General features: G+C 32.3%; 6 protein-coding genes and 1 pseudogene across 6 annotated transcripts in view; 1 reads left to right on the top strand and 6 right to left on the bottom strand.

The window, feature by feature from the left end:
* LOC123657326 (alpha-(1,3)-fucosyltransferase C-like) overlaps positions 1-1,574 on the bottom strand; it is a 2,433-nt gene extending 859 nt beyond the window's left edge. Inside the window, exon 1 of the mRNA XM_045592894.1 lies at positions 832-1,574. Within this exon, the coding sequence (XP_045448850.1) occupies positions 832-1,559 (728 nt within the window). The 5' untranslated portion in view covers positions 1,560-1,574. The remainder of the gene's footprint in view (positions 1-831) is intronic.
* Positions 1,575-3,830: 2,256 nt separating this feature from the next.
* Positions 3,831-6,205, bottom strand: LOC123657354 (alpha-(1,3)-fucosyltransferase C-like). The gene is made up of 2 exons (XM_045592917.1): positions 5,417-6,205; positions 3,831-4,299 (listed from the first exon to the last, which is right to left on the bottom strand). Exons 1-2 carry the CDS (start codon positions 6,181-6,183, stop codon positions 4,032-4,034), a joined length of 1,035 nt encoding a protein of 344 aa, XP_045448873.1. The 5' UTR covers positions 6,184-6,205; the 3' UTR covers positions 3,831-4,031.
* An 8,625-nt stretch (positions 6,206-14,830) lies between these two features.
* LOC123657292 (alpha-(1,3)-fucosyltransferase C-like) lies at positions 14,831-19,837 on the bottom strand. Its single transcript, XM_045592869.1, has 2 exons — positions 19,074-19,837; positions 14,831-15,294 (listed from the first exon to the last, which is right to left on the bottom strand). Exons 1-2 carry the CDS (start codon positions 19,835-19,837, stop codon positions 15,027-15,029), a joined length of 1,032 nt encoding a protein of 343 aa, XP_045448825.1. The 3' UTR covers positions 14,831-15,026.
* A 1,801-nt stretch (positions 19,838-21,638) lies between these two features.
* Positions 21,639-22,400, bottom strand: LOC123657293 (annotated as a pseudogene).
* An 8,438-nt stretch (positions 22,401-30,838) lies between these two features.
* LOC123657166 (piggyBac transposable element-derived protein 4-like) lies at positions 30,839-32,701 on the bottom strand. Its single transcript, XM_045592742.1, has one exon. The coding sequence runs from the start codon at positions 32,699-32,701 to the stop codon at positions 30,839-30,841; it is 1,863 nt and encodes a 620-aa protein (XP_045448698.1).
* Positions 32,702-36,514: 3,813 nt separating this feature from the next.
* Positions 36,515-37,280, bottom strand: LOC123656875 (alpha-(1,3)-fucosyltransferase C-like). The gene has a single exon (XM_045592488.1). It carries the CDS (start codon positions 37,232-37,234, stop codon positions 36,515-36,517), a length of 720 nt encoding a protein of 239 aa, XP_045448444.1. The 5' UTR covers positions 37,235-37,280.
* Positions 37,281-61,134: 23,854 nt separating this feature from the next.
* LOC123656822 (myophilin) overlaps positions 61,135-72,089 on the top strand; it is a 21,733-nt gene continuing 10,778 nt past the window's right edge. Inside the window, exon 1 of the mRNA XM_045592443.1 lies at positions 61,135-61,343. Coding sequence (XP_045448399.1) covers positions 61,290-61,343 — 54 coding nt within the window. The 5' untranslated portion in view covers positions 61,135-61,289. The remainder of the gene's footprint in view (positions 61,344-72,089) is intronic.

Genomic DNA, 72,089 nt, shown 5'->3' on the forward strand with positions numbered 1-72,089 from the left:
GAAGTGCAGCCCTTCCGCCCTTGCGTGCGAAAGCACGCTCACTCATGCTCCGTTCCGCAGCCCTCCCTCCGCGCCTCCGCAGCACAAAAAAAAAACACTCTAGGGGTAGGACAGACCAAGACCACGTGGACAGTGGGGTGCTCCGATTCGGTTTTGGGTATTTTTCGAATTTCTAAACCTATATTCTAGCACGCAATGTTACTTATTTTATTAGAATATTATGTCTGACGCGTTATTTTGTTTAAAAGTGGCGTTATTTTCTTTAAAAGTGTCTATTCGTCAGTCGTTAAAAGTCAGTCCGTATCGTATTTTCATCTTACAGTAAAAATCGTTTTTACGTAAATTTGTTGGAAAATAACGCGTGATAGTCGCAGAACGGAGCATGAGTAAACTTACCGCAGCACCAGAATTAAGGTGGAGTCAAAAATAACAAAAATTTAACCTTAACCTTATCTCTGTAACAACGGGGTTTACACGAAAATAGTTTGCCAGAGGGGTGAAAACCCACCCTCCTCCCCTCCCCCCAACCCCCTCTTTCCCCCCAACCCCATAAATTACACTCCGCGGTTGTACATAATATCCTTAAATATATATATATTGAACTACATTTTCATTATAACGTGAGCAAGAAAAAACCGTAACAAATTTTGCAATTGAATTTCAAAAATAGTAATGTATAAATAATAAAATCTTTATTATTCGTTTGTGACGCCCATTGTAAGTGATAGAAAAAAAAATTAACTCATTTACAAATAAAATAAGGTTCACATTGAGCTAACAAAAGTCGTCAGTAAATAGATTTAACTTTTTAAATATTTAAAATAAAATTACCTCGTATAATTTGCACCGCCATATACAATAGGTACAGCGTAATTTTTTAATGGGTGTAATAATTTTTCTGTCACATAATCTTCAGCAAACGAATTTTCGAAAGATAGATAAAAATAATAATCTTTCTCAATAATTTTATTACATTTATCCTCTTTGTTACGAGGGCACTTCATTAAGCCGCATTCGCCATAAACATCAACTTTAAGATCGTATTTCATGAGATGAATTTTCAAACGCGAAACAAATAGTTCTCTTTCACTTCTGGAATAACAATTAGATACAAACCATGCAGCGGCTTTAGTTTTAATTCTCAATTTTTCTTTCAAACCATCACTGACCGGTTTCATATCTTCTAATTTAATCCAATTCATTTCTTTTTTAGGCCCTATTAAATTATTTTTAGAATCTCGTATCGCAATGTATCCCCACTTTGCTTCAGAATCTAATCTATAAGTCCATGTCCAATTAAAAAAGCCATCAAACGAATCAGAGCAAACTGGGTAATTATCAGCAGACTCAATGCTAGCAAAGGTATATTTTTGATGTGGAGATCTTTTTTTAGGGAGGCTATCATAGAAACCTTGTTTATTCATAAACCTCACTTCTGGTCCAGCAAATGCAACCACATCAAACTTTGTATAATCACCTAGGTATAATCTATTAGAAGTGACAAAACAGTTAGTAAAAGTACAATTCCTATCTATAAAACCTTGTCGACCTTGACCCATATATACGAATGGTACATTTGTTGGTGACGTCCATTGTAATATATACTTTATCTTTAATTCACTCTTTGTGGTAACAACACTTTTTAAAGTTACTCTTTCTCTCTTCACATATGTTGTAACGTTTGTATCGTTAACGATTTTTTGAATAATACCTATCATTTTAACATCATTTGTATATTCGAGATCCTTAAAAGATTTGTACAAAAATAACACAATTGAAGTTACACAACAGCACATGAAGGTTTTAGTAAAATTATTTTTCATTTCTTTTTAATTTCTTCCGTCAAAAACACAATATTGTTGACACACCAACCGCGTGCCGTACGCGTTACATTTGTAATCGTTATGCATGTATTCTCGTGAGCATGTCAAAACTATTCTAAACAGGTAAACAAACAAACCTTAAAAGTTAACTCACGCCTACACTGTACATATAACAAGATTTCAAATGTCAAATTTTAGTTTTCAATGTATTTTGTTATTTTTATGTTTAAATATTTAAAAACTATCAATAAAATGTTAGAAATTTTATTGAAATTTAAGCATAAAATTGGCAATAAGTTTTACAAATAATAAAATTTTACTGCAGCCTTCTTTTTTTTAACCGATTCAAAAAAGAAGAAGGTTCTCAATTCAACTGTACCTTTTATTTGTGTTACCTCATAACTTTTTACTGGATGACGCGATTTTGATGATTCTCTTTGAATTTTGAACGCTTGAGAACAAGACCCGGTGACCAGTTTTGAATTTTCCCTAATGATGTATATTTGTCGACTTTAACATATCTTCTTATAGATTATAGTTTAAATTTAAATAACACTTGAGATAAAATAAATAACGATATACAATATGTATATATGTAGATATATAAATATTGTATAATTGTTCTGTACCATCTAATTTGGAATTCACTTTGACTATCAGGAATATGTAATAAACCAATTACATATATTGTGCCAACTAAAAATATACTGAATAAATTAATTAGAAGATGGACTTTTAAGTTCGGACCTTCAGATCATAAGCTAAACATTTATTGCTTGATAAAGTTATGGAATATAAAGATTATTTCTTTCTTTATAAAAATATGAATAGTATTGTCTGTCGGTTTAGTAAATTTTATTAAAAATATCTCTATGAAATGTCCACGACATTTATTCTTTTTTCTTGATAGAATAAACTATCTCAAGAAACGTTCCTATCGTTTGCTTAACTCAGCGTAATTGTGGTAGCCAAATAGAACAAAGCCTTGTACATAGCGCTGTAGAATACGATCGAATTTTATCTTAACTAGCTCGTTAGTTTCCACTGGTTCCATTTTGTTCATTTTTGTACAACATCGTCGACAAATCTCTGTAAAAGTATAAACAATACGTCAATCAACAATACAAAATAATAAACACAGTGTACATAAAATGTTACGTAACAACTACTGCAACAAATAACGTATATGGTGAAAAGAAAACGAAATATTTGACTCCTCGCTTGTTGAATGGATTGGATGTTGCATTTAAGAATAGAATCACAATAAAAAATATAAGAAATGAATTGAAGTCGTGTTATCTGAACTTCCTGTAACCGTTTGCAACAAAGCGGTTTTGCGTCACGATCGCCTTCCCTGCGTACGCATTTACACAGATTTAAAAGATTTTATACTTACTTTACTTTGTAGAACTACCCACTTTATTATTAATTGCCTAAATGAACTGTATTCAAACTTAACTGTTTTCAACTTATTTGGAATGTATTATTGTAAATTTTTATGTAACATGAGTTTAAATAATAAATTAAAAAAAAAAAAAAACCTGTCTGATGTGGCCGGGTATAACTTACCCGCGTGCTCTTCAGACACTCGTGGAGTCCGTTTTAGCCGCATTATCATTACAGCCTATACAATCCACTGCTGGACATAGGCCTCCACAAGTTTACGCCAAAAATAACGTGAACTCATGTGTTTTGCCCATAGTCACCACGCTGGGCAGGCGGGTTGGTGACCGCAGTGCTGGCTTTGTCGCACCGAAGATGCTGCTGCCCGCCGCCGCATTAACACGTAGTTTAATACCTAAAATTTTCCGATAACTCAATAGCCGCAGCTATTGTGAACTACAAACAAGGTGTATCATTTATTTCAAAGCTATTAGAGTTTTTAATCAGCCAGAACGGCTCCAGATTAAGCTGAAATTTAACTTGTCTTATTTTAAAACTTACAATTATATCAGATGTATTCAACAAATATATCATTCCCTAATAGGCAAAATAAAAATAAAAGAGTATTCCAAAAATATTGTATTTTGTATGAAATTTAAAAGATTTAACATATAATTTGAGAAAAGAGAAAGAGAGCATACAAATTTCAGACTAATAGATATATGCATTTGCTTTAATTTGCATTATTTTTAATTAACTTTATCTTTACATTAACATAATCTGCAAGACATTTATTAAGCCAATTAGCCTAAAATCAACAATACATCAACACCGATTAGGAAGATTCCACCATTCCCTGAAATTTGGATATGTTGTAACTTTTTTGACCAATTCTTCATCATTAAGCATTGAACAAAATCTGCAATAATCATCAGTTTCTATACTTTCTTGTCTATCATGATACGAATAGTGGGTTTTCCATCTGAAGTAATCTGCATATTGATCCGGATTTAATATTAAATCGTTCATTTTCTCCGCTAACTTTTCAGGACCTAGTTGTCTGGCATTTAAGTATATACCATCTGGCATGAATCTGAAAAAAATAAAATTGGTTTCACTATTAAAGCTGAATTCAAGATTTCTTAACGAAACTTAAGCAATGACAAAGGTCAAATTAAACTGCTTACTTTTAAACGTTAAAATATAAACTTATCGTTTGAAATTCGAATAATTTATTTAACACAAGATGAATGTTGTTAAAAAATATTATTTATTTACTATTTATTAATAAAAAAAATATTTATTAATAATTAGTCGTCGTTATATAATGAGATCTGATATGATGATCTATATATCAGTCTGCCTACGACCACGGCTGGTGTAACCTGGCCGAAACGTCAGGCCTCAAGGTAATATATTTTACCTTAAAAAATTTTGTTCGCGTTAATCCCCGTGTGAACATTAAAATATATAATGAGATTTCTTACAAAATGACAAACACTTTTTATATTAATAAGTGAATACAAAAATTGATAAAATTTTACATGAAAGTTATCAATCTCAGATTTATCTTGTGAAAATATGCATATCGTTTTATTCATCAATCTTATAAAAGCTGAAAATAATTAGACGTCAGTAGATTATGATATTTTAACTAACGCTAATTTTAGGATAAAATGTAATTGTTCTTCTTTTAAGTAATAAGGTTTAACCATTGTTTGATGTATTCATCTTTGAAAATTAGTCAACTTTTAATAATTCTAAACTATGGACTTCAATCAAAATCGACAAATCATTCTACTTGTGCACAGTGTTTGCACTATAATCAACAGACTAAAATGTTACATGCACTTTCTCATATATTTCTGTCGTTTACTAATTAATAAACATTTTTAACTAAGAACATACACGAATTGATTCTTGTCATAATACTTGCCAAGAAATGTTTAATACACTTATTATATTTGTAAGGTTATAAAAGATTTCATGATATACCTTTTACTACATGGAATCGAATACCGTATTAAAGTTTTGAAAATCATTAGAATGAAAATAACTTTAAGAATTTTCATTACATTATAGAATCGTCTATTATTATTTTAAAATGTTTTTTGTTTATATAGAGATTAGGGTAAAAACATATTGATATATAATAAAGCAAGCAATGATTTTAAAGCAAACATTTTGTGAGCTATTCTGCACATATTTACCTTGTATAATTAGCACCACCATAAACAATTGGAATAGCATTGTTTTGTAGTGGATATAACAATTTTTCTGTAACATAATCTTCAGCAAAAGAATTCTCGAAGGACAAATAAAAATAGTAATCTCTATAAATCAATTTAATACATTCATCTTGCTTTTCTGTAGGACACTTTAAGGTACCACAACCACCATACACATCGACACTCAATTTGTATTTCTTTAATTTTTCATTTAGGTCTTTCACGTATCGTTCTCGACCGCTTCTAGCATGGCAATTAGACACAAACCAAGCCGCTGCCTTAGTTTTAGTTTTCAACTTCTCTTTGAATTCTTTGCTAACGGGGGCCATTTCTTCTTTTTTCATCCAGTGCATTTCAATATTAGGACCAATTACCTTATTATTTGAATCTCGAACTACCATATAGCCCCATCTTGCATCTGATGCTGCTTTGTAAGTCCACGTCCAGTTGAAAAAGTTATCAAGTTCGCTAGAACAAATTGGGTAGTAATCTGGTGATTCCATACTTCCGAATACAAATTTTTGATGTAGCGACCTCTGTTTTGGTAATTCGTGTTTTTTTATTCGCACTAATTCTGGCCCATGGAATGCAATCACATCAAATTTTCTGTAGTCATCAAAATAAGCCCTGTTACTCGTGACAAAACAATTAGTAAAAGCACAGTTTCTTTTGATGAAACCACTCTGTCCCAATCCCATGTATATGAATGGAATGTTATTTGGGGATGACCACTGCAATATATATTTCATTTTGTTTTTTTCATCGACACTTTGTGCATCTCCTGTGTTTATCAATATTTTCTTTACTGATTCTTCTGCGGGCCAAACATTAAATATTTTTTTATTATTGTTTTTATATTCTCTTAATGACATATAAAAAAAGATCAATAATGCTACCGCTGATATGCACAAAAAACTCTTTACTGACAAATTCCACCTCATTTTTACTTGAAAATTTTTTAACACACGTCCACTTCGCTACCCGATCAATATTATCTTATCTTCCTATTTCATAGATAGTAAGACTTGACATACAAAATTTAATGAACTCAATAGTTTACTTGATAGTATTATCTATATATAAAAGGTTTTTATAAGACTCGCGTATTTATTTTACTTAAATCGTTAAAAATAAATTATTATATTAGAAACAGAATGTTCTTTAAAAACTTTTACTACTTATTTCTGTACTTAAGTAAGCACGTAGATTTTTTTTAATACTTATTCGACACTCATCTCCACTTAATCACGTCTTACCCTCCTTATTTTATTTTATTTTTTACCCACAAAATAATACTCATATTGTATAACATGTTGCAATTATATATACACTAGCTGTGCCCGCGACTTAGTCTTTCGTTATTTTTTTGTTAAATTCCACAGAATTTAACAAAAAAAATATTTTTCAGTTTGGAGAGTTATAAACTAAAGAAATTTCTAAAGTAAAAGGAGCCTTTGTTACTTTTTGTTACATCATCTATCTGCCAGTGAAATTCCCGACAAAATCAGTCCAACCGTTTCAGAGATTAGCCGGGACAACAGACAGACAAAAATTGTAAAAAATGTTATTTTGGTATATGTACCGTGTATTCATATGCGTTTAGTAAGAAGCGGTTATTTTAATATTACAAACAGACACTCTAATTTTATTTATTTGTATGTAGATATCTATTCGTAGATACCTATGCTGTATCAGTTAGGCATAGAGACATTAACGTAAGGATGTAAAATGAACAGAATAGTCATTATGCTGCTTCATTATCGTCACTACTCCTAGCTTGATCGCCCCCTTGTGGAGACAAGTGGAATTTTACCCGTAATTGTAGCTAGTTGGCAGAATATATCTTTCATGCCTTTATTAATATGAGCTTCTATACCTGATCCTTCTTACCTATCTTTATCCTAAAGAGGATGGACTAAATGGCTCCCGAAATCTTCGTGTAAACTTCTTATTTTTTCCTTCACATATCTTATCTATAATATAAATTCTTTTTATAATAAAATGAAGTCATAGTATGAGTCAGTAGTGCGGTATGATTTTATAATAATAATAGTTAATAACAATAAGTGCTTTATTTGCGATAACACACTACAATACTATACGATGAACATAACATTAGATAAAATATAGTACATGATAATATAATTGTTTGCAGGCAAACGAAGAAAAACTGACTTCAATTATATCGACAAGTAATATAACGTAACCGTGGTTCAATAAGTCCCGAGACTAAGTACTAAAAAAAGGTCTTTTTTATAAAATTAATTTTTATTCATCAACATAGTCTCCTCCAAGAGCGATACAGTCCCTCCAACGCTTTTCTAACTTTTCTATCCCATGTGTGTAGAACGATTTGTCTTTGGCTTCAAAATAAGCCTCCGTTGCTGCGATAACTTCACTATTTGAGTCAAATTTTTTACCCTGAAGCATTTTTTGAGGTCTGCAAACAGCCAGTAATCGCTGGGGGCCAAGTCTGGCGAATAAGGGGGATGAGGAAGCAATTCGAAGCCCAATTCGTTAATTTTGGCCATCGTTCTCACGGACTTGTGACAAGGCGCGTTGTCCTGGTGAAACACCACTTTCTTTTTGTTCATGTGAGGCCATTTATCCGCAATTTCGTACTTCAATCGCTCCAATAAGCACATGTAATAGTCACTATTTATATTTTGCCCCTTTTCAAGGTAGTCGATGAAAAGTATTCCATGCGCATCCCAAAATATAGACGCCATAACCTTATTGGCCGATTTCTGAGTCTTTGGACGCTTCGGGCGGCTTTCACCAGCCGCTCTCCACTCCGCTGCCTGCCGATTGGATTCCGGAGTGAAATGGTATATCCAGGTTTCATCCATTGTTACATACCGACGTAAAAAATCCTTTTTATTATGATTCATCAGCGCCAAACATCGCTCTGAATCATTGATACGTTGTTCCTTTTGATTAGTTGTAAGCAAACGCGGCACCCACTTAGAAAAAAGCTTTTTCATGGCCAAATTTTATGTAAAATAGTGAAAACACTACCAGCTGAAATCTTCACTATCTCGGCTATCTCTCGCACTTTTACCTTCCGATCTTCCAATACGATTTTGAGGACTTGGTTAATATTTTGTTGAGTCACTGCTTCATTTGAACGACCTGAGCGTTCCCCGTCATTGGTGTCCATGCGACCGCATTTGAAGTCGGCATACCACCGACAAATGGTTGCTTTAGAGGGAACTGATCCTGCATAACATTTTATAAGCCATTGCTGTGCTTCAACGGTATTTTTTCCCATTAAAAAATAATGTTTTATCAACACGCGAAACTCGTTTTTTTCCATTGTATCGAAATTACAACCGTAGCGTCACTTAAATGTTTCAAAATCAATAATTTTATTGTTCCATTTATAAAAAATTGACACATATTCTTGTATTGAAAGGCCAGTACTTTTTAAAAATCAAAAGAGTTTTTAATATATGCGCCATTTCCAGGTTAGTCTCGGGACTTATTGAACGATCTAATAGGTAGATGAAAAAATAGTCAAGTTGTAATCAGATCTCGATGAAATTTATATAAAAATCAACAAAATCGGTACACCCAGTAAAAAGTTATGCGGATTTTCGAGAGTTTCCCTCGATTTCTCTGGGATCCCATCATTTCCTTATCATGGTTCTAAACTATGGATATCTTCTTTCTAACAAAAAAAGAATTACCAAAATCGGTTCATAAACGACGGAGTTATCCCCGAACACACATTAAAAAAAAGAAAAAAACATATATACAGTCGAATTGAGTAACCTCCTCCTTTTTTGAAGTCGGTTAAAAACAATTTAAGCTTTAACCAAACCAGAAAACAAACTAACTTAGACTACTTTTATTTTAGAAATTTATTTTATAACTGCGAACTGAACAATAACTTTTTTTGTTAAATTTCGCGGTAGTATAAAATAAAACCTATACAATAAATACTTTACTATATAATTGTGTTTGCTCGCAAACGAAAAAAATAAATCGACTTCAATTACATCGACAAGTAATACAACGTAGATCGACGAAAAATAAATAGTCAAGTAACTACGCGTTATCAAAGATTACTCAAAAAGTAGTTATCAGATCTCAATAAAATTTATATGTGACCACATGATAAACATCAGCTTTCGATTAAATTAAAAATTATCAAAATCGGTACACCCAGTAAAAAGTTATTTCGGATAATACAACGTAGGTCGACGAAAAAAGCGTCAAGTAAAAACGCATTATTAGATATAACTCGAAAAGTAGTTGTTAGATCTCAAATAAATTTAAATAGGACCAATTGACACACACCACCTATCGATTAAAATAAAATTTGTCGAAATCGGTCTACCCGGTCAAAAGTTCTGATGTAACATACATAAAAAAATACAGTCGAATTGAGAACCTCCTCCTTTTTTGGAAGTCGGTTAAAAAAAAGGAAAGTCGAATGAGGACCTTCTCCTTTTTAAGTTGATTAAAAAGAGGTCATAATGTTAATTTAGTAATGTAACGCTATCAAAGCCACAAGGTCTATCGTCTCGATAACCTCGTGGGCTCGCGCCTTGCATTTTAATCCACCTGTGATGATGATGATTTATGACATCATCTACCAGCTAATGGACCTTCAAAATAGAACATTATTAATTACGTCACCGTTGCTTTGCTGCGAAATCGTCATCATTTAAATATTCACAGATTTTTCAAGGTGTGTAAATTATCACCAGTTACCAGCAAAAAGTTAACAAAAAAGTGTCCTTGTACATCCTTTTTGTAGGCTCAATAGTTAAATTATATATTGTAAATGTGTTTTAATTATTTTGTTACTCAAACAATGACTTCTACTAATCACAGTAAAATAATTTATCAGTTAGACTAATATAACAATTTTCTTACTACTTATTTTTATGACAACATTTTTTGTATATACTCGTAGAAGAGATTAAGTTGAAGGGTAAAAAATACATAACATAATTGTGTTTGCTCGCAAACGAAAAAAAACCGACTTCAATTACATCGAAGAGTAATACAACGTAGATCGACGAAAAAATAGTCAAGTAACTACGCGTTATCAGAGATTACTCAAAAAGTAGTTATCAGATCTCGATAAAATTTATATGTGACCACATGATAAACATCAGCTTTCGATTAAAGTAAAAATTATCAAAATCGATACACCCAGTAAAAAGTTATTGCGGATTTTCGAGAGTTTCCCTCGATTTCTCTAAGATCCCATCATCAGATCCTGGTTTCCTTATCATGGTACTAAACTAGGAATATCCCCTTTCCAACAAAAAAAGAATTATCAAAATCAGTACACCTAGTAGAAAGTTATGTGGTATAATACAACGTAGGTCGACAAAAAAAGCGTCAAGTAAAAACACATTATTAGATATAACTCGAAAAGTAGTTGTTAGATCTCAAATAAATTTAAATGGGACCAATTGACATACACCACCTTTCGATTAAAAGAAATTTTGTCGAAATCGGTCCACCCGGTCAAAAGTTCTGATGTTACATACATAAAGAAAAATACAGTCGAATTGAGAACCTCCTCCTTTTTTGGAAGTCGGTTAAAAAATATGAACAGCCACACTGCAATTTTTTCCTAATTTATTTTAATTTTGTTAGGAATAGAGGCTTTTAGGTAACTGAGGTAGGGCACAGCAGGAATTTCCTGCTCAAAATATGGAGCAGCCCGACTGGGGTAGTACCTCGACCTTACAGAAGATCACAGCAAAATAATACTGTTTTCAAGCAGTATTGTGTTCCTGTTGGTGAGTAAGGTGACCAGAGCTCCTGGGGGGATTGGGGATTGGGTCGGCAACGCGCTTGCGATGCTTCTGGTGTTGCAGGTGTCTATAAGCTACGGTAATCGCTTACCATCAGGTGAGCCGTACGCTTGTTTGCCGACCTAGTGACATAAAAAAAAATAAAAAAAAAAATCCAGAACAAACAAGTAAATTATTGGACACGTAAAGTGCATTTATACTAATAATGCAGGCATACAAATACACGTACAGCAACCAACTGATACCTATCAAACAAATCAGTTACTGGATAGATATAGTGATCTAATAAAGCCGGCACTCTGATAAATTCGTTTGAGTCAAACATAGGAAATCATTGATAACACTATTAATTCGTTACGAAATTGTATGCTTAATGAAAATACTTGTTTATTTATTAATAAATGAAAAATTATAACGTCATTGTTAGATAGGTGTTAAATCGATACGCCTGAACAATTTTTAATTTATCTATAAAATCGAACGTGTTGAATTTCGATGCACTATTTACTTTCATCAAACACACATCTCCGTTACATATTTCACAAGTAAACTTATTCATCACTCATATACCTATTATTATTTTCACTAATAACAAAAATGCACAAACGAAAAATTCAAAGCGAATTACTAGATTACTACTATTACGAAATTAATCTGTGGAAAGTTGCGATTATGCGACCGTGTCAAAAGTCATAATTATTGGTAAAAACGGTATCGAATTCAAAACAATTTGATTTGACAGGTTATTCTTAGGCTGTGCCTACTCCAATGTTAAAAACACAATACTTTGTTCGTATTTCATATAACGCGCGACATTATAAAATTGTAGGATTATATAATGTTCTACTGTTATTTCTAACATTTTGTTAGCGATTGTAGGCAGAAATTTCATAAAAGGCCCGCCGTCGATTCGCGCGAAGCGCTGGCATCGCTTTTTACGGCGGCTTTTTTTTTTTTTTTGTTGAAGCGGATTTATATTGAATTACGGTTTATGTCTTTTTTATTAAAAATATGTAATGTTCATGTTTTCACACAGCTCCGATGCACGACTGGAGTTTACCCCTTCAGATCAACTGTCTAAATAGGCACAAAAAGGCTTACTAGTCTAAGAAATATATTATTACTATATCAAATTGTAAATAAATGAATCCAATAACGCCATCTATCGGAACCTAATTGCGTTATTAGAAAACGTCTGAACGCCATCTCTAACAAGGTCATTCGTTCAGTAGATTTTACTGTTCAATTTTTTCATTCCGGGGCCTTAAATGAAAATCGATTCTTAAGGAGAAAACTCCAAAAACAGTCAAGTAAATACGCCATATCAGATATAGCTCAAAAAGTTCGAGTCAAATCTCAATTATATTTAAATGGGACCACATGACAAGCACCACCTATCGATTAAAAAAAGAATCATCGATATCGGTCCACCCAGTAAAATAGTAATGAGGTTAATATAACGTTGGTCGACGTAAAATAGCCAAGTAAATACCCAGCGATAACTCAAAAATTAAAAGCTCAAATATATTTATAACGAATAAACTGCTACTCTCTACTCTAGTGGAATATTGTAATTTGATCGATAGTGAACGAAGTAATTTCATTAAATTTTGATAGATGGCGTTGTGGCAAAGTATTGAACATGACCACAGTCGTCTTAACATCGTCATGTAAATACGTGTCATCAAAGATTACTCAAAAATTGCTCATTATATCTCAATCATATTTAAAACAGACGACATGACAAGTATTAGCTTTTGATTTATACAAAAAAGATCAAAATCAGTGCACCCAGTAAAAAGATATAATGTATAATACAACGTAGGGTGACGAAAAAACCGTCAAGTAAATACGCAATATTAGATATAACTCACAAATTACTAGTCAAATCTCAATTAAATTTGAATGGGACCACGTGACGAATAGTAGCTTTTAATTTATATAAGAAACGTCAAAATCGGTGTACCCAGTAAAAAGTTATGAGGTATAATACAACGTAAAGTGACGAAAATAATGTCAAGTAAATACGCGTTATCAAAGATTAATCAAAAAGTAGTTATCAGATCTCGATAAAATTTATATGTGACCACATGATAAACATCAGCTTTCGATTCAAGTAAAAATTATCAAAATCGATACACCCAGTAAAAAGTTATTGCGGATTTTCAAGAGTTTCCCTCGATTTCTCTGGGATCCCATCATTAGATCCTGGTTTCCTTATCATGGTACCATACTAGGGATATCCCATTTCCAACAAAAAAAGAATTATCAAAATCGGTACACCCAGTAGAAAGTTACGTGGTATATAATACAACGTAGGTCGACGAAAAAAGCGTCAAGTAAAAACGCATTATTAGATATAACTCGAAAAGTAGTTGTTAGATCTCAAATAAATTTAAATGGGACCAATTGACACACACCACCTTTCGATTAAAACAAAATTTGTCGAAATCGGTCTACCTGGTCAAAAGTTCTGATGTAACATACATAAAAAAAAAAAAAAAAAAAAATACAGTCGAATTGAGAACCTCCTCCTTTTTTGGAAGTCGGTTAAAAGATTGACTTTGGTAATATTTTGTAAGTATTTTTTTGCCCAACATAAAAAAAAAACAATACACAACAACTTAATAACGAATCACTTTAACATTGTTTATAACTTATTAACAAATTGTAGTTCGTGAAAATTTAAAATATAGGTAAAGAACACGGCCTATTTTATCGTTCATTTTGTTCATTCGATTTACACAATTACTTACAAAATACTTATACACAATCACCTCTAAAAATATAAGCACCACATCCCTATTTGCCTTATAAAAAAAAGACGTTGAAATGAAAAATTAAAAAATATTAATTACTAAACAAGTGAACACGTTTATTTTCGTATAGTTTTTTAACTGACTTCCAAAAAAGGAGGAGGTTCTCAATTCGACTGTATTTTTTTTTATGTATGTTACATCATCCAGGATCTGATGATGGGATCCCAGAGAAATCGAGGGAAACTCTTGAAAATCCGCAATAACTTTTTACTGGGTGTACCGATTTTAATAATTTTTAATTTAATCGAAAGCTGATGTTTGTCATGTGGTCACATATAAATTTTATCGAGATCTGATAATTACTTTCTGAGTAATCGTTGATAACGCGTAGTTACTTGACTATTTTTTCGTCGATCTACGTTATATTACTCGTCGATGAAATTGAAGTCGGTTTTTTTTCGTTTGCGAGCAAACACAATTATTTTCTTTATAGAATTATAAAAAATATTTTCGATTCAATATGTTTAGTTAAAAGCATCTATATCGAATGTCGACGTTACTTTCTGCTTGAATGTAAAATTTATGTTTCGTGTTCCTATTTGTAAAATTAACTACGCCATAAATCGTTTATTGTTTAGAAGCTTGTGAAATTTATAATATATATGATCATATATATGTAGATATATGAAAAATATATTTGTTATAAGAAATCCTATAAAATAATTATATACCACACTATGTTCCTATCGTTTATTAATTACTTTCATGTTCAGTGCAGGATTTAATTGAAAAATTAAAATTTTATTAACATATTTAAAACTTGATATTTTGTCAAATATATAAATAAAAGCAAACCAAATGTTTAAAACCTTTATATTTCTAATGAAGATAAAAAAAAATTACAATTTAGCATCAGAAACTAGAAGTGGACAATAACACAAAAAAAAATCGAGATTTCAAAATACATGCATTTGTTATGTCTTATCAATAAATTAAATTAATTTGCAAAACATTTTTTGTATCTAATTACAATATTTAACAATTATCAATAAATTAACATCGATTAGGAAGATTCCACCATTGCCTAAAATTTGGATATGTCGTTACTTTTTTCACCAATTCTTCATCATTAAGCATGGAACAAAACCTGCAATAGTCATTTGTTTCAATGCTTTCATCTCTACTATGATACGAATAGTGGTTTTTCCATCTGAAATAATCTGCATATAGATCCGGATTTAATATTAACTCGTTCATTTTCGCTGCTAACTTTTCAGGACCTAGTTGTCTGGCATTTAAGTATATACCATCTGGCATGAATCTGTAAGAAATAGAAAATTTTGATTATTAAAATTGATCTAAAATTCTTAGCATCTTACCTTAAACTTACACTTTGGCTTAACCTTAAACTTAGGCCTTAGTAACGAAGGCCAATTTACATCATCATCATCATCATCATTACAGCCTATACCTCCTCCACAAGTTTACGCTAAGAATAGCGTGACTTGACGTGACTCATGTGTTTTGCCTATAGTCACCACGCTGGGCAGGCGGGTTGGTGACCGCAGGGCTGGCTTTGTCGCACCGAAGACGCATAGTTTTAGACGCATAGCACGTCTTTGGCCTGTATATTTCAAAGCCAGCAGTTGAATGGTTATATCGCCACCGGTCGGCATTTTAAGTTCCAAGGTGGTAGTGGGACCCTTTCAGTTATCCCTTAGTCGCCTCTTACGACACCCACGGGAAGAGAGGGGAAGGCTATATTCTTTAGTACCGTAACCACACAGCACAGCCAATTTACAAGTGCTTACTTTTTAGGTTACAGTTAATTCGTAGTAAAATATAGATTTGTCAATTAAAATTTAATCTCTTTTTGCAAATGATAAAATCTAATTAAAAAATATCAACTGATTCGAAATTTCCGTAAGTTGTTACAACATGAGAGATAATTGACATGGAATAAATAATTTTATTCTTAATATACAGGAGCAATATTTTGTACAAAAATTACTAAAATGATTTAAAACATTCCCATTTTAAATGATTTCAATCGGAGTTCGATAGTTCGACATAATTTACGAATGCAAAATAAAAATAAGAAACATGGTAAATATCCCGTTTTAAATAACTTTAGTAATAAAAATAACCAGTTAATTTCAAATCTTTGAAAAAAATAATAATAAGATTACGGTACAGTACGGCTACTTTGGAATGATAAAAATAGATGATCTTTTTTATGTTAGCGTATTTTATTAATATTTTTCATAAATTTTAATTACATAATGTCGGCGCGAGAGACTTTTCGATGTCAAAAACGCGTTTCTACGAGTTTCTTGTAGTCTATTTCATAAATTGTATCAACGCGATATAACATTATAAATTTGTGTTTAGACCTGTTTGTTACACCATATAACACGACGATATATAATTTTCGAGACGAAATTTTACGAAATTAAAAAAAGTTTGATTTTACGAAAATGGAACGATGCCTTGCTATCTGACGGTCGTGCTACATCCATTCTTATTCAAGTCGTCTGACTATTAACATTACTATTGTTTGACTATTAATGTTAGAATATTTGTATTCATTGAAATATTGTTATCGGGTGTAATGTTTAAATTATTGATACAAGTGTTGTAAAATTAAAGTTCGATTTTGTATCGAAAATAGCTTTATTATGAAACGAATTATCACGACATATAGCATGAACATGATTATATCGAAGATCCCTTCAGCCTATCGCAGTCCACTGCTGGACATAGGCCTCCACAGATTCGCGCCAAAAATTGCGTGAACTCATGTGTTTTGCCCATAGTCACCACGCTGGGCAAGCGGGTTGGTGACCGCAGGGCTGGCTTTGTCGCACCGCAGACGCTGCTGCCCGTCTTCAGCCTGTGTATTTCAAAGCCAACAGTGGTTATCCCGCCATCGGTCGGCTTTTTAAGTTCCAAGGTGATAGTGGAACTGTTTTATCACTTAGTCGCCTCTTACGACACCCACGGGAAGAGAAGGGGTGGCTAATTCCTTACTGCCGTAACCACACATAAGATAGTGACGTCATATTGCTGAGGTCACTTTTTTAAGAAGTCTACTCTAGAGAACCTTCTTCGTTACATATATATACATAATTAAAATTTGTCTACTAAATACTTTATGAAGTTTTCAATTATCTCCACTATACATAAAACAGTCTTCCTCTCCCTCTCAAATTGGCACATATTATAACGGATTTTCAATCATTCACGTGATCAAATCTAAACAATAAACTACTTACCAATGAATTACATTTACATATTATAACAAGGATTACCTAAACGTATTGAATATTGACCGTATTAGCTTAATTAGATATTTTATCTAAAATCATGTTATCGTCTCATTATGAACTATATTTATCTTGTATAATTAGCACTACCATAAACAATTAGAACATCATTGTTTTATAACGAGCGTAGCAGTTTTTATGTTACGTAATCCTCAGCAAACGAATTTTAAAATGACATCTTATCTATTTTCCCTAATTTATTTTTTGTATGATCCTTAAGCCCCACCGAAGGTTTTAATTTAAAAAAAAAATATTAAAAAGAAATCAACCAATCGAAAAATTATTTTGGTGTTGCGTAGTTCGTTTCCTGAAAAAGTCTATAGACTATGTAATATTTTAGTGTGATTTTTTTTCTCAAGTTTACGTGTGTGAAATTGTTGTATAAAAATAATAATCTCTTTTGAATATTTTTATGCACGTACTTTGCCTTTCTATAGGACACTTTAAAGTACTACAACATCCATAGATATCGACAGTTAAATTTTATTTCTTTAATTTTCTTTCTCTCGCATACCATTTCCGCACGCTTCTCGTGAAGCAATGTCATCTCGCACAACCATATTTGATATCATCCTGTAGGTTCATGTCCACTTAAAGAAGTTACTTTGAAGAATAATCAAATCACGCTATTAATAAAATTAATATTCTGATATTATAATACCGTACTATGCTTCAATAATAACAATACAATTAAATAATTCTGAAGAACATAGAAAATCCCTGTCAATAACTATCAAAGTTGTATGAAATTTAGCACAATTATAGAATAATAATTTACCTATACTATCCAACCAACAAAGAATTTTTAATTATCAATAAGATTCTGACGAGAGGATTAACGTAAATAACCAGAGTTACTGATGTTCAGGTCGAGTCGTACAACGTAAGGCATTAAAGCACTGCTCTGTGCATATGAATTATGTAAATACCCCTAAAGTAACTTGTAATGACTTGGTAATCTTTTTATTTGTGAGAAAATCAACTCAGTTAATAATAATGCTATATTCAGTAAGACTTTACTATTTTATTACTATTACAATTATTAGGCTAAGATTTTTTTCTTAAAAATAATTTGTTAACAAAATCGCATACTCGTACATACATATTATCAATGTACCCTCATTGTATACATTATGTATTAGTATTTATATGTCATATTTATGTTACTCTTTTACAAATAATTTAAAGATTTAATTGTGTTTGCAGGCAAACGAAGAAAAACCGACTTCAATTACACCGACAAGTAATACAACGTAGGTAGACGAAAAAATAGTCAAGTAAATACGTATTATCAAAGATTACTCCAAATGTTGTAATCAGATCTCAATGAAATTTAAAGATGACCACATGATAAACATTGGCTTTCGATTAAATTAATCATCAAAATCGGTATACCCAGTAAAAAATAATGCGGATTTTCGAGGATTTCCCTCGATTTCTCAAGGAAACGACGATGTTATCCCCGAACATATATACATACATACATATATATATATATATACAGTCGAATTGAGTAACCTCCTCCTTTATTGAAGTCGTTTAAAAATGGTATACGTTTGTTCTAAAACCCTTATAAGATGATATCCAAATGTACGTGTCGATTAATTACTATGTTAATGCGAGTATTTATGAGAATGTCAGTTTCAGGTAAGGTTTCCTTATGTTCATTAGATTATAATAACAGTCGGTTATTACTTTAGGATTTAATTTTGTAGGTACTAAAAGTTTTTAAAAGCTAGTCGACTTTTTGCAATAACTATATACTCGTATTTACCTTGTATAATTTGCATCACCATAAACAATTGGAACAGCGTTGTTTCGTAGTGGATGTAACAATTTTTCCGTTACATAATCCTCAGCAAATGAATTTTCGAAAGACAAATAAAAATAATAATCTGTTTCAATCAATTTAGTACACTTATCTTGTTCGTTCGAAGGACATTTCAAAGTACCACAATTACCATACACATCGATACTTAATCCATATTTCTTTAATGATTCCGTTAGTTTAGTTACAACATTTCTTCGACCGCTCCTCGCACTGCAATTAGAGACAAACCAAGCCGCTGCTTTAGTTTTGGTCTTCAATTTTTCTTTGAATTCTTCGCTAACGGGGGCCATTTCTTCTATTTTCATCCAATGCATTTCAACATTTGGTCCTATCACCTTATTATTTGCATCCCGCACTACTATATAACCCCATCTTGCATCTGAAGTTAACTTGTAAGTCCACGTCCAATTGAAAAAGTTATCGAGTTCCTTATAACAAACTGGGTAGTTATCTGCTGATTCAATACTCGCAAACACGAACTTTTGATGAAGTGACCTTCTTTTTGGTACATCATAAAGGTGCCTTCCGATTTCCGGTCCATGGAACGCAACGACGTCAAATTTTGTATAGTCTCCAAAATAATTTCTATCACTTGTAACAAAACAATTAGTATGTGTACAGTTTCTCTCAATAAAGCCACTCTGTCCTACCCCCATGTATATGAAAGGAACATTACGGGGAGATGACCACTGCAAGATATATTTCATTTTGCCTTTTTCATCAACATTTTGTGCATCTCCTGTGTTTATCAATATTTTATTTACTGATTCTTCTGCGGGCCAAACATTAAATATTTTTCTATTATTGTTTTTATATTCTCTTAATGATATATAAAAATATAGCAATAATGCTGCTATGCACAAAAAACACTTTAATGACAAATTCCACCTCATTTTTACTTGAAAATTTGTAACACACGTCCACTTCGCTACCCGATCAATATGCTATCTTATCTTCCTATTTCATAGATACCAAGACTCGACATATGTATGTAAGCTAAGCAATTAAATATTGTACTTGATAATATTATCTATACATAGTCTTTCCCTAAATATTGTTACAAAAAAATACATTTTTTTTTTCGATTGCACGTAACAGTTTTTACTATTACAGTGAGTTAGTTTAATACATTATTATAGAACCATTAAAAATACATAAACCTTATTTGAAATGGTCTCCATTGGCTGCAAAATAGTCCTTTAAATGTTGAGGCCAGTTATCAATAGAAGCACGCACTCTTTCCATAGGAAAATTCTTCACTGCCAATCATATGGATTGTTTTAGGGACTCCAAATTATCGTAGCATTTTAAGCAAGCCTTAATCTCTAAAACTGACTATAAATCATTATCCAGCGGATTAAGATTGGGACTACATGACGGCCAGTCTTCCGCTCTGATGAATTCCGAAACGTTGGTTTCTTACCAAGATTGGGTGGATCGAACTATATTAACCGGCGCCGAGTCTTTCTGAAAGGACCACTCTTGGTTATCGGACATGGCATTGTTAAGGGGCTTAACTACGTTCTCAAGAATGGTATCTTGATACACTTGTGGTGATGTTTTGATACCTTTTTCACAAAAATATGGCTCAGTCAGTCCTTCATAGCTAACACCCTACCAAACTATTACTGAATTTGGATAATTCTCGAATCCGATGGCAGATTATTTATTAAAACAAATAATAGTAACAATAAATACTTATATAATATTACATATACTCTTATAATATTACACAAACCGTGAAGAAAATTAAAATTTTCTTACAAAACTTCACACCTGCCATAACCATCACATTGAATTCTAGATATGGAAATTGGATTTCCTAAATAATTTCCTATAACATCACTTATTACCCGAAATTTGTTTCTTAATAACGAAATTATCAATTGCTACAACAAATACGTTTGATACATTTCTTGAAAAGATCATTTAAATATCATAGTGAAATAGTTATTACTAAAAAGAGCTAGAAGGAATTTTTTGAGAAATAAACGGCTATAGCATAAAATAATAAATATATAAAAAAAACTAACTTGTAGGATAAATCATATCAACTCTTGATTTTATATCCATTTTTTATATACGGACATTTTTTTTAAATTAATTTGTAATTTTACAAATCTCGGTTTTATGCTAGAGATAAAATAATTATTGTTACCAGTTGTAATAAAAAGTAATGAACGAAATTAATAAAACGATTTAGATAAAATATTTAATGTGCTCTAAGTTTTAATCCTGCCTACTAATAAATACGAACGTATAATAAAATGGTATACGTTTGTTCTGAAAACCTACAAAATGGTATACGTGTCGATTAATTACTAATGTGGGTATTCATGAAAATATCAGTTTAAGCTAAATTTTCGTTATGTTCATTACTTTATAATAACAGTCGGTTATTACTCTTAAATTTTGTAGGTTCTATAAGTTTTTAAAAGCTAGTCGAGTTTTTGAAATTACGTCATCAAATATGTTACTTATTCGTCATTAATTCAGTAATACTCGTATTTACCTTGTATAATTTGCATCACCATAAACAATTAGAACAGCGTTGTTTTGTAGTGGATGCAACAATTTTTCCGGTACATAATCCTCAGCAAATGAATTTTCGAAGGACAAATAAAAATAATAATCTGTTTCAATCAATTTTGTGCACTTATCTTGTTCGTTCGAAGGACATTTCAAAGTACCACAATTACCATACACATCGATACTTAATCCATATTTCTGTAATGATTCCGTTACTTCAATTACAAAATATCTTCGACCGCTCCTCGAACAACACCTCGACAAACCAAGCCGCTGCTTTAGTTTTGGTCATCAATTTTTCATTGAATTATTCGCTAACGGGGGTCATTTCTTCAATTTTCATCCAATGCATTTCAACATTTGGTCCTATCAACACATTATTTGCATCCCGCACTACTATATTACCCCATCTTGCATCTGAACTTAACTAGTAAGTCCACGTCCAATTAAAAAAGTTATTGAGTTTCTTAGAACAACTTATCTGCTGATTCAATACTAGCAAACACGAACTTTTGATGAAGTGACCTATGTTTTGGTACATCATACAGATGATATCCTCCTATTTCCGGTCCATGGAATGCAATGACGTCAAATTTTGTATAGTCTCCCAAATAATTCCTATCACTTGTAACAAAACAATTAGTATGTGTGCAGTTTCTCTCGATAAAGCCACTCTGTCCTACCCCCAGGTTAAACAAAGGGAATATTACTTGGGGATGACCATTGCAGGATATATTTCATGTTACATTTTTCGTCACTATTTTGCACTTCTTCTGACCGTTTTAACGGCGTACTATAAATTGAATTATTATTTATGTTTTTCGTTTTTCTTAGTGACATAAAAAGAGAGACCATTGCTGCTATTAGCAACAAGTAAATACATGTCTTTATTCTTAAATTTCTCCGCATTTTCAAATCTTAGTTAACAACATGCTAAAGATAAAAAAGCAAAAAAAAAAACTCTAAGACCTCTACACCTTTAGATTTAATTTAAAAAAAAATACATAATACAATGTACAGGTACACATAAAAGGCCACATTAATAAATCTAAAAATTACGGCATATGACAATACCATCACGAAAACTTGGAAGTTTTGCAACAATTTAAAAATACTTTAGGGCAAACGCTTTCTACTCAATAGTCTGGTCATAGTTTTTTTATATCTCATCTGTGAAAAAAAGATATTTAGCTAGTTACCACGCCGTAACACAAGAATCCAGCTTACTAAGGAAGAATGGATGGAACATGGGAACAATAGAATAAGCGATTCAGCATTTTGATTGTTTTACAATTTAATTATTAAAATATATTTTAAATCAGTCTTGTATCAACTATCTCAAAGAACAGTTACTTTATTTTTAATTTAATTGTAATTTCATTTTATATTTTGAATAAATAAATATTGTGAATTTAAATAAAATTGTTTTTAAAAAGACTTTCATCGGTCGCCATATCATAACTGGCGCAGTCGGTAGTTGTTGCGGCAATTGAGTGAATAAAATCTTCGGTCAATTGAACGATTTTGATCGTTAAAACCGCGACCTTCTCTACAACGAATCTACAACGGCGGCATCGGTGAAGTCTTCAAGAGAAGATACAAGACCCGGAGAGGAGATGCAGAAGGCGCTTTGGTGAGTACTCTCTCAATTCCAAGTTCCTTTGCTATATTTCCTTCCGTATATATTTTAATTATACTTTTAAGGGTGTTTTTGTCTAAAGGCTAAAATCGCTGTAGGCATTTACTTCCTATTAAAATAAAATAGGTATTAATATTAGTTGAAATAAATAAACACTATATTTTTTGGGTGTATATCTTAAATGCTAAAATCGCTATAGAGATTTACCTTCTAGTATAATAGTAATAACAATTAATTCAAATAATTTTATAATTAATATTTTTTTTATTTAATTTGAAATAATTAAATAAATACTTTTACTTAAAACTATTGTCTTTTTAAATTTAAGAAAGTTAATTATAAAGAATAACAATGTCGTTTGAAACGTGTGATGCCTCAAGTTTCAAGCTTATCTCGGAATTCATGCCGCGATACGATGGTAATCCGAAACTATTGAATATGTGAACTATTATATTAGAGAAGTAGAAAACATTTTAAATCTTTTAGACGGTTCAGTTAGAGCTCATCCAGCTATATTATGTTTAATTAAAAGCCGATTAAGTGGATTAGCCACAGAAGCTATCGCGTATGAGGAAACTCTCACCTCTTGGGAAGTCATTAAGGCTGCCCTCATACAACGATTGCGGGAACCGCGTAACGAAATACAATTAATGCAGGAATTAAGTCGTATGAGGCGTCATAAAAATGAAGACGCAGAATCGTTTGGCAAACGCTTACGAGATATATTGGATGCACTTTTCTCAGTAGGCGCGCATTCTGATAAATCATATTATGAAAAGATGGTAATAGAACAATATACCAATAATTTAGATTTCCAAGTTTCAATAGGAGTGAGAATAGCTCAGCCGCTTAATTTAGAATCAGCTATAGTTATAGCCAGACAGGAGGAGGCTAGACTTGCATATAGCAAGACATTCAATAATAATCAGGTTACTATACCAACATCATCTCAAGTCAAGGTTAGAGAACCAATTAAAAACTTCATTCAGTTTCCAAATTATACACCATTCGTAAATAACCCAGTCCAGAAACAAAATAACAATTTTGTACCACAAAAAAATAATTTGTCACCTGAACAACGCCAGCAATGGGTTCAGTCCATGTTACCATGGAAGAACCGCCCTACATCAAGCAACTATAGACCACCAGCGGGAGGTTTTCAAAGAAACTTTCCCCAACAGCAGGTAAGTCAACCTAAGCAACAAAAAGTTTCAGACGTGACCATGAGATCAGTCAATAGACCTCAAAAGCCACAGTTTGCAGTGGAAGAGTTATACTACACAGGTTCACCCGAAGAACAGCCATATGAAAACGAACAAGGTATGTACCATGAAAATTATCCTTACGATAGCGTATTGAATGAACAAGAACCATATGGAAATGAAGAGGTAAGTAACCAGCAGGTTTTTACGATAAGCCCAGACCCAGGAGAAGAGAAGTAATAAAATTAAACAATCAAGATAAAGACCATCTGCCTTATATAGAATTACCGGAATTTAAAGGTAAGTTTTTAATAGATACTGGTGCTTCTAGATCATTGATATCCCCCGAGGTAATTATAAATTCTATCTTTCAATATTGTGTAGAATTTGAACCGTTCGAAATAAAGACAGCACATGCAACCACGCAGCATAATTATGTAGCTTATTTACCATTACCTCCAGCTTTTAACACAGATATAGTTCATAAATTTCTAATATTTGACTTTGACCCGAAGTACAAAGGACTGATAGGTTTAGACCTACTTAAAACATTATGTAGTAATATCGACTTAAAAAATAAGATTTTACATACATCGACAGCAGACTTACCTATTTATTTTGACCATCCCAGTAAAAAATTAACCATCGAACCCAGATGTGAAAAAGTTATAACTGTAAAAACTAATTATTCTGACGGTGAATATATTCATGACGAGTACATTTGGTCTAATGGTTTAAAATCACCCGCGGCAATAGTTCAAGTTAGTAGAGGAAAATTCAAAACTTCAATTATTAATTTTAATACAGTTAAGAAAGTAATACGTAATACGGAGAATATTCCTTTAGAATTCTATAATAGTAACTCGAATATAACTCAATGTAGCTTAAATTCTCATACAGTGAACCCGGACTTAGACAAAGAGTTGTGTAATAATTTACGAAAAATACGTACAGACCACATGAATGACGAAGAGCGTCGCGAAATCACTAAGATTTGCTATCGGTACAGAGACATCTTCTACTCTGAAAATATTCCGCTTTCTTTCACGCACGATGTTAAGCATAAACTTAGACTGACTGACCAAACCCCAATATTTGTTAGAAATTATCGACAGGCCCCACAGCAGCGTAAGGAAATACAAAAACAAGTAGATAACTTATTAAAACAGGGTATTATACGTGAGAGTATATCTCCATGGTCTTGTCCCGTCCATATTGTTCCAAAAAAGGCAGACTCATCCGGAAAGGTGAAGTGGAGGCTAGTTATCGACTATCGAAGACTTAATGACCGACTCATAGAGGACAAATATCCTTTACCTAACATTAATGACATCTTAGACAGACTAGGACGAGCACAATACTTCACGAAGTTAGATCTCGCTAGTGGGTATCATCAAGTAGAAATGCATCCAGACGATATCTAAAAGACAGCTTTCTCTACCGAGAGAGGACATTACGAGTTTCTTAGAATGCCGTTTGGTCTGAAAAATGCACCTAGCACTTTTCAAAGACTAATGGATCACATCCTTAGAGGTATAGAAAACGTTTTCACTTATTTAGATGATGTTATAATAATATCCACATCATTACAAGAGCTCATTGAAAAAATTAAACAAGTTTTCGATAAGTTTAAGATTCATAACTTAAAAATCCAATTAGAAAAATCCGAATTTTTGAAAAAGCACGTCAAATTCTTAGGTCATGAACTAACAGAACAAGGAGTCGTTCCAAACCAGGACAAAATTAAAGCTGTTTTGAACTTTCCTTTACCTAAAACCCCTAAAGACATTAAAAGTTTTCTAGGACTAGTAGGGTACTATAGAAAATTTATTAAAGATTTCGCAAAACTGACCAAGCCCATGACTCTATGTCTAAAGAAACACAGTAAGGTAATACATTCACCAGAATTCGTGGAATCCTTTAATAAATGCAAACAAATCTTGACTAATGCACCTATCTTACAATATCCAAATTTTGACCAGACTTTTATACTGACAACAGACGCATCAGACGTAGCCCTTGGTGCAATATTATCACAAGGACCCGTAGGCGCGGATAAGCCCGTAGCTTATGCATCTAGGACTCTTTCTGACACCGAGACTCGCTACTCAACAATAGAAAAGGAATTATTGGCTATAGTATGGGCAGTTAAATACTTCAGACCATACCTTTACGGTCGAAAATTTATAATATATACCGATCATAGGCCCCTAACATGGTTAATGTCGTTAAAAGACCCCAACTCTAAATTAACCCGATGGAGATTAAAACTAGCAGAGTATGACTACGAGGTTATTTTTAAAAAATGACGACAAAACACAAACGCAGACGCTCTCTCCCGAGTAAAAATTTTCCATAAAAGCATCGATTCCCTTGCAGTAAATTTAGATGACAATGACGACGACGAAATAATAAATAGGATATTTGAGAATGTACGCCGAGAAGAAGAGACCGAAACAGAAACACAACAAGAAATCCCTTCTGTAGGTAATAATACTAATATTGACGAGGACACAACACTTAGACATGACGAACGACCTCTTAGCATAGAACCCGAATCTGACAGTATGAGTGCAATTGAGCCTGACAATCTCGTTTCGACCAATCATACCCAACCCGATAACGAAAACCAAGGAATACCAATTTTAGAAGATGCCATAGACAGACAACTTAAGCAATTTCATATTAGATCAACCCCTGGTTCAACTTATAGGGTAGACAATAGATCAACAAGTTCTCGTAAAATCATTAAGGATGTATTCATCCCAGTAAATAATACTGAAAAAGAAATTATACAATTTTTAAAAGAGCATACCATAGCCGATCGAGTATTCCATTGTTATTTCTATAATGAAGATCTTTATCACGCATTCTCTAGAGTGTATACAACGATATTCAATGATAGAGGCCCTAAGCTATTGAGATGTACTACACGCGTTACTTTGGTAGAAAATAAGACAGAACAACAAGAAATAATTAAAAAGTATCACGAAGGAAAGACGATTCATCGTGGTATCCATGAAACGTACAAGAAAATCCATAGAAGTTACCATTGGCCCAACATGTTACTCACTATTCAAGCATTTGTCAATCAATGTAATATATGCTTACAAGCTAAGTATGAAAGAAATCCCTTAAGACCCCCATTAGCCCTAACAGAAACCCCAACTAAACCTATGCAGCATCTATTCATGGACTTATATTCCACGGAAGGAGCTACTTTTCTTACTATCATCGATAATTTCTCAAAATATGCTCAGGCAATCCCTTTAAGTGCAACTTCTAGCGTACATATAGCAGAAGCCTTATTTGATGTTTTCTCAGTGTTAGGAACCCCTTTTAAAATTACAACTGACTCTGACAGTAAGTTTGATAACGATGTCATAAAGGAGATGTGTACCTTACATGATATCAATATTCATTTCACAACTCCATATAATCCGAATTCAAATTCACCCATAGAGCGTTTTCATTCGACAATAGGAGAAATAATTAGGATCCAAAGAATGACTAATAAGGACGACCCCATACAATTAATCATGAAATTCTCTATTATTGCATACAATAATACTATTCATTCAGCAACAGAATACACCCCACATGAGTTACTTTTTGGACATACTGCATCTCGAAACCCCTTAGAGCTTCATTATACTAAGCAATTTTACCAAGATTATGTACTTAAACATCAAAAAAACGCTGAAGCCGTACAGGAGTGTGTTGCAGCAAGCATGTCAAAGCACAAGGAACAAATCATAGCAAAACGCAACCAGACAGCAGAGGAAATAACATTTAAGGTAGGTGAAACAGTTTTCAAACAGGTCGCCAAAACCGCGAGAAACAACAAAACGAAGCCGGTATTTAAAGGCCCGTATAAAATCATCCATCTTCATCCCAATAATGTAGCAGAAATTATAGGTAACCATCCTAACTCTAAGTCTATAAGAGTTCACTTCAAACTCCTACGTAGACCTCATCTTGTTCCAGGGTCATCATCTTCATCACCGGATCCTTCGTGTTCCAATCAAAATCCGACGTAGCAATACAACCCATTGATAACACTAACGGAATTCTATTACTTAAACAAGGTCATATCATTAAACAAATTGATTCCTTTAACCTTGCCTGCACTTACAATATAACTCATCTACATGAAGTTTCCACTAAACTGATGTCCCTATATGCAAGTACAAAAGCAGCCGAAAACAAGACTCCATTAGTAGACCTACATAAAACCTATAGGGATCAGATCGAACACAATCTGAATCTTATTGACAAAAAGTTAAGTTTCATGGCACCTAGAAATAGAGTCAAGCGCGGTCTCATTAACGGTTTAGGTTCCTTAGTAAAAGTTATCACTGGTAATTTAGATAACGAAGACGCGATTCGTATAGAAAATGAAATTAATAATATCCGTTCTTCAGTCAATAAAATTAGCAACTCCCAGAAACGAACAGTGTCATTAGCGCAGGATACTATTAATGAATTTTCTATTCAGGTAAATAAGATAAATGAAAATGAAAACCGAATAGCTTCTATGTTAAAAAATATTACCGTAAATGCAAACACTGTTATAAATCAGTTGCACTTTTTAGAGATATACGTACAAATAAGTTTTAGTTTGCAGTTAATTTTAGATAAGTTAATGTTGTTAGAAGATGCTATGTCATTCTCGCAATTAGGCATAATGCATCCTAGTATTATAAACCCACGAAATTTAATTTTAGAAATAAATAATTTGCAGAAAATTTCATCTTTCAAACCAGTTGTAGAGATTTCTATGGAAAATATCCATAAAATAGAAAAGTCTATTATCGTAAAAGCCACATATAGTACAAGACATTCTTTAACTTTTATATTGGAATTCCCATCCACTGATGATAATATATATGATTATATCCATATCTATTCCATCCCTAATAAACAAAACCTTACTATAATTCCTACGTCCAAATTCCTTGCACTTGGAAGAGATGAGTACGCATACTTAGAGGAAGATTGCAAGAAGATCTCCGATGACACCATGCTTTGCAAATCGTTGGACACAAGAATAATAGAAAAATCAGAAGATTGTATCATCTCTCTTATCAGACAACAAGCTGGAAACTGCACGCATGCTCGTCTAAACTTAAAAAGGGGAAAGCTTCAGAAGATATCAGAAACTACGTGGCTAACAATATTAACTGCACCTGAAATCTCAAGAATTCAATGTGGACCCAAAACAAAATATTTGAAAACGTCAAATGTCTTTCTCGTCACCGTCACAGAAGATTGCCAAATTAATTTATTGAACAGAACGTTGAGAACACATAGAAATATTATCAATATCAATGAAGTTATTCCGTTACCTAATCAAAACATCATACATGAAGAAGAGGTCAAGTACGAATTACATTTAGACGACCTTTCGTTAGACAGCATCCATGAACTCATGAATAAAGCAGAAGACATTCAAGAAGTAGAAGAATCCAATTGGCTCAATAGTATGCTAATCCCGAGTTGGTCTACACTACTCCTCTATGTCTTGATAGGAGGCGTAGTCGCGTGGAAAGTATATAGCAGAAGCAAACAGTCAGATGTCAGAACAGAAAGATGTCGCGAGGACGCTCCTGGAAGCTGCGTTACTAGCTTCCATCTTAAGGAGGGAGGAGTTACCACGCCGTAACACAAGAATCCAGCTTACTAAGGAAGAATGGATGGAACATGGGAACAATAGAATAAGCGATTCAGCATTTTGATTGTTTTACAATTTAATTATTAAAATATATTTTAAATCAGTCTTGTATCAACTATCTCAAAGAACAGTTACTTTTATTTTTAATTTAATTGTAATTTCATTTTATATTTTGAATAAATAAATATTGTGAATTTAAATAAAATTGTTTTTAAAAAGACTTTCATCGGTCGCCATATCATAACTAGCTTGCTTGAAATTAATAAAAAATTACATCAATATTTTATTAACCTTTAAGTACTGAGGTGGTGTAGTCAGATCATAAATTGTGACGTGACGTCTCTCAGACGGTTATTTAAATAATTAAAATGAGCTTTTGCTATTCACTTGAATCACATTATTTAATTGCAATATTATCCGTTTATTATTAATTTACGAAGGAAGTGTAAAAAACAACAATATTTTCATATGAGTTCAACATTTATTAGGTACTAATCAAACAACTAATATTTCGCTCTCTTAGAAACATAGTATTTATAATCAGGCTGTATTAAATTATTTTGTATTTTTTTTGGCAAATTTCTTATAATTTAACATCAGTCTTTATCGTAGTATTGCCTAAATAATCATTACTTCTCTAATCAATAAAAATATTTAAAAAAAATTACTTATTGTCTGCACATTCCACGCATACTGTTTTTGAACATCCGAGACAGATAGCCTTGCGACATTCGATGCAGCTGTACTTAGTACGTCTTTTGAGTCTTGATGGACAAATTTTACATGTTTTTCTCGCTGCTTCTGTATCTTCAGGGGCAGTTATTTCAGGTTCTGGTGGCTTATCTGTACCTAGTACGCGTGATATTGTCAATCGCAGCTCTCTTGGTAAACGATTATTATACACTCGACGTTTTAGGTGTGGTAAGACCAAACTGCGAGCAAGATCCTGGAGAAACTGAGCTCTAGAAATATTAGGAACGGCAGTGCAGGTCTTGTACAGAGCATAGGCGTTGACTCCACTCAAGTCCAAGATTCTGAAAAAAATAGCGAGAGGCCAACGTCGGGTTCTACGACTTGATGAATAATTCGAACATTTTTTATCGATTTCGTCAACACCCCCTTTTGTTCTATTATAATCCATTATAATTTCCGGCTTTTTTGTTAGTGGATCCAATTGCTTTGTGTGGTGCATAGAAGATATCAATAACACTGCTTTTGACTTTTTGGGGACGTAAGACACAATAGTGAAGTCTTTCGTGAAGCCGTGTAGCGACGATTCAGGCGAACGAGTTTTAGATGCTTGAAATTCAGGTGGGATGTGTCCTTTATTTTTTTTCAGTGTTCCAACGTAAGTGAGACCCCTATCTTTTAACTGTTCCATCAATTCTATGGAGCTAAACCAATTATCGGCTGTAATATTTCTATAGGTTTTTTCAAAATCCTTACACAAACGTAATACAGACTGAGTTGGGATGGCAAGCTTTCTCTCGGTTTCTGGTAGTCCTAGCCCATCAGAGTCTTTTCCGTGGTAGATGTATGCATTGTGTACATAAAAGGTTTCTGCGTCACAAACAACTAAAATTTTTAGGCCATACTTGGCCGGCTTTTTGGGAATATAAATAATAAATTTGCATCTGCCTCTAAATGAAACTAGCATCTCATCTACACATAAGTATGCTCCGGGAGTATACGCTTTCTTGCAATTGGCAATGAACAGCCCAAAAATTTCTGAAATTGCAGCCAATGGGTCCGTTTCAAGGCGTTGTGATCTACTGTTACTGTCATCGAAACGAATGTAGTTTAGGAGGGTGAGAAATCGGAATTGAGACATTACGCAGCGAAAAATTTCACGCCCGGAACCATCAGTAGCAAAAATGCATTTGGTATTTTCGTGATTTGATTTGAAAACTGAGGTATAAAATAATAAACCCAAGAAAGCTTTCATTTCTTCGCGATCGGTTGATCTAAGTTCAACTTTGTCTGGATTTTTGTACTTTGTGCAAACCTGTGAAAGTTTTTGATTAGTACAAGTAACAATTGTATCAATCATTTTCGTGTCAAATAGCTCAAGCCATAAAGATTCCGAGTCGATGAATGTTTTGGGTTGACGTGGTGGAATATCAACAATATTGTGACTTGCTGTACGACTTGATCTGTTAACAGGTTCTTCAGATGACCACTTGTACCCATTTTTTCCGTAATAATACTTTTGATTACCAGATAAAATTGAAATAGGACTCGTAGTTTCGGATCTTAAAGTTCGGTTGACATCAACAAGAGGCACACTGGTCGGTCTAGTTTGTAGCTGATTCTCATTCTCTTGTTCGTCTTCTGACTGTTCGGATTCGGTTTCGTGATCAGATTGCAAGAAGAAGTCTGGGTCTGCCTGATCATCGTCAACGTCGCTAAAATCACCCTCCGTTTCCTTTTCTAACCAAGTTTGTAGAGTATTTTCGAAGTCCTCACTAGTAGCTGCAACCACTCTTCTTCTTTTGCGAGAATTTTTTGAAGTACTTGGTTGATCCATCTAAAAAATAGCATCAATAATGAGGTGACGTCTAATAGACACTTAGAAAGATATACACCAATAATGACCTGACGTCTAACAGACCCGGAACATTAATACTGACCTTACGTCTCAGAGACACTGCGCAGCCCCACAACCGAACGTGTTGATGCGCCGCTTGCGAGCGCTCGACTGATCAATCGTCACGTTCGATCCGTAAGCTACAGAAAAGGGCGCGGGGGTAACTTTAAAGGCGTCGAAATAAGGCTCATTTTTGTTTTGTCACCGTCTGTGAGACACCCACGTCAGTACTTAAAGGTTAAGTACTACCGAGTAGTTAATTAAATATTATTAGAAAAAAATTCTCAAGCTTATTAGCACAACCGAAATTATTTAGGACATAAATAATAAAAAAGTTAACGGTTACCTGAAAATTCTGACTTAAAATGTTGAGTGTATATCGCGATTTCTATAACTTATGAAAAATATGTGTTCATAGAAATTCAAAACTTATAATAAAATTTGTGGCATTACAAAGAATCGACGACAAATCTAAGATATTTATCTTCGATATATTAATACGGGAAGCAAAAACTTTGTACACCTTTTTACGAAAATTGGGCTGACGGAGGAGTATGAAATTTCGTACACTTATAGTTTATACAGAGAAGGAATGCAGAATGCTAATTTTTTTTAATTATGCGTAAAAATATATTAAATCAGTGAAAAAATATTATACACACTACCATCCATATATTTGACATCATCATCATCATCATCATCATTTCAGCCTATCGCAGTCCACTGCTGGACATAGGCCTCCCCAAGTTCGCGCCAGACATCCCGGTCTTCCGCAATCCTCATCCACCCTACACCGGCAATCTTACGTAAATCGTCGGTCCAACGGGCCGGAGGACGTCCCACACTCCGTTTGCCAAGACGCGGTCTCCACTCCAGGACCCGTCTACTCCAACGGCCATCGGTCCTGCGACACAGATGACCAGCCCACTGCCACTTCAACTTGCTAATTCTGTGGGCTACGTGGGTTACTTTCGTTCTCTCGCGGATAGTCTCATTTTTAATCCTATCTTTGAGAGAAACTTCAAGCATAGCCCGTTCCATTGCACGTTGAGCAACTTTAAACTTGTGGACCAGTCGCTTCGTCAGACGTGCATATATTTGACACCACGCGCATATCTCTTTTGTTGATTATGTCTATAGTCACATTGAAAATTTTTAAACAGGTTCTTTGTTTTCATTATTTTTTGTTTTTTTTTTTAATTAAAATTTTTAGTTATGTTCGAATTTCGACCCCTGGGTGACCACTAATATTAATAATAGCGCGATTGTTACATGTCAGCATTAAAAATAAATATGAATAGTTCCAGCTTCATTTTAACATTCATCTTGTACTTAAGTTTATAGTTTTTGTAGTCAGACTAAAATATATTTTGTTGAAGGTAGACGATATACTCCTTATTGTACTTAGTCGTTCTTGTATAAATTTCATGCTACCGCCATTTAACACATTACATTTGAATTGTATTAAAGCAAACCTGTGTAATTTTGGAGGGTAGGGTTTAAAATATATGGCCGACCCAGTAAATATAAATTTTTGAGCATTACATTGAAGTTCAAAAAGTATGTATAGACAATTTTTTTCTTATATACATATATATATGTTTGTATGTATGTATCTATGTATGTATGTATGTATTGTGCTGTATATGTATGTGTATTTGTACTCGATAGTTGATATTGTTCTAGGTGACACTAATTGTCACTTCTCTGTATACACTTCCCTACCGCTTTTTCACTACGCTGTGTCGTATATGCCCAAAGGTTGTCTGGAAGAGATCGCTACTCTAGCGATAAGACCGCCTTTGTACACTGTTTTATTTTTATTTTTTTATTTGTAATATGTTATTGTGTTGATTGTTGTTGTGTACAATAAAGAGTATCTATCTATCTAGCTTCATTAATTGACAGTGAATATTTTTAGTAAAGCTATAACTGTGTGATGTATTAAATTGTTATATATTTTATTTATTTATTTATTTACAGAAGAAAAAAAAAAGATACAATTTATGTGATAAACAGTGCAGCAAAAACAATGACCAGTTTAACAGTGCACTGTGTTTCTAAAGTAATAATACTAAAGTATATACGATATTATATACTGACATAAAAATATGATATAAAGCTATACAAATAAAGATTACATGTGGATATAATTGGAAAGGAAAAAAATAACATTAAGTGGTTAAAAAAATAGTAATAATCATAATAAAAATAATAAATGCGGTCATGTCAATCTCTCTCTTTAAGTTGGTCTGAAAAGAATTTTTTAAATATGTTTTTATAGTTATTTTTTTGAATTTTTTTTTATTCGATGGCAGATTATTTATTAAGAAAGGAATATTTTTTTTTTTTTATGTCACTAGGTCGGCAAACAAGCGTACGGCTCACCTGATGGTAAGCGATTACCGTAGCTTATAGACGCGTGCAACACCAGAAGCATCGCAAGCACGTTGCCGACCCAATCCCCAATCCCCCCAGGAGCTCTGGTCACCTTACTCACCAACAGGAACACAATACTGCTTGAAAACAGTATTATTTTGCTGTGATCTTCTGTAAGGTCGAGGTACTACCCCAGTCGGGCTGCTCCATATTTTGAGCAGGAAATTCCTGCTGTGCCCTACCTCAGTTGATCAATATAATATATTCAAGCGTAAGTTTTCCATAAAAATTACTATGCCTAGGTATTTTTAATGTGTGATTTGTAATATTTCTTGTTAGTTTATAGTGACTCATTTTTATTTGAATATTTGAATTAAAATATTGTTGTATTAGATATATAAATAACTAGTCTCTGCTGTCCGTCCATATTTTTATACGATAAGTATTCACCAACATATCATAATTATACTAAAACCTTATACGAAACATTATATTAAACATAACCTATAATTAAACATTTTTTTATTTGACGACGCGTTGGCGCAATGGTCCCAGCACTGGTTTGTGACTGTTGTGCTTTTGGTTGCGGGTTCGATCTCAGCACATGGCTAACGTTTGTATTAGCCATTCAGATGTTTGCGGTTGTCTGGGCGTTTGTGTGTATTGTGTGTGTTACCAAACCCCCGACATAGGAGATAGTTCTACTGGGGGGCGTTGAAAGTGAAGCGTTTATTGTTTGTTATCGGTATTATTCCGATCGGTTCGATAGTTAGTATAACCGAAAAAACACCGGCGAGGACAAAATCAAATTGTAAATATGATTGTATTGCGGGTACTTCTGAACACACGGTTGCGATCTGTATGGATCCTAATCTCGATACGAACAAAATCTTTTACATATTTTAAGAAAATGTGTAACATAGCTGGCGTTTAGATCGTTTTTCCAAAGTAAAATACATTTTGTACTTGATGTGGTCACATTTAAATTTCATCAAGATTGATTACAATTTTTGGAGTAATCTTTGATAATGCGTATTTACTTGACTATTTTTTCATCTCTTTTCGTTGTATTACTTGTCAATGTAAATGAAGTCAGTTTTTTTTGTCGTTTGCCAGCAAACACAATTATTATCATCATGTCACGATGTGCCAACTTGTTCCGAAAAACTTACATACAAACTCACACATCCTATAAAATATAATTTCATTGTGTAATTTATAGTTAAAATATTTCTATATGTTACATTACATTACTTCTTAGGCTTTGTATTTTAATATTGTAGATTCTATGACAAAAATAAGCTGATGGACTTGTGCTAAAAACAATAATAAAATATTTTAACTAAAAGGGTCTGTTATTAACTTAGTGTATATTTACCTTGTATAATTAGCGCCACCATAAACAATCGGAACAGCGTTGTTTTGCAATGGATGTAATATTTTTTCTGTAACATAATCTTCGGCATACGAATTTTCGAAAGACAAATAGAAATAATAATCTTTCGCGATCCTTTTAGCGCACTCATCTTGATTTTCCGAAGGACACGATAAAGTACCACAACGACCGTACACGTCGACAGTTAATCCATATTTCCTTAACTTTGCTTTTAACATCGTGACAAAAATTTCTCGTCCACTCTTTGAACGGCAATTAGAGACAAACCAAGCCGCTGCTCTAGTTTTGGTTTTCAATTTCTTTTTGAATTCTTCACTAACGGGAGCCATTTCTTCTTTTTTCAACCAATGCATTTCAACATTTGGTCCTATCACCTGATTATTTGAATCCCGCACTACTATATAACCCCATCTTGCATCTGATGTTAACTTGTAAGTCCACGTCCAATTGAAAAAGTTATCTAGTTCGCTAAAACAAACCGGATAGTTATCTGGTGATTCTATACTTGCAAATACAAATTTCTGCTTTAGTGACCTCCTCTCTGGTAAATCGTACATACCAAATAAAGCGAGTTCTGGTCCGTGGAACGCAAGGACGTCAAATTTTGTGTAATCATCAAAATAATCTCGATTACTTGTAACAAAACAATTAGTAAAAGGACACGATCTCTGAATAAAACCTCTCTGTCCCACTCCCATGTATACGAATGGAATGTTAGTTGGGGATGACCATTGCAATATATATTTCAAATTAGGTTTTTTAATATTATATTCCGGCTTCAAAACAATATGTCTGTGTTTTGTTCTTCTTAGTGATATTATAAAATAGATCAATGCAGCTATCAAAAATATGTAAAGACAAGCTTTCTTTCTACGCATTTTACTTCCAAGTTCACGACACTCAAGAAAAGAAAAGTAAAACTTCAAATATGATGAGTCACTTCAGACCTCTACAGGCTTAGAATTAATTTTTAGCAAATTATTTCGTTATTGATGCCAAACTTTATTTAGTACAAGTACAGCGCACATAAACAAGACAGTTAATAACTGCAAAATATCACGTCATATCAGTCGTTTATATGACCATCACGTAAACTTGGAAGTTTGACCATTTATTTAAAATTCCAAAGTATCAGGCTTTTGAAACGTATCTATATGTAATCATTTAATATTGTTTTTGAATAAATAAACTAAAATCAACGCGAATCAATTAATGAAGATTGTATTTCATCAAAATATAAAATTACGATGCAGTTTGATAAATAAAAAGCAACTTAAAACTTTTTAAATAAGCTGTTGTTAAAAATTACCGAAATAAAGAAACAGATCAATAAAAATTGGTAGTCTGTAAGTTTGGTTTTACACAATTTTCATGTCTTTTCTGTAACAGAATCAACTGTCTGAATCAAAAGCCTGAAAGAGTTATATCGACATTTGACTATTGATTAATGATGAATCAGCATAAATTGTATTTTCCTCAAGATTATATAACCAGTCTGTGTTCAATGTTTTCAATACTTCATTTATTCACCCAATAGTCGGTTAACTACTCTCGTCCTATTTTATTTCTAGCTGCTCTAACTAAAATTGTGGAAAACGTTATGAATAAATCACTTAGTACTTTAAATAGAGAAAATTTATTTCAGAAAATCAACATGACAGAGAAATCTTACTTATGCATATATTATTTGCACATGTCTGATCTTGCTAAAATTGTAGCACACACTTTAACACAAAAAAAAATTAAAAAAGTTACGTTTACGGTGAAATGTAAATTACATTAATCGTCTCATCTAATATAAAACTATTTTTAAATAAACCACCATATTTATGAATGTATAGTTTAATTGTTACATTTACCTTGTACTTAAGTTTACAGTCTGTGTGGTCAGACCAGATAAAATATGAATTCGAAGGTAGAATATGTGCTCCATATTACTTTTAGACGTTATTGTATAAACTTCGTCCTACCGTCGTTATATGTAATTACATTTACAACATAGATAATACATATATATATATATGTGATCTTCTTTAATAGCCTAAGATATACAGATACATTACTGCTTTGGATATATAACATGTTACATTTCCCAATAAAGATATGTTTGATTTAGTAGAACTTGAAACCTAGCAGATTCAGATAAGTAATCTCTTTCGTACAAGTTTCATTATAGGTTGATGGTGTAGCCTTGGTATTTCACTATATTTAGAGGATATAAATGGGAAATATAATATCACATCAGCCTTTCGCAGTCCACTACTGGTCATAGACCTCCACAAGTTCGAGCCAAAAATGGCGTGGACTCATGTGTTTTGTCCATAGTCACCACGCTGGGCAGGTGGGTTGGTGACCGCAGAGCTGGCTTTGTCGCACCGAAGACTATAAATATAATATAATTATATTACATTTATCCTTCCTTTAAACGTGTTAATGTTTAAAATATAGTTGTGATATACAATAGAGTATAAATAAATATATAATGATAATCTTGTCAATGAAAAATTAGTTAATGATAAATTACTATTTTCCTTAATTATGATTGTCTTCATATGTTTCAGAAAAATATCACAAGTTATTAAGTTCGCGAATTTTTCAAAACACATAAGCATAGCATAATAGAATCACAAGCTTATCAAAACAAACTTGAAATATTTTCAAATAAAACAAATACCTTAAACTTCCAAATCCAATCCAAATATGGCGCGGAGCTAGTATAGGATCACATACGGCGATATTTTTCCTTTAGATTTGAGGAAAGCCGATCGTGATTAGATACAAACAAAATGTTGGGTGCTATTTGCGTAAAATGTATGTAAAGGAAAGGATGTTTATCGTACATTTTTATTTGCTATTATGTAGTGGTTCTACTGAATTTACATTCGTATTATAAAGCCGAAGAAAACAATACGATAATAGAACATTCATGGAATTTTAAATTGATTTGGTTTTAAAAGACTGTTCATTGCGTATTTTTTATTTATTTATTTAGACTCAAGTTACATATTTTAATTTTTAACTCAAGTTACATATTTTAATTTTTGATTATAATAGTTCACTCCAAAAATCACGGGGATTTATCCGGAATATTAATTTTGAGTTATAAATACGGTTAATTTAAGAATAAAAAATATGTTAAGTAGTTTTACAAAAGAAGGTAAAAATAAAACGTTTTAATTCGATGTAAATGCAAACGCAGGGAAGACGATCGGGATGCAATCTGGTTTATTGCATACAACACCAACAAGGCTCAACAGGTGTTCAAATATTATGATTTTAACTTATTCCTTAAATTGTTTATAGTAAAGCTAGTTTTAAAGGTACATGTAGGTAATTCATTCAAAGAGCGAGGTGTCAAATATTCTGCCGTCCTTTCACCATATGCCTTATTTGAGGCGGTAGTTTCCGTGTATTAATTTTGTGGTGAATTAACATCATTAAATGTTAAAATGAAAGGCAGAAAACCAAATAAAAAATAGAAATAGCAAAGTAGAAAAATACCTATTCCTTTTTTTCTTTAATATTTAATGAGGGTTAGGTCAAATATTGAAGATAATACCCTCATAGAAACATCTTAAAACTATCTTCGCTAACATTACTCCATTGCTATTTCTTACTGTTGACTAAATTTTATTATTTATATAAAAACTAGCTGTGCCCGTGACTTTAAGGATTAACGATAAACGATTTATTGTTCAGTTCGCAGAGTTATAAAATGAATAAATTTCTAAAATATAAGTAGCCTAAGTTTTTTTTTTACTACACTAGCTATCTGCCAGTGAAAGTCCCGTCAAAATCGATCGAGCTATTTCAGAGATTAGCCGGAACAAACAGACAGACAAGCAATATTATTTTTGTACCGTGTATGGATTACAATCGACATTTATGCATTTAGTAAAAAGCGGTTATTTTAATATTACAAACAGAAATTCCAATTTTATTTATTTTTATAGAGTATAGATATAAAAAAAAAGCTTGGAACAAATCTACACATCAATTCGATCAATTTCGATAACAATTTACAAAAAAAAAAAAATATGGCGATGCTAAATTTGCCGGATCAGCTAGTAGAATATGGGTATCGTTAGTATAACTTGAAAATCTTAAAAAAGAACAAATATACTACAAGCAATAAATCTTTATTGCGGAGCGCAACAACGTGATTAGTTGCCCCAGTTTTCAAAGTAACCCTCAACACATGCCCCGCAAAAAACTTAACAACCATCCCGGGGTATCTGCAAAACCGTGCTCAATCAATCAGCCACTGTCAGAGCTGCTGTCGTAGCTTCAAAGTGCACATAATAAGCCATAAAATCAATATTTTCTGAAAAGTTATTTTACTTGATATTTTCTCCTATACAGGAACACATAGTTAGGAGAATTTAACTAAAGCCAATATTGACCTTAATACCCGGTTCAGTTTGACATCAGTTCATAAAAATACCGATTCCTTTCTTACCCAATTTATCGGTTAGAGGCTTTCATTTAAAAATAAAAAATTATCACTATCTTGGCCTAGTTTTGACCTTTCCTAGCTAATTAGTCGTTTAGAGATTTTTAAACTTAAGAGAAAATTATTACTATCTTAGTCTAATTTTAATCTAAGTGATTTACTAATTTACAATAATGAATCTTCTTGATATTATGATAGCTTCAGTATTAAATCACCAATTACTTATATACCACTGTCTACGCTTATATGAATGATTTTAGAAGAAAACTAAGTTTTTTTACTTGTCAATGCTATAATAGCAAATGTGTTAATGACGGAACATAGAAAAATGAATATAGAAATAATCTTCAAATTACAGTTGCGACGACTAAACGGCAAAGCGCCTGTACAAATTAAGGAGCAATAAAATTCAGAACTTCGTATTGGTTACAGCCTGAACAACCGCTATAATTTAATTTTAATTTTAAACAAAACCCTTTATATTTGAAATTAATAATAACAATATGACCCCCGAAAACCAAAGACATAAGACACAGTTATGAAAAAAAAATCATGAAGAAATGGAAAAGCCAAAAACATAATAGGTAGGGTCGCGCTCGTTCATAATAGTGAAATAAATCAAAGCGAAGGATCGTCGATCCATCACGAAGGATGCCTGCTGACGCGCGCCGCAAATATTACCGAGTTTATTATGGATTACGGAATAGGGACGGTGAGACATTATGTTTCACTGTTAAATTGTGCTTTTATAGGAATTGTCTACAAGAGCTTTATTATGATCCCTCAATGCCAGCTATTCATCGTCAACAGTTACGCGATGTCTTTAGCTGTTGAATATGTATTTACTGTAAACGTTGTCTGTCTACAAAATATAGGTATTGTAAGAACTTTAGTGCACTGTATAAAGTTTTAAGCCTCTGTGATTTTTGTTGTATTGTATTTATTTTGAATTTCATTGGCAATTTATAAATTAATGCTATGCTTGGAGTTTCTCTCAAAGATAGGATTAGGAATCTGTCTCGAATCTGGATCGATTAAGCAACTTGTATTATGAAGTTTCTTTTTCGTAAAAGATTTTTAAAGAATGATAAATGAACACAATATTTAGTTCTCAAGCTGTGATTTGTAAATATTTAAAAATATTTTTCTTTTTGAACTTACGTCTTTGACAGTTCGCAAGAAATGATAATGTCTGTCGTGTCAGCTAGTACTAAAATAGATCTTTTTAATAGACATCAAATAAAGAATTAGACTCATAATAATCTTGATCGGACGTAAAACGTCAAGAAAGAAATATCTGATTTATGACATGAAATTAAAGTGTAAAAGCGCTAAGCGCCCAATTTATGTATATAAAAAATATTCTCAATATTTTAAAAATGTAAAAATATTGGCTTGGTTAGTAACATATTTCAGTTGAAAATTGAAATTCTGTCAACGCCAACAGAGAAGGTTATTAAAACAGTAAAGTAAATTACCGTTTGCCCTTGTACTATGCTAACATAGAGAGAGAATATTTTGCACAATAACACAGTATTTCAGAATGTGTTTTTGTATCTTACGTTTCGTCTAGACTAGAAAATGGTTTATAAAATCCCATATATCCTTTTATTTCAGGTATATGTATTATACGTTGTAGCAAAACAATAGTTCAAATGTGTTCAAACAGAGCAATAGTCGACAGTCTAGAATGTTATATGGACGATTTGGTCGAATGTTTCGAAGATTTCGTGAAAAAGTCCCTACTCGTTATATCCTTTGGAATAGGTTTAATGGTAGCTATGCTTGCATACTTGCTGAAAACAGTCTGTGAACGTCCACCCATACAAAATATTGTAGCAGGTTATTTGGATTACGTGTTCATTTTAATAAAATGTGTTTACCATAACGATTTTTTCATAGAGCTATTTCATAAGAGTAATTAATGGTTTTATTATAGAAAGTGCAGTGAGTGCTCAAAATCAGATCCGGAATATGCAACGTAAAAATGATCAAATCTTAGAAAACAATGATAATCATAATAATAAAAAATCACTTCAGAAAGACGGCCGGCAAGGTCATCCTTTTCCTAACAGTAGCCGTGTTGTTCAGACTATAGGAGTGAATACTATTCCAAGGATCCAAACGATGCCGAGTTATGATGAACAGGTTCTAAGGGATATTGGATTTTCTTCATGTTCCAGAGTAAGTTAAATTATATAATTGTGCTACAGCCTGCATCTAACCACTCCTTGACATAAACCTATTCTTCCGTGAATGCGAAAGGAAGTTGAATCCCCTACTACTTAATGTGGGTAGGAAAATATACAGCCTCTGAGAATTACTTTTACACGTGATTGTGGATATAGACGGATTATACATTTTTTCAATTCTAAATTGAGTTGTAGTAGCTCTTCCAATTGAAAAGACACATTTAACAATTAAAAATGTAGTGCTCAGCCTGGCTTAGGCCTAATTTGCCGGTGCCTCCTTGCTAGTTTTATTTATTGAGGTTTGACGTGATATAACAACAAAACCATGTTTTGGGTACGATACTTTGGAAGTATAGTATCGCATTGGTCATGGTAATATTCAAAATCCTTCCGTGATTTAAGACAACGGAAAAGTAAATTTAATTTTAAAAAATACATTAAAATATGCATAATTTGGGTTATTGTTTAAAAGCATTTTTTCTGTATAATAATGAACATTTTATTTGGATGCCAGGAACAACAATATTCAGAAGGATTGATAATTGATCTAAATTTATCCAATGGCTTAAAATGGAAAGAGAAATGAATTCTAATTATTTTTTTCAGTCTGCCTGCAGGAGACGAATCGGTAACACTGATTTTCCATCTCGGTATATTAATTCATAAATGTTTTGATTATAATCACTTTGTGGTCTATACAATAACAGTTTTTTTTTCCTTTTGCACATGCTTCTCAGAGTTCCGATACCAAGCTTAACAACATCATCCCCTAAATACAAATCGATTCATTCAATACGTTTAAGTAAACGTAAGTATACATTAAAATCAGTTTTAATTAATCATATTGTATTTAACTGGGGTAGCAGAGCATAGCAGAGTAGGGCATAGCAAAATCTGGAGCAGCCTGACTGGGGAAGTACCTCGACCTTACAGAATATCACAGCTAAATAAAAATGCTTTCAAAATGTGTTTTATTTCTGGTGGACAAGAAAGTGACTAGAGCTCCTAGGGAGATAGGGGGTAGGTTCGGCAATGCGTTTTTGATTGCTGATTCTGGGTTTGCAGATGTCTATAAGCTACAGTAATCGCTTACCAGCAGGTGAGCCGTACTCTTGTTTATCGACCTAATTGTATAAAGAAAATCTTTTTTATTAATTGATATATTATCAAACTTTGTCATTAACTGATTTTATATATCGTTTACAGATAATATATCATCATTACAATTATGTTCCAAATCAAAACAAGGCTCCTGCTGTTCGATTTGTTGCAATGACACAAAAGTACCTTGAGAATAAAATATTATTTCGTCAATTTTTAAAATGTTTGAATAAATATTTTGTTTTGTGTATCGATTAAAAATTAATGTATTTTACGAAAATAAGTCAAAATTTTCTATTTGTTCCTGTAATTTACTAGTGCAATAAAGAACTGTATTTTTACCGTATTGGTTTATTCTAAACGATAAAATACGCGATTTAATAAATTGGGTACTCAGTTATCCAAGTAAAGGTACAACACGACCTCTAAGAATACTCTGAAAACACCATTTTCTGGTGTAGTTTTCTGTGTTATTTCTCATAATAGTTCTGCAATCTAGTACAATGGCTGCCCGACGGTCCAAAGTAAATATTTTTCAGCTTTCCACATCATTTCAATGCAGTTTCCCACACAATAGCCGGCATAATAGTTGTCGGTAAATATATTCAAATGTGTTTAGCTTTATATAACTTTTTTTTTCTTAATTTGTACCTACTGAAGCCTTTAACTAAAGCATTAATGATGTAATAAAATTTACACCCTAAAAAAATTGTTATAATTATAGTTATTATTACTCTCGTTTTTATCGAACAGTGGAACAAAATAATTTTAAAAATCTACTTTATCAGAGCTATTCCTTGAAGTTAAGTATTGATACAATCATTGTTAAATATTTCTCAACGCCTGGGAATTTCCAACGAAATAAACGCAACGAAATTTAACCAGTTACAATGTTTCTTTTAGATTCCTACTATACCATTATTTTCTACAAATACTTATCGGTATATATAATGAAGATTAATAAATATGATTGTGAAACAAATCTTACGCTATAGAAGGAATGTTTATATGCACCTCGAAGTTATCGTGGTTGTTGTCGACTAAAGTCCGGCCCAAGGAGCTTGGATAGAAGGAGAACGATCGCTACGTACTAAAGCATTAGCGCGCCTGTCCCTAAAAATTTGAACATAATTATAGAACGAATAGTTCATTTTTCAGCTACCAGTCGCGCTATCGTCGGTAAATAGTGTCTATGAAGTTAGCTGTTTATGCCATGTGCTTATGAGTACCAGTAGATGAAGTTAGTTGAATAATGTACATTGTACAAATTTTCTTCGCGGCATTGGTGAGAAAATAATCGAGCTCCGTAATTTTTTTAATTTTTGCACCTTCGAATGTCTAATAAAATGATCGGAGTAAACGTTGATAGATCAGTTCAAATTAGCGGACAACAGCCCGCGCTTTTATTGACACAATTTAGCGATCGCAGCGCTACGCTATTTCGTCGATATTTCCGGGACACTATTTTCTACAGCGATCGGTCTCCTTCTCTCCAAGCTCTATAACTATGCTATTGATACAAGCTATATCGCAGAACTTCGTACCGCCATATGTTTTTTCGCGAACATATCTTTTTTATTTTCTTTGAAAAAACAAAAAAAAGTCAAATCTTTTAGTTCATTATTGTTATAGCGGAAATAATTAACATTTGCTATAAAATTATAATTATTTAACCAGGTTTTTTACAGTTATTTAAACAATTTATCATTTGACTGTAACGATGTCATCTGGCATAACAAACATAAAAAAAAAATTAAGTGACATGCACTATCTTTCAATAACGAATTCAATAAAATCAAAATGATTTTGCACATCAAAACATGCAAATTTTATTGAATATGTGAATGTAACTGAATAATTCATTAAATAAAAATTGAAAATGACTGCTTCATAAATAAAAATGTCGAAACGGCGTGTTTACAATGGTAAGTTTTTTAACATGAATATTGTTGATTTTTTTCTGTTTATAAATGACACTATCATACTATATGTGGTTTGTTATAGTAGCAATGAAAAGGGTATAGCAAGGTTATATGCATGTTAGAGTACAATGCTATCAGTTTCACATTATTTTAATGCTAAAAATTTGTTACATTACTGTTACCAATAGAAATACAATCATAGATCTCCGAAATTAAATATAAAAATCAATTTTTCTATCTTATATTTTAATTCATAACTTCTTTAAATTATTATAATTGTGTAATCATTTAAATACAAACATATACATTTATTAAAAGTATATATATATAATTATACAGGTAAGTTAATGCAAAGTTTCAAACTTTGCTCCAGAGTTACTAAGTAGGCTTTTGATTCGGACAAAATAGATATAAATTCGTTGACATACAAAACTGAATCGATTATTAGTATGAAAAGATTAATTCGTACTTGAATTTATAGTTAGGGGCAAAATTAGAGAAAACCATATAAAAATGTCTATAAAGATATATAATTGTATATCTAAAATATATATTTGTAATATGAAGAAAAATTACGTTTTCGAAATAAACAATATTACTACACATTTCAAAACATTTATACATATACTAGTTCATCCAATCTAGATGACCCTTTTTTCATTGAATCAGAAAATGAAAAAGAAATATAGTAATAACTTTAAATTTCATTGTTAACCGACTTCAAAAAAAGGAGGAGGTTACTCAATTCGACCGTATATATATATATATATATATATATATATATATATATATATATGTATGTTCGGGGATAACTCCGTCGTTTATGAACTGATTTTGATTTTTTTTTTTGTTGAAAAGAAGATATCCCTAGTTTGGTACCATGATAAGGAAACCAGGATCTGATGATGGGATCCCAAAGAAATCGATGAAAACTCTCGAAAATCCGCATAACGTTTTACTGGGTGTACCGATTTTAATGATTTTTAATTTAATCGAAAGCCGATGTTTATCGTGTGGTCACACATTTAAATTTCACCGAGATCTGATTACAACTTTTGGAGTAATCCTTGATAATGCGTTTACTTGACGACTATTATATTACTTGTCGATATAATTGAAGTCGGTTTTTCTTCGTTTGCCCGCAATTATTTTATGATGTTATGACCGTTTTGTATGTATAAATATTATTCAGTTTTAATACATCTTGTCTTTGTCTTTACTGTTTTAACTTTTTAGTATCTTCTATATACAAATATATTGGTAAATGCTAATTATTTTAAGCTTTGAACAAACGTAATAAAAGATGTTTAGAGCTAGACAAAATAGGTACAACCAAACTTGTTACTGAGTTACTCGTGTAACTCAGTTTATTTTGTATTGAAAAACAAAGTCGATAATTATCAATTAAATTAAAACGCAGGTGTTTACAAAAGATCAAATACGCCACGTCGTCAAGTCAAAGCAAGCAATCAAAATGCCGCAGATCAAAGGAATTTCTCTCACTCGATACTAAAATATGCACGGATGGCGTATTCCATTGTGATTGACAATTACGTCGCTATTGTTACCGTCGTCGTCGTCCTATTGGCTTTACTCGTATTGTTTCCTCATACACATAAGAAAAATGATCTGGATACAATAAAGAAGGTTCTGGATCATATGACGGTAATTTAGTGAAAGAACTGTTATTAATAACTGATAAGTTTCAAAATGTTTATTTAACAACTGTTACACTAGTTTGATGAAATGGCTCGGAGTGTCTGAAGCTTGGGAATGAACTAGTTGCAGAAGATCCATATGTATATGTTTATATGTAAATTTTGACTATACTTGCAACTTACATTGCCAATAATACAAATCTACAAAATGACTTTAAACCTTTCTCCAGAGGGAACTGGGTCAAAATTAGCGATTAAAAGTATTCAATCTATTTAGTATATGTTCAAATATTTCAATAGTTTCGTTCGAATTCATTTAATAGTTTTTGCATGATGCTCGATGCAAGATTTAAAAAATATACCAATTATAATGAACATTGGAGCAGCGTGCTGGATTAAGCTCTGATCTTTCTCCTACATTGGAAAAGAGGCCTATGCCCAGCGATGGGATATTACAGGCTGAAGCGTTTATTTAGAGTAAATGTATCCGCTACTACCTGAAACCGCGTTAGGCACTTGTTATCGTAATTAATTTATCATTCTTTTCGTTTGTCCAGTAAGCTATAAACTTACCAATATCTCTAAATAACTATTTGCTTACTGTGATACTATAATGATATTAAACTTTATTATGTCGACATAATACGAACATGATTATCTTAAGTCAGCTGTAAATAATACGCATATTGCGTAGTTTCAATTGAAGGGATTAATACGTGATATCGTATTGTTTTACAAGTATCATTAATTCTATTCAGCTATCTACTAACACATGATGAGTTTATACATATGTTAAGGTATTAAGGTAACGTTTTATTAAGGTCGAGCCCGGCAGTAAATATCCTGCTCAAAATCTGGAGCAGCACGATTGGGGGACTGCTAAATAATATTGCTTTCAAGCAGTTTTGTATTCCTCTGGTAAGTAAGGTAGTCAGAGCTCCTGGAAAGGGTCGAGGGTAGGATCTGCAACATGTTAGCAATGCGTCTGGAGTGCAGGCGTCTATAAGCTATTGCTTGTCATCAGGAAAGCCGTACGCTTGTTTTCCGAAAAAGTAGTATGAAAAAAAAGGTATGAATGGATGCTTTGTGTTATTTTGCGCAAATCTAAACTGTTTGCCATGAGACTTTGTACCAATGTAGATAGATAACACAGACAGCAAAACTAGGTTCAACTAGTTTATAATGGATCGGCTGTAGATAGTAATTGCTAAAAGTGTCTTATATCCACCAAATAATTAATTTAAATCACTTCAACAATTAAAACACGTTATTGTATACGAGACTAATATAATGAAAAAATTAATAACAAGACAAATATCGTCATAATGCATAGCCAAATGTATAAAATGAGTAAAATAGAATAAAGTTTGTTGTAAAAACGTTGTAAACAAGTTGTAAACTTGTAGTCTATACACATTTACGTGTCTATATGTGATCTAAGACTATTTTTAACCTTATGATTCAAACTTTTTTATAATTAAATTTAAATTAAGTAACAAAGGCATAAAGTACTATTATATTTTTTTGGAAGTGAAACTTCTTTATCGGCGTTGGAAAAAACATTACCGTCACATTTTTCGGTTACGCGTTACATTTTTCCGTTACGCGCCATCTTTTTCTTGTCCCTACCACGGTTGATTCGATTTCGATTGAATCTTGTGGAATGTAAACTATATATTTCATATTTCGGTTACCATAAGCCATTAATAACAAAAATATATAACAACGATAACAATGACAGTAATAATTCTATTACAATTAATGAAATGCTGTAATAATGTTAGTAGTAATAAGGTAAAATGAAATAATTGTATTATTTGTACTCATGTCTATGACAATAAAAGTCTTTTGTTAAACTTTATCTAATTTAACTGTAATAACCAACTTCTGTAAAGTTGCATATAGTAGATCATTTTTCGAGAAATAAGGTCATAAAGATGTTTCACTTCTTACGTGTGTACACTAACACACGCAAACTTTTTTTTTGCCAAATTTGATGGTTCTATTTCGAATTAGATCTCAATAATGAAACAACTTTTTTCGGATTTTATCGCGGTTTATTAACTTTTGATTCCCGACGTTTCGTTTTCAGTCCTCCCGTGACCATGGTTGCTGTAAAGTATCCGAAACGTCGGGAATCAAAAGTTATTAAACCGCGATAAAATCCGAAAAAAGTTGTTTCATTAAATGACTAAAACTCGCGTAAACATTAGAAAATAATAGATCTCCATATATATATTACCATATAATAATATATTACCATAAGCTGTGTCTAAAAATGTAATTTATATTCGTTAGAAAGAGGTAAAGCACGCTGAAGATGCTTGTGCAACTGCTGCCGAAGACATCTGTAACATACGTTGCTCGATTTGTGACAGACAGACTGAAACAGTTAGTATAAAATATATATAATAGTCGTGCCATGAGAGTACATGCTTAACTTATATTTAAATTTGTCAATCAATTATTATTAATTAAAAATGTTGTAAAAAAAGTTTTGTGTTAGTAATCTTAATTTTTAAACTTTGAATTTTTATAATAAATTAAGGCAGTCCTGTTTCAGTTACCTAAAGTTTTACTAGACTTAACATATATTCTTATACGATCGAAATACGACCAAGGCACGACCAACATTAAAAAAAAAACTTTTAAAATATACCCACTACATACACTGATTCATAAACACAGGAAATTCGCAGACACAGGAATTACGAGACGTATCAATTTGCACAAGTCTTGGATCGTTCGAAAAACGATCGGAAACCGTCCAAGTTGAAAAGAAAATCGGTTTCTTTCGCCGCATGTTCTCCCTGAATAGAAATGTCTCGAGAAAGGTACGTAAGTTGTACGTAACAATATTATTTACTTATTTATATTTAATTTAAACAGAAATAGAATAATGAATTCATTAATCGTGATATATTTCCGTGTTCTAGGACATCTCATCTGAGGTACAAGTTTACTTTTACATCAAATACTTTAGATAATTATAGCCCATATACAGTGTAATCATTTTCTACTTAAATAATATATTACTACAACTATTTGATTGACATTTACGATTTGATCTATATTAATTGATTGATTGATTTGTTTAATGGCTTTCAGTTGTGCCAAAGTAGCACGGTTGATTCCGCCAATGTAATATTAAACAAAGCTTATCATCTAGACTTATCACACGGGTGACGTTCTGTCAAAACGTCAGGTTGAAGGTTTTCCTTGTGTAGTCATATTATGCTTGCGAATATCACACCTTTGAACAAAATAAAATTTGCATAAACAAAACCTCTTCATAAATTATCAAAAATAAAATGAGAACGCCAATGAATTACCAAATTAGTAACCATAATGAAGGTACGCTCCATAATTTTATAGTGAAATAGGTCCCCTGGTGCTAATTACATATCCTCGAAATGTGGAATTGACATAACATTGCCGTTGCGTGTATAAGTTACGAGTACCTACATTTAATATATATTACATATACATTATCAAAGAATCAGAATCTGAATGTTTCCGGATTGAAGCCGAGAGAGAGGTTTTTTATACAGAACACAATGTAATACGTAGTATCATAGAGGTTCATAATACTATCCTAGCTTTTCCTCTTAGCGAAGAAGCAAAAAAAAAATATATAAAATTGTACAGATATATCTTAAGCGTCGTGTGTAAGATTTAGTGTGTAAAAATGAGAGTGGCATCTTCAACCTGTGAACAAACCCTCTATAAAAACTAAAGATTAAAAAAAAGAATCATAAATGAAAAATAACAACTGTTAACTGTACAAATATGAAATTTTATTGCTGAAAAACAATCTCACTTCATCGAGACGCATTTGAGGAATCTCACTTTATCTTTAACAAAATGTGAAAAAAATATTACTAGACGAAAATAAGTTACAATTTTTTTTCAAGTGTCGCTGAGCTTTAAGAAACTACACGACCTTTATCTCAAGATACTCTTAGACCATTATTGTACAAGTCATAATAAATAAACGTCCTAAAAAGTTTAGATTCACATAAATATATGCCTACACAATTTCGACGTGTACAAAACTTGAACGTTAAGCCCTGCAGTGGTAGCGTGGACTACTTATGATACAAAATCGATAATTAAAAAAAAATGGTTAGCATTAAAATTAAAAAGCAGACATATACCTGGCACTATTTCATAAACCAAAACTTTCGGAATATATTCTTGAAAATTGGTTAGGGTTAAAATCAAAATATATCAAATCAAATATACCTGGCACTATTTCATACACCAAAACTTTTTGAATATATTCTTTTATATTTATTAAAATGATCAAAATGTCACTTTCAATACTTTCAGCGAAAAGGCATACACTCTGATCTCGTTCATTTTATATGAGTTGAGAGTAAGTTTTTATTATTAGAGACAGTTGGTGATGTTAGTATATTCGTCATAATGTTTTGGTCATTTAGAGCGCGTAACAGCGTAACTAACGTTTTTTCTGCAGAATCTACATTCAGAATCGATTGGAGATTCACTTGTAACTGACTATAAGTAATAAAATAAAACTTCAATAATTTTAATTTTGCAAAACGAATATTTGAAAGTGGAGTTGAATAAATTAATTTTGATTTTAATTTGATTTGGTTTTTGGAACGAATTGGAAATAGTAAACAAACGCCCCAACTCCGCTCAACGTCCACACTCAACGTATCCAGTGCTCATTTACTTCGTTACTTGTATTCGTTACATACGCTATATAAAAACAAATGCCCAGTCCACGACAAATATCTGTATAGCCTAGGCACATGTTGATCATGATCACAGCAGCGATTTCCAATGCAAAAGATAGTATTATGACCGCTGCCCCAAAGTGTCGTCATAAAAAAAGTCGAAGTATGATCCGAATTCTTAATATTATTAACGTGATTTTTAGTGCCTAATAATATTGCTAAAACAACTTTAATATAATTTAAAATAATAGCTCTCTAGGTAGCATTCTATAGCGTGTGCTACGCCATAGAAATATTAATTCATACCGTTTTTGCAAGTATAGCAGCTGTAGCTCAAAAACTAAAACTTGTGTTAAATTTTGAGATGGCAAAAGTTATTTAAATATAATTAAATATATTATCTTTTGCAATATATTAACAATTTAATTTTATTTCCGCACAAAACTTCACAGTTCTTTTTCAGACGTTTAGCGCTATGAACGAATTCATTTTGACGAAGGCATGAAACTACAAATATGGAGGCGTTGCGACTTGAAAGATTTATTTTCTGTCAAGACGTTAATGTAAACCTATTTTTAGATTTCGAAAAGTCGAAAATGTTATATTTATTTCAGTTGTTTTTTAGCCAATATTAACATTACAAGCTGCGTCCCGCGGCTTCATCCGTGTTAACTTGAAAGAAACAAACAAAATCTTTACCTTTATAATATTAGTATAGGTACGCAAGTTTTACATAAATTTCAATTTTAATGGAAAAGTTAACAGTATACTAATATGTTTTTTTTTTCAGGAAATCGCAATAATGTCCATAGTGTACACTGAATCATTTGGCATCTGAACAGTATGCTTCTGAAGTAGTCAAAAATCTAACTAATGTAAATAACTAAAAATCATTCAATAAAACTTTTATACTTAATGTATTTACACTTTAATTAATAAATGTGTGTTTAACTAATTTTCTTTTATGTTAATGAAAAATATTATGTAACCGTTCAATACCTACTGCTGCACTAATATGACCAATTTTCAAAATTTGTTTCGTGTTAATCTAATGTAAAGGTAACATGATTTTTATCATTTTTTGTAGTCTTCTAAACGGCAAGAACATAAAAGATGATCTTTGGTCTATGATAATGTAAACCAACTCTAAAATGTGTGAAAATAAATCAACTTTTTTTAATTTTCTTAAAACAAAACTTGTTTTTACAATGACGAACACAGAAAAAAGAATTATTCAAACAAAAAAATAGATATGTTAGAAGTGAAACTTCTTTGGCAAACTAATTTTTAAATCTTGTTTATATTTATACAAATCTAAAACTTTAGATTTCCGTTTCAGCGCCATCGACAAAAACGTTGCCGTTTCATCAAAACGTTGCCGTTTCATCAAAACGTTGCCGTTTTATCAAAACGTTGCCGTTTCATCAAAACGTTGCCGTTTTATCCGTAAAAATTTTACCCTATTGCGCTTAAAGAAGTTTTACTTCAAAAATCGTTCGGAAATTATGCACGTACATAACCTACCTTTCTCTCTAACCTACGTTTATGGTAATTCATTTATTTTGTACAGATTAAATGTTGATGTTATTTTATCAATAAAACATGACTTCAGGTCTTTTATTTTAATGAATTTTTAAACTCAATTCTTAGTTCGTTGAATACATCTTTAAAGTCATTTTCATATATCTGAATTAAAATCTCCTTGCATGACATTGGGCAGAACATTTTACACCAACGTCACGTAAAATTCATGCTATCAAAAAATATCATTTGAAATCTATCATATCCCATCAACATTGCAACAAAATGACAATGTAAAGGAAAATTAAATTAAAAAAAAAAAATCATGCCTAACAAATTAGCTAAAGATTTAACAAACGCTCCTGTGTTTTTTATTATAGTATCTATAATTCTTGGATTTATAATCGCACAGATCTGGAAGAGATACACTATACATAACGAACTTTCTAGTATGAAAAATAATTTAATTCTTCTTAAGGTGAGCGAACATTTAATCAGTAGAAATAGCCTATGAGCCCATTGTACATGCACATAAATTTAAAAAGAAATGTCACGGAATAAATCAGAGAAAACACGAAATTCATACAATCATGTTCCTCTACGTTTGTAAATAATTAATGCTTATTATATGTATATACATTTTTTACTTTACAGGAAACAATCAATCACATAGGTACAACTTATGATAATTTACAAAAGGAGCTGTTTTATATAGCAACAGTCGATAGTTCATTACTGGTCCAAAATAACGGAAAATATAGCTGCAAAAATATGAAAAATAAAATTGGACGTTAAAACTAGGAAGTTTTTGGAATAATACATCTATAATGTCATATATTTACAACATATCCTATCCATTGTTAAAATGAAATAAAACCTGAAATTTTTATCTTATTCTTTTTCTATTAATGTACTAGTTGGTGAAGTTTTGACTGGGACAATACAGTCATCGTCAATATAATTTATAAAAATGCAATAAAACTCAAAACCATGGTGTAAATTTTTTAATTTGCTCGATTTCATTGTTTTTTTTTTTTTGAAACGCTCAACATCTTATTTTTTCTTATAAATTCAATTCGATATCCAATCAACTCTTAAAAACTTTATTAAGTAGGTACAGTCGTCATATTACTGATTTCTGAACGTTTACGGGTAGCTTTTTCTGGTTTATTAAAAAATATATCTACTTTAGATAAAGGAGAATGTTTTCTTGGCTTCCATAAATAATCTTCTCTTTTCATATTGTTAGCCAAAAGTTCCAACACTTCTATTTGACCTTCAATTTTAGGCAGCTCTATTGAAATTTTTTGTATAGTTTTTTCCAAGTCACAATATGAATTTTTCATATCGGATATATTGTACTGAAAGTCGATATTATTATGGACTGATGATTATTTTTTAATTAAAAACATTTAGGTGATTGAAACTAAACTAAAACTGTAAAATAAATGTTGAATAAAACTGAAATTCAAAAGATTTAATTTAAGTCGATGACGCGTTGGCCCAACGGTCACAGCACTGGTTTGTGGCTGGCGATTGTTACTCATAGTAGAGAATACAATTAAATAAAATCTTTACACTCAACGGCACCCAGTAGGATTGTCTCCTGTGTTGGGGGTCCGGAAACACATAATACACAAGCACAAACGCCCAGACCACGGTAAACATCTGTATGGCTGCCATAATATAGCCGCCAACCCGCACTGGAGCAACATGGTGGATTAAGCTCTGATCCTTCTCCTACACGGAGAAAGAGACCTATGCCCAGCAGTGGGGTAATATAGGCTGAAGTGAAATTTAAGTAAAGAACGTGAATCATGGAGAAAATTAATAATAACCTTAGGACTATTTTCATTTTTATTATGGAGTCGTGTCAAATTCATATTGACTGAAAAATCCTCTACACGTACTGTACTTATAACTTCTATTACTACAGGATATTGAAGATCTTCAAATTCACTTGTCTAAAAAATAAAAAACAGCCAGAGGTCCCGGAGAGGATCGGGGTTGGGGTAGGCAGCGCACTTACGATGCTTCTGGAGTTTCAGGCGTCTATAGGTTACGGTAACCAGTTACCATCAGGTGGGTCGTATGCTTCTTTGCCACCAAAACATCATAAAAAAGTAGCCTGTGAAGCTGTTAAGTGAATACGGTCTCAATTGATACCATTCACAGAAGAAGCAATTTTCAAGGTTACCAAATAGAAAAATTTCCTACGAGTCTAATAAGTTAAGTGTAGTAATTATTAAATAGAAGTAGTTTTTTATTAGGTAGGTAAATTCTGTTGAATAAGAGTCTCAAAAATCCTCATACATTCTATCTTTTTGATCCTTAGCTGCCACATAATCACGAATATTACCTCATAGAGCTCTATATCTATACTAATAAGTAGGTATTATAAAGTGGACATTCAAAAATAAATTATTTTTGAATGTTTTTCACGGAAAACTTAACAAGCTTCTGGACCGATTTTAAAAATTCTGGCCAGGCTTTAGATTAAGAACCGTCATTTTGAAGTTAGATAGGTTAGAGTTATTTTGTTTGTAACGAAATTATGCCGATAAACGTTCAAATTTTGAGCTTAGATAATTCGACGATTCTTAATCTAAAGGCTTACCAAAATCCTTTCACCGGGGGAATATTGCTTCATTGTCACTGAGTGACATAGGCTATATTTTAACGGGGAAATAAGGAACATCCAAAATCTTGTAATCTATGATGGCGAAGCTGCGAGTGGAAAGGTAGTTTTATAACAAAGTGACTATTTTATTTATTTTTTACCAAAAAGGACAACTTTAAAAAAGTTTGTGGTATTATATGTTATATATACTAATAGTAGAATAACCGCCTGCTACAGATATAAGAATTAGAAATGTATATAAAAACTAGCTGACCCCGCAAACGTTGTTTTACCATAAATGTTATTAACACCCCTTAATCCCCTCCCCTTATAACTTAGGGGTATGAAAAATAGATGTTGGCCGATTCTCAGACCTACCCGTTATGCACACAAAATTTCATAAAAACCGGTCCGTTTCGGAGGAGTATGATATCTAACATTGTGACATGAAAATTTTATATATAAGATGTAGATACACCGTAATAAATAAAGTTTCAATTACCATAATATCATTTATATTTCTTGTTATGTTATGAAGATCACATTTCTTGCTGCACGCGTTGCAATGGTGTCCGAGCATTAAATAAACGATAGTTATCAGGCTAGACATAATTAGGAAATTGTAGATAGTATTCAGAAGTGATTGTTTTTGTGGTCGGATCACATATAATGGCACTGCTGGTCGTGTCCTCGGTCTACCTCTACGATTCCTCCGATTATGGTAGTCCATTTTTCTTTTTGTTTTCCTTATAGCCTTATAAACCCTCCTCTTTAGTTTAATTTATACTAAAGAGATGAGCTTTTTTTTTAATTTTTGTTTATTCATTATCAAAGAAATTATAAATTTTTATACCATAATAATTTTGTATTGGGTGTTGGCGTTATATGACAGAATATTGGCATTTGATAAGCTTTGTTGACTTAAATTTTTTATTTGTATCTATTTTGTTTTTTGTTTTCCTTTTTATACAAATAGCATAGAGGATACAATCGAATACTGTACTGATGATATTAAATCATAAATTTTTTTTTTTGTGTCATGAAGCTAGTTTTTTTTTATGAGTGGACTTTACTCTCGACGACACGTTGGCGCAACGGTCAGGGCACTAATTTGTGGCTGTTGCGCTGTCGGCTGCGGGTTCGATCCCCGCACATGTAAAACATTTGTATTGGCCATACAGATGTTTGCCGTGGTCTGGGTGTTTGTGCAGTCCTTGTGGGTCTCCCCACCGTGTCTCGAAGAGCACGTTAAGCCGTCAGTCCCGTTTGTTATCATGTACACCTGATAGTGATGGTTACTCATAGTAGTGAATACTCGTATATCCGTTAACCCGCATTGGAGCAGCGTGGTGGATTAAGCTCTGATCATTCTACTACACGGGGAAAGAGTCCCAGCAATGGGATATAACAGCTGAAGCGATTACTCTGCCATACTTTCTAATGTTAGTTTACATATTTTTTAATATAATTCTGATTACAGACGTTTATGTTTAAATTGCGAGATGAGATGAACAGCAGCTGTCTTTATTATGGGACGAAATTGTATTAGCAGAACAGATTAATATTCGTTATTTAAATCAAGTAAATCCCAATTTGGAGCATATTGCGACTAAATAAAATAAAACCTAGCTACAATTTTTATACATATAAAATTGGTTGCCTGTAAAGTCGGTATACGGGCGAAAGTTTTACGTGACAACGACTTTGAGTGGTAAAATAATTTTAATGTGAATATTCATTCGTATAGTAGGAAGAAGGATGAAATAATAGTAACAATTTAAAACATTTATTTATACAAAGAATTATATTTAAAACATTAATTTATACAAAGAATCTCGCACTGAATTTCATTCACTTTTTATGTCTGTCTCTCTCGCTCTTAGGCGGGCTAACCATGCCCGAGTGGAAGGGACGCGTGCCTCTCACTCGCTCTCATTGTGAGCGCATAACGTGAGCGGAGCGTAACGCAGTTTCTTGAAGTGTCACCCGGCAAACCAATTTATAAGACGTTGTCACGTCAAAAACTAACTGGCTCGGCAAACGTTGTCTTGCCGCTAAACGCTATTTTAAAAAAGGGGTTGGTGGTAGAAGAGTGAAAATTTAGGATTGTATGTATTTTTCAACGCCAAATCATAATAAAATAAAAAATAAATAATTTATCTAAAAATAAACAAAATTCAGGGGTGGACTATCCTTAACATTAAGCAGGATGTAAAATAGTAGTTGTTCGATTCTCGGACCTACCCAATATGCAAACAAAATTTCATGAGAATCGGTCAAGCCGTTTCGGAGGAGTTTAACTACAAACATCGGGACACGAAAAGTTTATATATTAGATATAACAATGAATAATTATTTCTCAACACCAATAGGTAGGTATATGAAGTCAAAATAGTGGAGAAAAAACTATCTCAGGGTGGATCACGATATTATCATTTTTTCTTAGGTTTTCTTTAGGTTAGTAGTATGTGTTCTTAGATGACAAAAGTGTCAAATAGAAGATTAGTACCTACTTTTATTTGCTTCTGGATTGATTACATTTACGTTAATAGAAGGTTAGATTCTTTATTATAATTTTTTTTTTCTTTTGATTTTTCGATATCACTAAAGAGTATTAAAGCGTTTCGTAATTAAATGATAAATCAGTTAAAATACATATTAGTCAATATCGCCTAAATAGACATAGTAGAGTGAAACTAAACTATGGGCCTGTTTCACCGGTTATGGATATTAAACTGTATTGGACGGATGACTGTAGTCAACAGATAAAATAATAGTTTTGATTTAATATTCTTTTGTACCGTCGAATCGTTGTAGTTTTTTAATTGAGAAGAAACAGGGCCTAATATTTCTACGATTTTTTTTATTATATATAACTAAGTCGGCAAATAAGCGTACGGCTCACCTGATGGTAAGTGATTACCGTAGCATATTAACGACTGCATTACCAACGAATCGCAAGCACGTTATTGACCCTACCATCAATTCAGTATCTCATAGTAAGGAATATATCCGCCACCCGCATTGGAGCAGCGTGGTGGATTAAGCTCTGATCCTTCTACTACATGGGGAAAGAGGCCTATGCCCAGTAGTGGGATATTACAGGCTGAAGCGAAAACATAATTTGCATTTGATTGCCTCTGGATGACTTAGATTCAGGACTGGACCTAGTTGATGGTGCTGTGGTTTTAGAGAATACAAATTTAAGGCAACGAAAACCTCTGTCAGATAAACTACTGTTTAATACATTTTTAAAGTTTATGAAATTACTGCCATCTCTTAAAGTGTGAAGGCACCATAATATAAAGCCTTAATTCATCAAAGTTAGATGTATATGTCTCAGAAGGCTTTTTATTTCCCTTGCTGTTTTAAGCACGGTACGATAGATGGCACTTACATATTATTTTATAAAAAAATTACAAGAACACGTAATATACCTATTATAGTATGGTTTATTTTGTACCTTATATTTTATATCGGAATATATATTATTTGAGTCAACTTAATTATTTTATTTTGATGTAGTTTACAAGATATTATAATTCAATGATAAATACTACTAAATCAAGATTTAATCGTTACATTTAAGTAACTCCGTATTCGACTTCAATCAACTATCATGGTTTTAGACCCGCCGCCATTTCGTCGCCACGTTAGAGAAAGAGAGAAATAATTAAACGACTCGCTGTTTCTCTTTCGCTCTCATTGTATTCCATACTTGGTTTTCATTTTACATTTTGAATGAATAGTGATGTCGTGTTATCGGCTGCCAAAAGTCGATAAAAGTTTTTTAAAGTGGAACTTTTATTTTATTCCTCAATATCCCCAATTTTTTTTTGTCGCAAGTATGCCGCGGTATTTGTGTATTTTGAGCTGTGTATTTTTTTTATTCATTAAAGTTTCACTTGCATCGTGGTTTCATAACCCCACACAATTATATTTGAAGTGAAACTTCTTTACGCATGCTTGACTTGGAGAGTAACCTGGCGAATGCGCGACGAGAGCGTTACGAAAAGTGTGATCGAGTGAGACGCACGGAAGTTGAGAGGGAGATATAAGTTTTTGAAAATAGAAAGAGAGAGAATTACGTTTCGTATATTACTGTAGGGACAACTAAAAAAGTTGTACTTCAGTCGTGTGGTCTAAAGAACACTCGTTATTTTTATTTGACAATTTATTATTTCTTTATCACCAATTATTATGGAACTTAAGAAACCATACAGAGAAATTTCAACTCAGTTCCACGGACATATTATCTTGGAAGAGTGTTCTTAAATTGCACCAGCTTACTCCCCAAGTCAAGCGTACGTAAAGAAGTTTTACTTCAACAGATTAACTTAACGTTTTATATCGATAACAAATGAGAAACGAGACAACACTTCGCCGAGTCGTGCACCGGCCGGCCGCGCTGCATGATGTCATTCATCAGCACACACTCACACATCGAACGGGTCAGACCGCGCGCCTGTTTACATTAGGACTATACTCAATACTCATTCTGTACGCGGTGACTTCACGGCGGCAACCCGTGACTGTGATTTTATTTAGTAATTTATTGTACAAAATAGTTAAGTTATAAAATGGCCAACAACAGGGCCGCAAAGTCTGGATTTGCAGCAGAGGCACAGAGAAAGGTATGTAAAAAATTCCTGTATACATATATCTTAAGTTTAATGAGAAGTTTAGCTAACGCAGCATAGTTTTGCGAATCGTGTCATAGATATTGATTGGGATGCTGGGTGGTCCAGATCGGTTACAAGGACTCGGCCGTGACCTATATTCATAAAATTATTATATTTATATAGTTAGAAACTTCTAAAATATTGTCCCTATCCAATTTCTAACCAGAATGTAGATAACTAATGTTATTACCTTTATAACATTGCATTTATAATTGGTTTTAGTAATAAAAAAAAATACTAAGAGTAAGTTTGATTAAAATATTATAACATTTCCTACCCACACTAATAAATTAACGTTACACACATAGAACACGAGGTATCCTAAATGGCCGAAAAACAGGTTTAAGGTTTGCTCAATATAAAAAATTCGAGTAGGTACCTAGGTATAACCTCTACAGGTACCCGTTGTGCCTGGTTTAGCTTGATGACATAGTTTGGAATTTTACAAGATGTTCAAACGTTCAACGATGTATACCTAAACATCTGAACTGTATCATTTATTTGAATGACCGTTAGCGAATTCAAATAGTTTAACGCGCTTACACCCATTACGTTAATTAACTCCGAGCGATATTTTTTTTGTCATAACTTTGTAAACAATTTTTATTAATTTATAATTAATTAGATATTAATTATAATGTTACAATACTAGTTATAATTTTATCTCATTAGGTTTGTTTATGTACGACTTATTTTAAATATCGTTAATTCTATATTTTTAAAAAATATACGTTTACTCAAAATTTAATTCATTTTCGTTACAAAGATTATTGAATACTTGTAAATAGGAAGCTGTATTATTCTAGAAGTGTACAATTATCTGTTTTACAAAGAACTATAATAAGTAATGATGTAAGAAACCTAAACGTGACAAACAATGTAATTGAAATGACACAAGGATTGTTTCATCAAATATTTATCAAGAACTTATTTAAACAGAAATGTATAATTTAATGTTAAAATTATTAAGACAATTACTAGTCAATTATTAATAGACGATAAAATATCAGCTTACTCAAAGTGGCGCAGCGTGGTTCTCCGATATAAGGCCTATTCCCAGCTGTGGGAACGATGTTACAGTTTGTATCGACACTATAATCGTCTTATGGATTTTAAATTTAAATATTTTGAACTAGGCATTATGTTTTGTTGGCTTCTATGATTTCTCTCTTGTCTTATTTCTTGGGTAAGTTAAATATGCTTGAAGATTCTTTGTGCTTGCCAAGAAAATACCACCGTATCGTGTACACAATGCCGAGGTTTTGCATTTTAAAGAACCTAGATTTATTTGCATTCATATCATGCCTGACTCGCCTGAGGCAAGGTGAGATTATGAAAGTTCTGGAAATCCTAACTTTACCTTTACACATAGGAACTACCGATTCAAAATGAAAGATTATTTTTGTGTTGGATAAGCCCTTTTACCGAGGAGTGCTAAGGCTATATAATAATTTAGTACGCTGTTTTCCTTAAACTAACGCAGGTGAAACCACTCGGGCACCGCTAGTTTATAAATAAACATAAAATTAAAGTGAAAAATATACGTGTTATCAATATATTAACGTGTCAATAACTTCTAAAACTAACACGTACAAAAATGAGTTTTTTTTTTTGGAAGTTGATAACGCACGTTTATAGGAGTACCATTATCAGCAGGTTCATGAATTTTATATAAAACGAGAAAACTTACTAAAATAATAATTTCTAGTTTACACATGTCTTACTCAAAAATGTAACTATGTCATGGGTTATTAAATAGGTAATAGCTTTCCGCCCGCGACTTCGTGCGCGTGGATTACACGATTTTTGCTATTCATTTTTCTCCCTTTAAAATTTATCCTATGTCACTCAAGGATTTACGTACCATTCTCCTAGTGAAAGATTTATTAAATTCAGTCCTGTGGCTATTACAAACAAAAAAATAATTTCCTCTTTATAATGTTAGTAAATACAGGCACCAATATATTATATCGCATTTCTCATTTCGGATTTAAAAAAAAAAATGAAATTTCGATACGAATATCAGATATTTTTATTTTTTATAGTGGCTAGAATTATTTTACGTTACATGACTGTAAATTGTGCAGCCTTCTTAAACATAACCAAATACGGTCATCGACCTTAAAGTTTTGCCTTAACATACGTGTTCAATTTATATTTAAAAAGCGAAAAGGCAATAACCGTTTATTATGGTTGTTTTTTTGGTACAGAGAGTTAAAAATTTGTAAGAAAAAATATATGCTGTAATCAGTAAAAGGTGATTTTAACGGCAGTTCATCTCTTCCTGCTGTCGTCGTTCTGGGTCAAGGAGAATCAGTTAACAGTTCCCGACCGGTTTTTGTTAACAAATTAAGACTTTTTATGCATCGATGACGGTAACTGTAAGCAGCTTCGATTCTACGAAGTAAAATTATAAAAAAAAAAATCTATTAACACTTCTATCTCTAAATCTTAATATAAAAATATACATTACCTGTAAGTAGTTTAAAGATAGAAACACACGCTTATCGCAAACCATAATTATCAAGTCACAACCAAAGTTCGTAATTCTAATAATTTAATTTTAAAAGAAGTACTGTTCGAACTGCAGCTTTGGATTACAGAGCCTTAAACTTAATAAGCATAAGACATAGTTTTCTTTAACTGTTGATAGATGATCACAAATATAGATTAGGAAACGTACGTAACGTAGTTACGTGTAGATGCTTTAGTTGATGATATGGCTGTAGTAGCTAAAAGTCTACTGGATAAATCTATACCTCTCTATTTCTCACTTCTCATATCTTACACATACGTATATCAGATATTTTTTATAGCATCTAGAATCTAAAAGTCTATTGGGTAACTCTAAAGAAATCATTAATGCGTTTGAATACTTTGTTTACCTTAGTAATAAATAAAAACTAACATATTGTATATACGGTGATAAATCAAATCAAAATTACCCACTTTGGACACTTGGTCTATATACCATTATAATGACAAAAGCTTTAACCTATTTTTTTTCCAAACACAAAACAATAGGTATATACAATAAATGATAATTATAGATATACAAACAGCGACAGTAAAGTAATCTCAATCTAGTTAATTTAAAGAATATTTATGCAAAAATGTCTTTTGCAGGAAACGTAACACTGGAATAACCTTATTATTTGTCGATGAAACAAATTAAAATTTATAGGTTTCTGTCTGTAACAAATTAATTATTTGCTTTTTTTCTAAACTTCATAATTTTATCTTTTTCGCTAACACAGATTTGATTCGTAATTATAATCTTATTAATTTAGTAAGAAAAAATCAGTTATTATCTATATGTATATTAATACGTGAAGCAAAAACTTTGTACCCCTTTTTCGAAAATTGTGCGGACGGAGGAGTATGAAATTTCGCACATTTATAGTTTATATAGAGAAGGAATACAGGATCCTAATAAATATTTTTTAATTATGCAAAAAAAGTACATCAAATCAATAAAAAAACTTTACACACACTACCTTGCATTTGACACACATATATGCACTCGTTTGTTTAATTTTTAAACTTATAATTTAAATTAATTATGGTCGAATTTCGACCATTGAGCGGCCACTAGTAATAATAAACATGGGTTGCAATTACGCGAAATCCATTCAATGTTAATTTGTAATCTGTGACTGGATTCGCACGAGAGATTTGTTTCATGTTTTTTATGGATTGGTGATGTTCAAACTTTTAGACATACAAATAAAAAAAGAAACAGATGTTCAATTAGTGTCAAAGAATGTATTTTATAATAATTCAAGAAGACGATGAGTCATAAAAGGCACGGTTGAGTTACAACACCAAACCGCGCCTTATATGGTATGGCCTTTACGCTGGACGTATTTATAAGGTTTAAATATAAGATAAACTGGATGGTAGACCATATGTTCGAGATTGAAGCTGGACTAAATTTCTCTTTATAACATTGATTTGCCTATTGTTATTCGAGTGTATGACGAACTGTCCGTGCGAAGCTGCAATGGCTACGTTAAATAACATGTTTGCTTTAATAATATAGGTAAATATTATCACTCAGTGCCTACGTTTTTATATATTCATTTAAATCATACACTCGTCAACGGTTTACCATTACATGTTGCTCAGATAAGTTACATGGACAATGTTGCAAAATTAAATAACCTCAAACACTAATCCATATAAAGTACACATGTTTCTTTAAGATGAACTAACTAAAATGTCTATATTATGTACATATACTTGTTCCAGAGTGTTCTTTACTGCTTTCTTTTGATGATATCTAATTTACTTGTTTTATAATTATTATGCTAATGGTTTCTAATTTACAGTTTTAACAATCTAGTAACATTGCATTGACCGTGTCGGACGACATGCGGCCATGCTCGTGCTGACCCCATTCCTGATTCCTTTTTGATCAATGGTAGACGCATTGTAAACGAATTACAGCGCAAGGCTAGTTCTTGTTGCGATTATACCTCGTATCATGAAGCCTTACACGCATAAATAAAATTTAATTTATAATAAGTTTCATTAATGCTAATGAGAGTATAGAAATCTACGGTTGAAATCGTTTGAAACTACCGTTCTGATAAAATCCGTTACTGTTGAGTCATAGATATTTGCGTCTTAACAGTTAAGACTTTATGTGATTTAACGAATAGGCTTGCATCTTAACCATATACAGATTGACTATTAAAGAGCTCTTTCAATTGCTTTAGTACATAATCCCTATAACATCAACGACCTATTATACAAAAAAGTTTTAATATATCATAGTATAACATTGTGACCTTCTTTAGCCACAGCTGTGCCAATAATACACGTACTCGAAGATCTATCTGAGAAACTACTTAATAAAAATGGATTTGTTAGTATTATATAATAATTTAAATAGACGTAAATTTATTCGTATTTCATATTGTAACTTAGTACTTGTTATTGTTAATTACTAATTAATAATTACAAGATATACCTCTTACTTTTGTACTTATTAAAAAAAAAGTGTTTAAACGTTGCTACAAAGAAAAGTATTTAATTTTTTCGACGCATGTTTACAAAAATGTTCAAAGGGGGCAAAGCAAACAAGAATCCACTTCCTCTGTCTCCTAACACAAATTATCTGGGGGCACGGTAGTGCCCCCGCCAAGACGAGCCAATAAAAAAAAAAAAAAAAACGAAAAGCACTACCTATCTTTTCTCGAAGTGCTTCGTCGTTTTTTTGAACCCCCATAACTTGGGTTTGGATTATACTAGATAAACAAAATTCTCGGAATGTAATGTCAATAGTGAACTTATTAAACATATAAAGTTTCAATTACATAGCTCTTATACTTAAGATTTTATTGATATCTCAAAAACCCCGATTTCGTCACTCACTGATGATCATCAAAATTCTTAGAGTACTTCCTGAAGTCCCAGAAAGCTGAAATTTGGTATGTAAGCTAGTATTAGTACACAAACAAGAAAAAAATTCTAAAACTTGGAACTTTTAACCCCCAACCCCTTAAACTAGGGGATGGAAGTTTGTATGAGACTTCCGCAAATTTTGATGCTAGAGGTCTGAAAATTGATATAGGGACTCCTAGTTACTCCTTGTTATAAATAATAATAATAAAATACATAAAAAATAAAAATCGGTTATTAGTTTAGGTCGAAAATTTACATTGTGTAATTTTGGTATTTAAGTTTTGGCGGAGGTCCGTTTGCATATCAGTTCAACATAAAATCAAAAGCAGCGTGCTTAAACCGAATATGGTGAAGATTGGATGATATTTATGGTATAAAATGTGTCGGAGGTAAAATGCAGCTATAATATTGTCATAAGCAACTTACAAAAAGAAGTGAAATCCCACCAAAGACATTTTCATGTAAAATGTTGCCAAGACGAGATCATATGGATCGCACTGTCAAAAAGTTATCAGATCTCATGTAGAGCCAAGCTTCTAACTCTACACGTCCTAACTCTACAAGTCCTAACTTCACAAACTCTACACCTTAGTCAAAATATGCGGCTTGGCCGTTTCGTTACTACCAGCTGCCGATGTTGTAGATGACTACATTCCTGTCTCATTTATATATATATGTATATATATATATAAATGAGACAGAGAATGAGATATATATATATATATATATATATATATATATATATATATATATATAGTTTCTCTTTTTATTTTTATTCGTATTATATGTATATCAATTATTCTTCTTTTTTTTAATAGAACTATTGTATAAAAGAAAAGTAATAAACAGTGAATAAATTTTTCACCTTACGCCCACGTGAAGGTAGCGAAACGGCCAAGCCACATATTTTGACTAAGGTGTAGAGTTTGTGAAGTTAGGGCTTGTAGAGTTAGGACGTGTAGAGTTAGAAGCTTGGCTCTACATGAGTTGTTAATTACTAATTAATAATTACAAGATATACCTCTTACTTTTGTACTTATTAAAAAAAAAGTGTTTAAACGTTGCTACAAAGAAAAGTATTTAATTTTTTCGACGCATGTTTACAAAAATGTTCAAAGGGGGCAAAGCAAACAAGAATCCACTTCCTCTGTCTCCTAACACAAATTAGATAAGGCTTCGGAATATTAATGAAAGGAGCAACTATTTAACGATCTTCTTATCGGTCACTCCCATCAGCAGTTGTTGTTAAGTATACTGTCCTTTGCGTACCTATACGTTAACGGCGTACAAATTCTTTACGTACAAAATAAAAAATCAAATTGGATGGTTTTCTCACTGCAAAGCTTTATTTAAAACTATTTCTCCTAATTATGTATTAAGAATTTCAAAGAACTTAAATATTTAAACAAAAATTGCATTACTTAGAATTATTTTTCAATATTATTTAGAATTAATAAAAATTATTGAATCAGTCGTAATTTGTCACTTATGAATAACATACCTACTTCGAAAATTTTGTAATGACCTATTTCTCAAAGCGACTACAGTTTCTATAAACAACTAGCTGACCCGGCGAACTTCGTATCGCCTAACACAAACTTTATCGTATGGTATTAAAGTTCAAATTGACTTTTAAGTATTATCACAAATCTTTTGAATGGGAGTATAGAAAAGTGTTGTTTTTAGACTTTTTCAGGAAATTTTAATTTTTTTTTTAGAATTTTTCTCTCCGTAAGAACCATCCTCGTACTTCAAGGAATATTTAAAAAAAAGAATTGGCGAAATCGGTCCAACCGTTCTCGAGTTTTGCGCTTAGCAACACATTCAGCGACTCATTTTTATATTATAGATATAAAGATTAATGTGTCATCATAAATGACTTTACATTCTAAATGTGTTCTGAATACTAAGATTATTGATAACATTGTCCTAAAGCTTAATTCCATAAAGGAAAACACTATTGGTATTCTTATTAAACGAATGAAGAGATCCGTCTGTGAAGGCTTACTTTGAAATTAGTTGCTTTTTTGTCTGAGTTTCGTCTGCAAAATCCTGAGTCACCTTGAATCTTTTATCGATTGCGTCATCGTGCGCATGAGTTGATTTTGTGTATCGCGATTCCAAATAATTATACAATGACTGTTTATATGTAATTGTATAATAACTAATAAATTCATAGAATCGTATTGAGGAAAAAAGCAAATTTCAAAGTAATGAAAAATAGTATTAATGACACATAATCGACCTAATAATTAGACAATTTTTAATATTATATCAAGCTGTACAAAATTCATTACTTATAAAGGTCATTGTCCTATTTTCTTTCTTATTATCACGTCGTATTTTTATAAGGTTCCTAGTTACGCATATCCGAGAACTATCGTATCATAATTCATAGCACAAATGATGACAAGCATGTAAATTTTTTTAATGAAGCATCGTACGTATAAGAAACATACGTATCGCTAACACGATATTGACACACATTTTTGATACGATTTTTTTTTTAATATTAAACGAATGCATGAAATTGTAAAGTTATTCTTTGCAGTTTAAAAAAGTTTGTATATAAATGAATACGGTTAGGTTTTATTAATTCTATGTAACTTTAAAATGTTTCAAATTATTTATTTGTTGGAAACTTAAACAGTGATATCAATAGTAATGTCAACATTCAAAAATTTACTCCTACGATGGATGTTACGGTTAAGTATTGACACACCACTACCATGTATTTGACACACACACGCATATTATACTTTTTTGTTGACTGTCAGTCTGTAGTTAAATTGAAAATTTAAAAAAAAAGGTACTTTATTTTCATAATATCTTGGTTTTCTTTAATTTAAATTTTTAATTATGGTCGAATTTCGATCTCTGGGTGCTCACAAGTATAAAGGGAATAAACCCCGTCCTGTCATAGTATGACAGTTCATAATTCTTTGTTATTACCTATTTATAGAAATGATTATTCATCTGAAACTTTAATTATTGTGTAATATTATATACTTCGTAAGATCAGGTTTCGAGGCAACTTTTTTATACATAAAAATATGCATGTCAAACCACGCAGTCTAAAATTCTGTAGCTGAGAATAAGAATAAAATTATCAGTTAAATAAATATCATTCTTTTTTTAAACTTGTATTGGGTACACGTTGTGCATTCAATTCTTTTTTTTATATATATATAATTTTAAATGTAATTTATAGCTTTAACATTTTCTCTCTATATTATAATTTACTCTTATTTTGGCACAAGGGGTTGCTGTGCAAAATAAAGTCATTGTTGCCTCACCCTTTCTTTGGAGTACTGAAATCATACATTTCTGATAGAATATTTCAGGTGAGAGAGAACGATTCCACATCGAAATTCTACGAGATAACGGCAGGCGTACCGCAGGGCTCTGTCCTGGGACCAGTTTTGTACACTATATACACGTCGGATTTACCACAGGGCTCGGACGTTACTGTTGCAACCTTCGCGGACGATACAGCTTTATTGGCGTCGAGTGAAAGTCCGACTGAGGCGTCATCTATACTCCAAAACTCTCTTAACGAGATAGAAGAATGGTTGGCCAATTGGAGAATGTCAGCTAGCACCACCAAATCCATTCAGGTTACTTTCACGCTTCGCAAGGAGAACTGTCCACCGGTCACCCTGAATGGCACACAGCTCCCACACCATGACACTGTCAAGTATCTAGGCATGCATCTTGACCGAAGACTCACCTGGAAGAAACACATTCTAACGAAAAGGGATGCAATCAACCTAAAGTTCAAGGATCTCCATTGGCTTATGGGTCGAAACTCAAAGCTGAGCATCGACAACAAGCTGCTCATCTACAAAGCCGTTCTAAAGCCGATTTGGACCTACGGCATACAACTGTGGGGAGTAGCGAGCGCCTCTAATTTGATGGTACTACAAAGAGCGCAAAATGGCATACTACGGCAGATGTCGAACGCGCCATGGTTCCTCAAAACCTCGGAACTCCATGAACTGCTCCACATTACAACCATCAAAGAGGAAGTAGCTTTCTCGTGTCGTAGATACAAAACACGATTGCAGAAACACCCAAATCAACTTGCGGGTCAGCTGACGATACCGGAAAGTAATCGCCGTCTGAAAAAGCGACGGGACATGTTTGACGATGAAGACGGCTGGTCAACCTGATTGGCTGTAGCATACTAGAGGGCTGAACTTCGATGGGAGTTGCACCCTACACATGATAGACCGACACCGCATCTGCTCATGGCCTACCAGCCGATTGCATGATTAAAACCAGAAAAAAAAAAAAAAAAAAAAAAAAAATATTATAATTTACGTTAAATCTTTATTGTACAAATCGTTTGTACATTTTATTTCTTAAACACAAAATACACCTAAAGAATATAGGTTATTTAAGTTTCTTTAATCGAGGTAACTCAGATGTTCACCTCAAACATCTGAGTTACGGTGCAAAATGTGATTCATCTGGCTTTTCCAAAAATGGAAGGTATTCGCTCTTTGACCTATATTCATAATAACAGTATTTCGATTCTTTATAAGTATTTATTGGCTTGTAGTTTTTACATTTTAATATAACAATAATGATTTATTTCAAGATTATGTCAGTAAAAAAAAATGATCCATGATATTGTAGCAACCGTTAGTAAATAAAAGAAATAAACGCCTAGCATTTAACGGCCTCAGTTCCCGCCCTTGTCGGCGGTTCAGAAATATACACATTTCAAAGACAAACACCCAAACCACGACGAACAGCTGTATGACCTGTCCAAATGTTACAAACGTTAATACAAGCTGGGATCGGACCCATGACCGCCATCACAACAGCCGGTGCTTTGACCTCTTCACCAACGCGTTTTCAATACTTCGAAATGATTGGAAGCGTATTATATAAATACCTATTCATTACTTCATTTGAAATAATTTTAGCACTATCATATAAAATGAAGAAGATATGAAGATAAAAATCATTATGAATTACCTACTACACTACTAACATTACTACTAACACAATTACTTACTACATAACACATTATATAATGAATGTTTCTAAATATGTTTTATTGGTGATTGCACGATACTTGTGTAAATGTACTTAGTGTTTGACAGGTATATATTAATGTAGATTAAAAAATTATAATGTTATTCACAGATATATAGAACGCACCCTTAAAATATACGTTACACAACATAAAACGTTACAGACAAAGATTCAATCATTCAGTCGTTACACTATAAACTTAAATTTAAAAATTGAAACGATTAAAACTTTTGTTTTAATCGC

The sequence above is a fragment of the Melitaea cinxia genome, chromosome 10, assembly GCF_905220565.1.
Source record: "Melitaea cinxia chromosome 10, ilMelCinx1.1, whole genome shotgun sequence".
NCBI classification, from domain to species: domain Eukaryota; kingdom Metazoa; phylum Arthropoda; class Insecta; order Lepidoptera; family Nymphalidae; genus Melitaea; species Melitaea cinxia.

What these genes read in the sequence shown, in the direction of transcription:
- LOC123657354 (XM_045592917.1), bottom strand. Translation starts at nt 6,183, where the DNA reads ATGAAATATATATTGCAGTGGTCATCCCCAAATAACATTCCATTCATA. An exon ending in GGTGGTGCTAATTATACAAG is followed by an intron (nt 4,300 to 5,416) that starts GTAAATATGTGC and finishes TATTTTTTTCAG; the next exon opens with ATTCATGCCAGATGGTATAT.
- LOC123657292 (XM_045592869.1), bottom strand. Translation starts at nt 19,837, where the DNA reads ATGAAATATATCTTGCAGTGGTCATCTCCCCGTAATGTTCCTTTCATA. An exon ending in GGTGATGCAAATTATACAAG is followed by an intron (nt 15,295 to 19,073) that starts GTAAATACGAGT and finishes TATTTCTTACAG; the next exon opens with ATTCATGCCAGATGGTATAT.
- LOC123657166 (XM_045592742.1), bottom strand. Translation starts at nt 32,701, where the DNA reads ATGGATCAACCAAGTACTTCAAAAAATTCTCGCAAAAGAAGAAGAGTG.
- LOC123656875 (XM_045592488.1), bottom strand. Translation starts at nt 37,234, where the DNA reads ATGGGAGTGGGACAGAGAGGTTTTATTCAGAGATCGTGTCCTTTTACT.